Raw genomic sequence first — 71,423 nt, 5'->3', positions numbered from 1 at the left:
ACTGATTCCTCTTTCAGGAGCACATTAAATTAAGAAAAATGAAGACACAGAAAACAGCTTATATGATACATATGCCACACACCCTTCTTGTCATTGTCCAAATGTAGCAGAGAACCTCGACCCAGTGCTGACGGGAGTAGTTCAGTACTCAGCTCTCAGGATACTGGGGGGAGTCAAGAACAGTGGAGGGGTGGGGGATGGAAGTGAAGAAAAGTAACTTGTAAGTGACAACCAATGAATTAAAAATATAGCTTTGTATGTATCCCCAGAGCTAAGCAGTGCCTGGCACAGAGCAGCAGCTTGGTAAATATTTGCTGAATAAATGAAGGTCTTAGGGATTTGCTCAAACAAGGAGAAAGATTTCTGTGTATTTGGACTTTAAATAAGCCTCAAGCAAATAAATGCATCTTTCTAGAAGTGAACAGACCTAAAAGGTTTATGATGTTGAAATCATGAGGGAAGACCGAGCTGTAATTCCCTGATTAGGACATCAGATTTGAGGATGTGGGGGTGGGTAGTGAAGCTCTAGTTGATTGATACCAAGAAACCAGTGGGCAGTTCCCAAGCAGAGTGCCCTTTGTCAGCTTAGTAACATCTAAACTTGTCCTGATGTTGCTGTCAGCTGGCTTGAGGGGTGGGGGGCAGATTCCAGCCTATTTTAGGGGTGTTAGGAAAGAGATTCCTGGTCAGTATCTCACAGGTAGGTGCTGGAACCTGGATGAGAAAGAGAGCTGAGACATACCCATCTTAGAAGGCTATTGGACTTTGTGGCTATGAGTTAGCTGAAACCCTCAGAGACAACAAACAAAATCCATATAGGTGTTCTCACAGACTGGAAGCTCACAGTTATAAACAATCAGATAAAGGTTGTGGGGACAGGAAGGGAAGGCTGCTTCCTCATCATCTCTGGGCCACTGGCAAACCAAACACCTTCACATTGCTCCCTTTCTTAACTAAGCTGACCCCTCCCACTCTTTCTAATTTTATTTACAATCGATATTTTATTTATAAATATTTCTAATATCTGTCTAATTCACCCAGATAATCCAACAGAAAGCTCTTAGAATCATAGAACGTTAGACTTGCAGGAAACTGTAGAAATTATCTAGTTCAACCTCCTTATTTTGTAGGTGAGGAAAGTGAAGCCCAGGAGGGCAATGGTTAGCTCAAGAGAACGTTTCGTTAGAGTCAACCTGAGACTGTAAGCCCAGTGCTAACGCCCAGTCGAAAGCCGTCTCTGTTATTCTGGTGCTGCTCCTCCACCTTGAGTAACCTCAGAGTGGATGCAACAGCCAGACAGCCGGCTGACCTACCTTTCCACCTGCGGAAGCTCAGGAACTGACAGTGGAAAACTTATCAACAATAAAAAATAAAAACGGGGCCGGGCGTGGCGGCTCACGCCTGTAATCCCAGCACTTCGGGAGGCCGAGGCAGGTGAATCACGAGGTCAGGAGATCGAGACCATCCTGGCCAACATGGTGAAACCCTGTCTCTACTAAAAATACAAAAAATTAGCTGGGCGTGGTGGTGGGCGCCTGTAGTCCCAGCTACTCAGGAGGCTGAGGCAGGAGAATGGCGTGAACCCGGGAGGCGAAGCTTGCAGTGAGCCGAGATCGCGCCACTGCACTCCAGCCTGGGGGACAGAGCGAGACTCCATCTCAAAAAAAAAAAAAGGTTGATTTTTAAAAATCATGTATCTAGCAAAAGGCTTCTTGGGATTGGGAAAAACAGTACGTTCCACGGGAAGATAGAAATTGTGAACTGGCAATGACTGGAAGAATTGATACCATTCAACCAGCAACCCTCCCTCTCTTGGTACAAGTTCCCAAAATAGGCTATACTCCATCATCTCAAAAAAGGTGATGAGCCCTGTCATCTACTACCAAAAATTAAACAGGATCTAGAATTTAACATTGAATCCCAGTAACATGGCAACCTAGTAGTAACTCAATATTAAAATGCCCTCTGAGAATGAACAAACCTCACAACATCAAAGCCCACGTACCGCTTAAGTCTTACCAAAGACGCCATGGCGGTCGCCATCTTGGATACCACACGGCGGGAATACAGCTCCCCAAGTGACTGAGTGGTGGAAACCGCAAACGGCCGGGCGGTGGCTCACGCCTGTCATCCCAGCACTTTGGGAGGCCGAAGCGGGTGGATCACCTGAGGTCAGGAGTTTGAGACCAGCCTGGCCATCATGGCCAAACCCCGTCTCTACTAAAAATACAAAAAATTAGCCGGGCGTGGTGGCGGGCGCCTGTGGTCCCAGCTACTCGGGAGGCTGAGGCAGGAGAATGGCGGGAACCCGGGAGGCGGAGCTTGCAGTGAGCCAAGATCGCGCCACAGCACTCCAGCCTGGGGGACAGAGTGAGACTCTGTCTCAAAACAAGCAAACGAACAAACAAAAAACCCCACAAACTACAAAAGTAAACAACAGTAATTGCAACATTTTTTTTTTTTTTGAGGTGGAGTCTCGCTCTGTCGCCCAGACTGGAGTGCACTGGTGCCATCTCGGCTCACCGCAAGCTCCGCCTCCCGGGTTCCCGCCATTCTCCTGCCTCAGCCTCCTGAGTAGCTGGGACTACAGGCGCTCGCCACAGCGCCCGGCTAATTTTTTGTATTTTTAGTAGAGATGGGGTTTCACCGTGTTAGCCAGGATGGTCTCCATCTCCTGACCTCGTGATCCGCCCGCCTCGGCCTCCCAAAGTGCTGGGATGACAGGCGTGAGCCACCGCGCCCGGCCAGTAAGTGCAACGTTTTGCAAGGGCTGTGGAGAGATTCACAAGCTAAGAAATCAACATTGGAAAACTAAGCCCCCCAAAAGTTCATTTTTGTTCATGAACTCACAAAAATACACCCAAGAAGGACACTTGAAAATGAAATAAAAAAGGACTGAGTGGGTACAAATTGGGAGAAAAAAAGATTAAATAAGTCAGGAAGGGAAAAGACGATAAATTCAATGATGGGCCAATGGAATTTGATGGCAGGCACCAGAGGCTGAGCTGTTCCAGCAAGTATCAGCTCTTTTCTTCCTTTGAAGCCTGAGAAACAAATTGTGCCTATTTATAAGATTTTAAATGCCAAAAAGAGGAGAGTACTCGAGTTAATAGCCATCGAAAGAAAAAAAAAACTGAGTTGTTACAGTATTTCACTGTTGGTCTAAATAAACTTCAAAAGTATGAACAAGGATGTCCTACCTGCTGGGTGCTGGAGCAGGGCTGACGGGGAGGAGAGTGGCAGACCCAAAATACCCATAGAAAGGTGAATAGCAGCAGAACTGCGCCCGGCATGGGAGCCTCAGTAGAAGCACTAGCAATCAAAAGTATAAAGCACATTTTTAAAAAGACTTTGTACTTTCATACGCAGAATTATATTTCAGCCACTGAATTAATATATGCCACTTTCTTATTTGTGAACACATGCGTTATGCAAAGAGTTCTTTCATTTTTAAACGCAACTTTTTAAAAAAGTATTTGGGGCCGAGTGCAGTGGCTCACGCCTGTAATCCCAGCACTTTGGGAGGCCGAGGTGGGCGGATCACCTGAGGTCAGGAGTTCGAGACCAGCCTGACCAACATGGTGAAACCCTGTCTCTGCTAAAGACACAAAAATTAGCCGGGTGTGGTGGTTCACATCTGTAATCCCAGCATGTTGGGAGGCCGAGGTGGGTGGATCACCTGAGGTCAGGAGTTCGAGATCAGCCTGACCAACGTGGCGAAACCCCATCTCTACTAAAAATACAAAATTAGCCGGGCATGGTGGCGCATGCCTGTAATCCCAGCTCCTCAGGAGGCTGAGGCAGGAGAATCACTTGAACTCGGGAGACGGAGGTCGCAATGAGCCGAGGTCATACCGTTGCACTCCAGCCAGGGAAACAAGAGCGAAACTCCATCTCTCTCTTTATATATATACATACGTACATACATATACATATATACACAAAATATACAAAAAATTAGCCGGACATGGTAGCGGATGCCAGTAGTCCCAGCTACTTGGGAGGCTGAGGTGAGAGGATCGCTTGAGCCCAGGAGTTTCAGGCTGCAGGGAGCTGAGCTCATGCCACTGCACTCCAGCCTGGGTGACAGGGTGAGACCCTGTCTCAAAACACACAAACAAAAACTAAAAATAGGGCTAGCATCTGATCCATCAATCCCACTGCTAGATATATACCCAAAAGAAAGGAAATCTGTATATCGAAGAGATACCTGCCCTCCCATGTTTATTGCAGCACTATTCACAATAGCCAAGATTTGGAAGCAACCTAAGTATCCACCAACAGATGAATGGATAAAGAAACTGGTCCATATAGACAATGGAGTACTATTCAGCCAAGAAAAAGAATGAGATCCTGTCATTTGCTACAGTATGGATGGAACTGGAGGTCATTATGTTAAGTCAAATAAGCCAGGTACAAAAAGACAAACTTCACATGTTTTCATTTATTTGTGGGAGCTAAAAATAGTAAAACAGTCGAATCCCTGAAGATATAGAGTAGAATGATGGTTTCCAGAGGCTGGAAAGGGTGATTGGTCAGAGGGAACTGGGATAGTTAATGGGTACAAAAATATAGTTACAAACAATGGAGCAGGTGCAGTGGCTCACACCTGTAATCCCAGCACTTTGGGAGGCCAAGGTGGGCTGATCACATGAGGTCAGGAGTTCGAGACCAGCCTGACCAACATGGTGAAACCCCATCTCTACTAAAAATACAGAATTAGCCAGGCATGGTAGTGCATGCCTGTCATCCCAGCTACTCGGGAGACTGAGGCAGGAGAATCGTTTGAACCTGGGAGGCAGTGGTTGCAGTGAGCCAAGATCGCGCCATTGCCCTCCAGCCTGGGCAACAGGAGAGAAAATCTGTCTCAAAAAAAAAAAAAAAGAAAAAGAAAAAGAAACAATGGACTGGATGCAGGGGCTTATGCTACTAGCACTGTGGGAAGCCAATATGGGAGAATGATTGAGCCTAGAAGTTCAAGACCATCCTGGGCAACATAGTGAGACGCCATCTCTACAAAAAATAAAAAAAATGGCCGGACTCCGTGGCTCACGCCTGTAAAATCCCAGCACTTTGGGAGGCCGAGGTGGGCAGATTGCCTGAGGTCGGGAGTTTAAGACCAGCCTGGCCAACATGGTGAAACCCTGTCTTTACTAAAAATACAAAAATGAGCCTGGCATGGTGGCGGGTGCCTGTAATCCCAGCTACTCGTGAGACTGAGGCAGGAGAATCGCTTGAACCCAGAAGGCGGAGGTTGCAGTGAGCCGGGATCAAGCCACTGCACGCCAGCCTGGGCGACAGAGTGAGACTCCGTCTCGAAAATAAAAAATATTAGCTGGGCGTGATGGTGCACACCTATAATCCCAGTGCCCAGGAGGCTGAGGTGGGAGAATCATTTGAACCAAGGAAGTTGAGAAAGCAGTGAGCCGAGATCCGGCCACTGTACTTCAGCCTGGATGACAGAGCGAGACCCTGTCTCAGGGGAAAAAAAAATGAATGAATGAATAAAATCTAGTGTTTAATAGCAAAATAGAGTGACTACAGTCAACAGTAATTTACTGTATATTTTTAAATACCTAAAGGAGTATATTTGGATTGTTTGTAACACAAAGAAAAGATAAATGCTTGAGGTAATGGGTACCCCGTTTGCCCTGATGTGATTATTATACATTGTGTACCTGTATCAAAATATCTCATGTACCCCATAAATATATACACTTTTCTGTACCCACAAAAGTTAAAAATAATGAATTAAATCAGGACAGTGGCCATAAAGAAATAAAAGAAGAAAAAATAGTTTCCTGTTAGGACAACTGTAGGAAGCGGAGCTGGGGAGGCAACACTGACTTGCATTTAAAAGGAAAGCATGACTTTTTTTTTTTTTTTTTTTTTCGAGAAAGGAGTCTCGCTTTGTCACCCAGGCTGGAGCACAGTGGCGCGATCTCAGCTCACTGCAAGCTCCGTCTCCTGGGTTCACGCCATTCTCTTGCCTCAGCCTCCCGAGTAGCTGGGATTACAGGCATCCGCCACCACGCCTGGCTAATTTTTTGTATTTTTTAGTAGAGACGGGGTTTCACCGTGTTAGCCAGGATGGTCTCGATCTCCTGACCTCGTGATCCACCTGCCTCGGCCTCCCAAAGTGCTGGGATTACAGGCGTCAGCCATCGCACCCAGCCGAAAGCATGTGACATTTTTGAAAAGTTAGAGAATTGAAGGGCATTTCCTTTTCTAATCGACTGTTACGATCAAAGTGGAATTTTTGTTGTTGTTATCGCTCTTTCAGAGGAAGGATGTTCTACAAAGTGAAACACAGGTAGTAGAGGAAGATGATATTGTTCAAGAAATCTAGATCAAGAAAGTCAGGGTTCACTTGAAACTTTTAAGAGAAGTTTCTTGTATAATCTGAAAATTTCAGGAGAGGTGTCATTAGCAGATGACAGTTTAAAAACAGTCCTTTGCACAGATTTCTCAAAGACATTATCTAAGAAGGGGGTGTGGGGAAGGCAAATGGCCACATAAAATTTGAATGGAGATATATTGGCTTTTTGAAAATAGAAGAAAAAAGTTTGTCAGTGAAATGCCAGCCAAAGAGAGGCTATTTTGCTAAGTGGTAAGTTGTATGGTAATGTTAAAAATAAATGAATGTGTGTATATTAATGATGGTGATATAAATAAATAAGTATATGAATACCGGGTGACCTGTCAGGACTGCCTGTGTACTCTACCCTGGGGGCCAGGATGTTTCTGCTACATCTCATGAAGTATCTCATAGGCAGCTAAGATGCTCAGAGCAGCAAAGCAATCAAACAAAATCTGATATTTAAATGATTCTTTCTGACACTACAAAACCTTGGGGTAGATTCTCACAGAATGGAAGGATTTTGAGGGCATTAAAAAGGGGGTGGGTATATCTCTTTGGCTGTATCTCCTACATGTATCTCCTTAGTCTTCCTTTTAAGACTTTCAACTCTATTGTTTATTCTGCTGTTTTTCTTGTCTTCTCTTTTTCTTTTTCTTTTCTTTTTTTTTTTTTTTTGAGACAGAGTCTTGCTCTGTCACTCAGGCTGGAGTGCAGTGGTGCGATCTCTGATCACTACAACCTCTGCCTCCCGAGTTCCAGTGATTCTCCTGCCTCAGCCTCCCAAGTAGCTGGGACCACAGGTGTGCGCCACCACACTCGGCTGATTTTTGTATTTTTAGTAGAGATGGGGTTTTACCATGTTGGCCAGGCTGGTCTCAAACTCCTGACCTCAGGTGATCCTCCCACCTCAGCCTCCCAAAGTGCAGGGGTTACAGGCATGAGCCACCGAGCCCAGCCAAAAATGTCCTTTTTATATAGAGAGAGTATTTTCTGAATCCTGATTGATTTGAGAAACAACTCACATGTGAGGTGTGCCTCTTCCTCTGCATCTCCGGGGAAAAGAAATGAGCTGAGTTTCCTCCTAAAGGCTGGCATTCCGATCTAGCCAGGAGAGCTTCCCATTTTTTTCCCCTTCCCCCTGTTTGCTTTATTTCTAGCTTGCATTGTACAGCATTGGTAAGACAACAGGAAGCACTGGGCTTCCTCTCCAGGGCATTCAGCTGAAGGGATGTGCTTACCACACTGAAAACAGTAGCCGGAAAACAGAGCACACACCCACCCTCCAGAGCATGACCTCTCCCCTCCTCCTTGCTCTCTGTACCCTCCCCATGCCGGCCCCACTTCCCCTCAATGACTGGGAGGCCCCACTGGGGTAGCATGTGCAGGCCCCCCCAGTGTCCATGCCAGCTTTATCCCCACTGAGATTTGATGTGGTTGTATGTGTACCTTCCCATGTTCTCCTAGACAAAGGTTTTTGGAGGTCTGTGGGAAGACTGGTTTTGAACTGTGATCTGCTAATACCATCTCTGTTAAGATTATGAGATGATGCAAGAAACTTCTCTCAGTCTCAGCAGGATAAGATGCTGTTATGTAAAGTTACTAAGGGTTAATCAATCAAATCAATCAGGGTTAATCAATCATTGAGACACAGACTCACTTAGTGTCAGAATTGCTCTGCATGTTCTTATATGTAAAATGGTTTGCTGTGTTGCCATTTATAAGCTAAACACACTTGAAAGAAGCAAAGGGCGGGAATATCGGTTGCAAACTCATGTGTACAGGGATAAGTTTTAAATATGATGCAAGTTTTTGATATTTTTTATTTTTTCTTGACGTGGAGTCTAACTCTGTCACCCAGGCTGGAGTGCAGTGGCGGGATCTCAGCTCACAACAACCTCTGCCTCTTGGGTTCAAGCAACTCTCCTGCCTCAGCCTCCCGAGTAGGTGGGATTACAGGCGCGCCCCACCACGCCCAGCTAATTTTTGTATTTTTAGTAGAGATGGGGTTTCACCATGTTGGCCAGGATGCTCTCGATTCGATCTCTTGACCTTGTGATCCGCCCGCCTCGGCCTCCTAGAATGCTGGGATTACAGGTATGAGCCACCGTGCCTGGCCGCAATGTATTTCTTAAATGTATTTGATTGATGTCTCCTGCCTCTCTAAAATGTATAAAACCAAGCCATGACCTGACTACCTTCGGCACACGTTCTCAGGACTTGTCATGGGCCATGGTCACTCATATTTGGCTCAGAATAAATCTCTTCAAGTATTTTACAGAGTTCTATAAGTCTCTTCAAATATTTTACAGAGTTCTGGCCGGACGTGGTGGCTCACACCTGTAATCCCCAGCACTTTGGGAGGCCGAGGCAGGTGGATCACCTGAGGTCAGGAGTTCGAAACAAGCCTGGCCAACATGGTGAAACCCCGTCTCTACTAAAAATACAAAAATTAGCCAGGTGTGGTGGCTGGCACCTGTAATCTCAGCTACTCGGGAGACTGAGGCAGGAGAATTGCTTGAACACCAGAGGCAGAGGTTGCAGTGAGCCGAGATTGTGCAACTGCACTCCAGCCTGGGGGACAGAGCAAGACTCTGTCTCAAAAAAAAATATATATATATATTTACATATATATTTACATATATTTACATATATATTTACATATATATTTTTATATATTTACATATATTTTTTATATATTTTTATATATATTTATATATTTTTTTATATATTTATATATTTTTTTTATATATTTATATATATATATATATTTTTTTTTCCCCAGAGTTTGACTCTCCTTCGACAGAACCAACTTTGGATGGAAGGTCCAAAAACCTGCTGAGGACAGTCATTGCACTGATTGCACTGGCAGGAAGATGGGACCTTGAACAAAAAAAAGCCGTGTCTGGAATGAGTGAAAGTCACAGTGGCTCTTGGAACTAATTACAAAGGAACTTTTTTTTTTTTTTTTTTTTTGGAGACAGAGTCTCGCTTTGTCACCCAGGCTGGAGTGCAATGGCACAATCTCTCGACTCACTGCAACCTCCGCCTCCCGAGTTCAAGCGATTCTCATGCCTCAGCCTTCCTAGTAGTTGGGACTACAGGCACCCGCCACCACGTCCGGCTAATTTTTATATTTTTAGTAGAGATGGGGTTTCACCATGTTGCCTAGGCGGGTCTCGAACTCCTGACCTCAGGCAATCCGCCTGCCTCAGCCTTAAAGAAGACCATTTTTAAGGAGCCCTGAGAAGTATAATTTGAGAGTGACTCCTTGGGGAGTCAAGGTCTGTGCCTTGTGATCCTCCTCTTCCAGTCTTTCCTGGGGTTTAGCTGGCTCTCGTCCATCCACCATCTACCATTCTTGGTAAAGCTGAGAACAAGAACCAACTCCTGAGCTCTCAAGGTCCTGGAGTGAATGAATCGATGCTTCAACAACTAAGTCTCTGAGTGAATAGTCCATCTTGGTATTTAGTCTAGTCTTTCTGTCTTTCTGCTTTTCTTCCTTCCTTCCTTCCTCTCTTTCTCTTTCTTTCTTTCTTTCTTTTCTTTCTCTCTTTCTCTCTCTCTCTTTCTTTTTTTTTTTTTTGACGGAGGCTTGCTCTGTCGCCCAGGCTGGAGTGCAGTGGTGCGATCTTTGCTCACTGCAACCTCCGTCTCCCAGGTTCAAGCAATTATCCTGTCTCAGCTTCCCGAGTAGCTGGGACTACAGGGACACGCCACCAAGCCTAGCTAATTTTTGTATTTTTAGTAGAGATGGGGTTTCACCATATTGGTCAGGCTGGTCTCGAACTCCTGACCTCAGGTGATCCACCCACCTCGGCCTCCCAAAGTGCTGGGATTACAGGCGTGAGCCACTGTGCCCAGCCTTTGCCTAGGCCCAGAGAAATGACATCTATAAAAGTTGGGTTCTACGTTTGAAAAACTTGGATCAGGTGATTATCTCAGAAACAGTTTCCCCCTGGCAAGATGGTTTTCCTAATCAGTGCCCACACCCACCATGAACCATTAAAATCATGGTGAAAACCAGGGTCCCCCTACGTCAGCCTTTGATCCTGATTGTTCAGCAGGAACATGTTGCTTGGCTGAAGGAGGAAGGAATTGAGTAAGGTTCCTCTGTTGTTAATTACCTCCAAGCTATCACTGCATCATGCTGCTGCCTTTGAACAGTCTCAGTGGAAGTGAGTGATCTTCCATCACTATGTGCTTCCTCACCTATGCCCCATACGAACCTTCTCCATGTCTGCCATTTAATCAGCAAACGTGCTGTTCAGCAGCCACTAACCACTATCGGCTGACAGTTTATAGACTTGATAAAGATGACAAGTTGTTGACTCTGTTTTCTCTTCTTTGCATAATGTTAATATCTTCACCACAGTTCTTGGACAACTCATCTTTTTTTTTTTTTGAGACAGGGTCTCATTCTATTGCCCAGGCTGGAGTGCCATGGTGCGATCGTGGCTCCCTGCAGCTTCCACCTCCTGGGCTCAAATGATCAGCCTCTCGAGTAGCTGAGCCTGCAGGCACATGCTACCGTGCCTGACAAATTTTTGTATTTTTTTGTAGAGATGGGGTCTTGCTCTGTTGCCCAGGCTGGTCTCAGAATCCTGCCCTCAAGTGATCCTCCCACTATAGCCTCCCTAAGTGCTGAGATTACAGGCATGAGCCCCCACGCCCAGCCACCTTGAACAAATCTGAAGTGCTCTCAGCCTAGAGTTTTCTCCAAGATTAAGCGAAATTATCCATATAAAGCATTTAGCACAAAATAAGTGCTTGGTACTTGTTGATGAGGATGAAATAGAAGATGACTAGTTGGTGAGAAGTGTTTTTGTTGTTGTTGTTTGTTTGTTTGTTTGTTTTCTTGAGACGGAGTCTTGCTCTGTCGCCCACGCTGGAGTGCAATGGCGCAATCTCGGCTCACTGCAAGCTCCGCCTCCCGGGTTCATGCCATTCTCCTGCCTCAGCCTCCCGAGTAGCTGGGACTACAGGTGCCCGCCACCACACCCGGCTAATTTTTTTGTATTTTTAGTAGAGACAGGGTTTCACCACGTTAGCCAGGATGGTCTCGATCTCCTGACCTCGTGATCCGCCTGCCTCGGCCTCCCAAAGTGCTGGGATTACAGGCGTGAGCCACCGCGCCCGGCCTGTTGTTTGTTTTTCGTTTTTGTTTTTTTGAGATGGAGTTTCACTCTTGTTGCCCAGGCTGGAGTGCAGTGGCACGATCTTGGCTCAACGCAACCTCCGCCTCCCGGGTTCAAGAGATTCTCCTGCCTCAGCCCCCGCAGTAGCTGGGATTACAGGCATGCGCCACCACGCCCGGTTAATTTTTTGTATTTTTAGTAGAGACGGGGTTTCGCCATGTTGGGCAGGCTGGTCTCGAACTCCTGACCTTAGGTGATCCGCCCGCTTCAGCCTTCCAAAGTGCTGGGATTATAGGCATGAGCCACCGCACCCGGCCGAGAAGTATTTTTTTTAATAACACTTTTTTTTTCCCCTAGCTCCATCATCTGTTTGCTTTGGCCATCACAACACCCACACTCTTTTAAAGAAGGTCTCCAAGGTTAGAAACTTCTCCCACTCTAATTTGGGTAAAATATGAATATGTTTGTAACACACTGAGGCACGCCATCTTCCTCACGTCCACGCCTGGACTCCGTGGAAATCAGAGGACTCCATCTTCGGGAGATTTGCTTTCCTAGCGCTGGCCGCATCTTTAGCACTCTGTGGCCCCGTGATACAAGTGCTGGAATCTCTCGGGCTCAGTATTACTAAATGAGTAGCCAGCTGCATCATGCAGGGACCCAGCAGGAACCAGATGGCACGTTCAAACAGGGACAAGTCAGGAGGATTTACAAAGGGACGATTCACAAAGCGGTGGAGAGGGGAAGGCAAACCACAAAGGGTAATGCAATTACACCAGCTGGTGAGGCAGAGCTGTTACCCATGCTAGGCCCAGAGAAGAGAGCCAGGGGAATGAGTGGTTCCTAGATACCTAAGGCAGAGATTCGCGTGCAAAGAGCTGCCTTGAGACGAGTGTGAGTTTGGTTGATAGGTGCAGCCAGTTTGAGACAAATCTACAGGGAGGAGTCAGGAGAATAAATACTCGGATCTCACTTTCTTCCTCCCCTGTGATTTGCCAAACCTCCTTCTTAGCCAAATACCACTGGAAGCCAGAGGGCAAGGGAGCCCATTGAGGCCAGCCTCCTGGGGCAGGGTGGAAAAGAGTGGGAAGTGGATCTGGAGGGGAAAATGGAAGTTATCTGGCACGTTAAATAAATAAAAAGTGATATGACCAGTGATACAAACCAAGGATTAGAGTTTGTCCAATTGCTTGCAACTGGAGTCCTTTAAAAAAAGAAATCAGCAGGCACAGTGGTTCATGCCTGTAATCCCAGCACTTTGGGAGGCCGAGGCAGGCGGATTACAAGGTCAGGAGTTCGAGACCAGCCTGGCCAACATGGTGAAACCCCATCTCTACTAAAAATACAAAAATTAGCTGGGTGTGGTGGTGGGTGTCTGTAGTCCTAGCTACTCGGAGGCTGAGGCAGGAGAATTGCTTGAACCCGGGAGGCGGAGGTTGCAGTGAGCCGAGATTGCGCCATTGCACTCCAGCCTGGGTGACAGAGTAAGACTCCATCTCAAAAAAAAGAAAGAAAGAAAAAAATCAATTGATCCCTAACTTAAATGCCTCCAGAAAAACCTTCAGCTTTTGTTTTATGAGTGGATTTCCAAAATCTAAGCTACTGTTACTCATGTTCACAGACCAGTCTCTGACATGATTTATCTGTGATTCTGAATATTCTCCTGTCTGAATATTCTGGCATATGGCAACCAGAAATGGCCCCTACTTCCCACCCACTGAGGAAGAACCACGTGGTGCCCCACCTGGCTGAATGGGAGCTCTTAGGCAGACACCATTCTGGCCCCACCAAAGAACCCTGGTAACAGACTTTGTGGGTCCTTCCTTCACCAGTACGCTCTCCTATGGGTCCAGGTCGGAGTGGGAAAAGCAGGGAAAGGGGACAGAATTTGCTGGGGGAACCATAGCTGAGCACTGGAGGAAGAAAGCACCTTCCTGTAACTTTCTGCATACTGAGAGAAACCTAGAAAATCATCCTTTTTTTTTTGAGACGGAATTTTGTCTTGTCAACCTGGCTGGACTACAGTGGCGCCATCTCTGCTCACTGCAACCTCCGCCTCCCAGGTTCAAGCGATTCTCCTGCCTCAGCCTCCCGAGTAGCTGGGACTACAGGCACACGCCACCACGCCCAGCTAATTTTTGTATTTTTAGTAGAGATGGGGTTTCACCATATTGGCCAGGCGGGTCTCGAACTCCTGACCTCAGGTGATCCACCCGCCTCAGCTTCCCAAAGTGCTGGGATTATAGGCATGAGCCACCGCACCCGGTGGGAAATCACCTTTGGATCCTTGTGATGGAAAACACTAGGAAGGAAAGCCCACAGCCTTCTAAAGTCACAGTCACAGGCAGGGCTGGGGCTCAATTTGTCATCCTCCCCGGCTGGACCCCAAGGACAGAAAGAGTGAGTGGTCAGCTACATGGTGTGACTTGAGGGGCTTCAAAAGTCCTGCTGAACCCCAAACTATCTCCCTGACTGCCCTGAGTTTCTGTCTGAAGTTTCCATCATTTGAGTCATTTCTTTGTGCTAAGAATTTGCTTCCAGAAGTTGCCTGCTAAAATGTACATGCTGGCCGGGCGCGGTGGCTCACGCCTGTAATCCCAACACTTTGGGAGGCCACGTGGGCAGATCACCCTGAGGCCAGGAGTTCAAGACCAGCCTGGCCAACACGGTGAAACCGTGTCTCTACTAAAAATACAAAAATTAGCTGGGTGTGGTGGCAGGTGCCTGTAGTCCCAGCTATTCAGGAGGCTGAGGCAGGAGAATTGCTTGAACCTGGAAGGCGGAGGTTGCAGTGAGCAGAGATCACGCCACTGCACTCCAGCTTGGGCATCAAAGCGAGACTCAGGCCAATAAATAAATAAATAAATAAATAAATAAAATGTACATGCAGCCATAAAAGGATATGGGACTTACTTTTCATTCATTTTGTTTGCTGAACGTCTCACTTCCCTTCTTAGGTTTCAAGAACTCTGCCCCCTCATAAGAATTTGGAGGACACGGAGCCTATCTTCTGCCATAGACACCTCGCCAAGGGGTACAGCATTGCCATGCCAGTCCTTCTTGTACTCAGGGCAGGGGCACGTGACCCACGGTCAGGAACTGGTGACGCAGCAGAATTTGGGGAGCGTTTATTTCAGCAGAGGGTGGCAGGGGTGGCTGCAGCCATGCTCCCACAGTTACTGCTCATGGCATGGTTTGGGCTGAGGTCAGGAGTTCGAGACCAGCTGGTCCCAATTGCTACACAGCATGTTCTGTTCCTGCCCATTTTCCAAGCCTGTTCCTCAGCCTTCCCGAGAGTCCAGAGCTTACCAATATTCTCTTACTAAATGTGTAAGCTACTTAAATCAGACAGAACCGTCTTCAGTTGCATGAGACTAAGAACACTGCCTGATACCAGAAGTGACGCATTAACTCAAGAGAAGCCGTCAGTGCACCAGCCACAGATAGATGCATTTGTCTAATTAGCTAATTGTCACATTAGGAAACAGCAGGACCCCAGGGAAGGGTTTTGTTGATGAGGAGAGGAAATCAGGAGAGTCTGGTCTGATGTTGCGTTGGCTGATGGGACTTGCCCGGAAGGCTTCAAGGCAACCTGAGAGACATCCACGGCACTCGGCCGGGCGCAGTGCAGGAGGGAAAGGTGGGGCAACGGCAAAGCCTAACAGGACCTGCCGCTAATGCTATTGAATGTGGGGCCTGAGATGGCCTTGTTCAAACCTCTGTAGAGCATCCAAGGGAAGTTTCTGCTTTGTCAAAGTAAGACCACCGATTTTATCTCTTTGATTTGCCTAAACATTTCTGCTGACAGTTAGTCTGCATGGTAATAGCTATCAGTTTGTGGGATTTCTAGCCTCTCTCCCTCCCCATCCCTCCCCCATTGCATTTAATTCCTTTATGATTTAGTAAGCAGGGATTAAAAACTTTGAGGACAGTGTAAATTCTAAACTACCAAAGGACGGGGGCTGTGTCCTTGTTATCTTTTCTCTCAGAGAGGAGCACAGACAGTGTTCATCAGTCATTGAACAGAGGGAGAAGGGAAGCTAAGAATCCAGTGAATGCAGATACTGAACATCTGCTAAGAAGTTGTAAGCTATTTTTTGTGAAGAGTTAGGAGGGTTCACAAGTGAGCAGAATTCATTCCTTTCTGCATTCCTCTTTACTTCCCTTCAGAATGAGGACTGTCTCTGGCAGTTGGCTTACTGACTGGATAGACTCGGGGCCAGTTATTATTCTCTTAGTTTCTCCACGGAAGAGTCATGTCTGTCTGCCAGAGACTCTGGGTATGAAGCCAGGGCACCTGGAGAGGGCCCAGCTAGAGGTCCATTATTTTATTTATTTGTTTATTTTTTGAGACGGGGTCTTGCTCCATTGCCCAGGCTGGGGTGCTGTGGTGTGATCTCAGTTCACTGCAACCTCCGCCTCCTGGGTTCAAGCAATTCTCCTGTCTCAGTCTCCCAAGTAGCTGGGATTAATTACAGGCGCCCGCCACCACACCCAGCTAATTTTTGTATTTTTAGTAGAGACGGGGTTTCACCATGTTGGCCAAGCTGGTCTCGAACGGCTGACCTCAGGTGATCCACCCGCCTCAGCCTCCCAAAGTGCTGGGATCACAGGACCGTTCTGACGGCAGTGGCCAGTCACACAGCAGGTGAGAGACCTCATCTTATGATCTTATGTCAGATCCTCCAGCTGTGCTTTGAAATTCTTTGTTGTTATTGTTGTTGTGCTATGAAATCCTTGTCCCTGATGAATCCCCAGGGCACTGACTCACCATCTCTAGCACCTGCTCTTGGAGTGCTTTTTCCAGTAGGTTGCATTGAATTGCTACCCTTTCGGCTCCATGGATGTCACCAAGGGGAGGACACCACAAAATAATCCAAGGGAAACCACGAAGGAACAATAAAAAAAAACACACACACACAGGCTGCATTTAATTTAAAAAATATGAGACACGTTGCCTTTTATTTCTAAAAAAGTCACTTAATAAATATTTTACCAAGATAATAGGATGAATTATAATGATGGAAAAAGAACTTGGGCGGTGTGGGGGGGTGGACGATGAGGAATGGAAACATGTTAAATTTTAATTGAAACTTCAATTCGTCAGACTTGGCCTCTGCATCACATCTTGAAAGCCGGCAGAGAAAGCATCCTGTTGTGTGCAGACCGAATTTCGAGTCTTGGCACACAGCCAGGTCAGTAAACAGAGGACCAGTGGCAGCGGCTCTTGATGACCTGAAGCAGAGGCTTCTTAAAAGTGAGGACGATGACAGTGCAGGCCACCAGCAGGGTGAGGCAGCTGGGGAGGATGAGCACGAGGTAGAGCAGGCCCAGGTCCAGCTGCTCCCACTTGCAGTCCCGAGGCACACCTCCGGGCAGCTCCGTCACACGGATGATCTTGGAGGAGAGGTTGCAGGTGACCAGGGCCCAGTCGGCCACCGTCTGCCCATGCTGCAGGGCCCCCCAGCCGTCCACCCCACAGCAGTCATATGGATTCTGACTGAGGTAGATGGTCCGCAGACCTCTCGAGAGCTGCTCAGACACAGCCTTCTGGGGAAGGGCTGTGAGCGAGTTTCTACGGAGATCCAGGGTCTCCAGGGCCAGGCTGCCCCCAAACCTTGGGAAGGTGGTCAAGCAATTTCCCGACAGATCTAAGTCCCTGAGATTCCCAAACCCAGAGAAGTCCAACGCCATAAAGCTGGAGTGGAGGCCCATGTTCCTGAGAGACAGGACCTGTAACATGGGGGCAACATCCCGGAGTGGGGCGAGGCTCCCATTCAGAACCCCCCAGTTGCTTGAGAGGTCTAAGTAGGTGAGGGAGGTCCCTTGGAATGGGCAGTCTGGCAATGCCCCCAGCCCACAGCCCTCCAGAGAGAGGCTCCTTAAAGATGCCATATTCCTGAAATCCACACAGCTAGGGGGGCCCACCCGGTCCGAGGCAGCTGACAGGGGACAAAGTGAGATCTGATTGTGGCTCACGTCAAGTGTAGTGATGTTCCTGGCATTGGCGAAGAGGCCAGGGGGGACGCCCAGGAGCTGGTTGGAGCTCAGGTTGAACAAGCGCAGGCTGCCCAGGCAGCTGGCCAGCCCCGGAGCCAGGTGCAGCTCCGACAGCTGGTTGTGGCTCAGGTCCAGCTCGGTGAGCGCTCCGGGGGGCTCGTGCTCCCGAATGTGAAGCGTCATCAGGCAATTCTGGTTGAGGTTCAGGTGGGAGAGGGAAGGCATTTTCCTCAGGAAGCCATCTGGCAGGTACTGGAACTGGTTCTGGCTCATGTCCAGGAAGCGGAGATCTGCGAGGTCGCTGGAAGAAAATTCTTCCCAGAGGTTGACGGTGGTGATGTTGGTCACATTGCCGTCCACGAGGAGGAACTGGGCCACCATCTCCCTTGGCGACGAGGTGTTGTACAGGTCCCGGTAGAAGCCCATGTTGTTGTCGCGCAGCAGGAGGGTATGCAGCTTGCTGTACTGGGGCAGCAGCGGGAAAAACAGCAGCTGGTTGTGAGACAGGTCCAGCGTCTCCAGCTCAAAGGCAGCCTCTCCCCCGGTCGCAAGGAACCACTCCAGGACGTTGTAGCTGACGTTGAGGAGCCGCAGCTGCGTGAGCCCGAAGTCCACGATGCAGGGGAGGTTATTGAAGGCCAGGTTGAGGTGTCTCAGCTCAGTCAGGCCATCAAAAGCGCCTCCCTCAATCTCAAAGATGTAGTTCCTCTGCAAATCCAGCTCCCGGAGACGCTCCAGGCCCTCGAAGACAGAGTCGTCCAGCCGCATGATGGTGTTCCTCGCCAGGGACACGGACTGCAGCGAGGAGAGGTTCTGGAGCATGAGGGCTGCCATGTCCTCCGTCAGGGAGTTTCCTGACAAGTCCAGCCTCCGCAGACCCGGCAGGGCGTGGAGTGCGGCTGCCGTCTCTTTGTAGTTCTCCGAGAGGCAGTTGTCCCCCAGGACCAGGCTGCGCAGGAGGCCTTGCTCCTGGAAGGCGCCGTGGCTGATGCGTTCCAGGTGGCAGCTGTGCAGGCTGAGGCTCTCCAGGAGAGGGTAAGGCTGGAGGGAGTGATTCCACAGGGTCTTGAGAGGGTTGGCATCCAGGATGAGCATCCGGGCGTGGGGCGGGAGGCTGCTGGGCACCGAAGCAAGGCTCTGCCCTCGGCAGTCAGCGGCTCCACCCACCTGCAGCCAAAACCACACTGGTCAGCAGGGAGGAGGCCCAGAGGCAGGCATTTATGCACAGAAACTTAGTTCACTTATCAGACTGTCCCTGTAACTGCTGGGGATGGCTCTAGAGATGTTCATTTTAAAAATAGGATAGACAAGGCCAGGCACGGTGGCTCATGCCTGTAATCCTAGCACTTTGGGAGGCCGAGGCAGGTGGATCACTTGAGGTCAGGAGTTCAAAACCAGCCTGGCCAACATGGTGAGATCCTGTCTCTACAGGAAATACAAAAAACTAGCCAGGTGTGGTGGTGGACACCTGTAATCCCAGCTACTCCGGAGGCTGAGGCAGACAATTGCTTGAACCCAGGAGGCAGAGGTTGCAGTGAGCCGAGATGGCGCCACTGCACTCCAGCCTGGGCGACAGAGCAAGACTCCATCTCAAAAAAAAAAAAAAAAAAAAAAAAAGGACGTGAGAGCTTTCACCATCCTGAATTGTACAGGGAAGTAAAGTGGGTCTGGAGGGGAGAAGTGAAGAGCCAGTGGCCGTGCTGGGACTGGAGCCCAGGGCTCTGAAAGCCCAGTTCAGTGCTTTTCCTAAACAGGGTTCTACTCTGATCATGCAGAATAAGGAGGCAGGAGAGACGAGGCCACCCTGCTCACACTGCAGAAAGCACACGTGCAGGATACTTTAATTCAGCCCCGTGTTTTGCAAAATTGGCAAAAACAACCATCAGCCATAGGATGTCATTTAGGTGTCTAGGACAAAAATGGTTTTTTTGTTTTTTGTTTTTTTGAGATGAAGTCTTGCCCTGTCACCCAGGCTGGCGTACAATGGTGTGATCTCAGCTCACTGCAATCCCTGCCTCCTGGGTTCAAGCAATTCTCCTGTTTCAGCCTCCCAGGTAGCTGGGATTACAGGCACATGCCACCATGCCCAGCTAACTTTTTTTGTATTTTTAGTAGAGACGGGTTTTCACCATGTTGGCCAGGCTGGTCTCGAACTCCTGACTTCAGGTGATCTGCCCGCCTCGGCCTCCCAAAAGTGCTGGGATTACAGGCGTGAGCCACCGTGCCTGGCCAGAAAGAAGTTTTAAGTGATAAGATAGAGGAGCAATGGCATTCCTTTGTACAAGTTCGTCAGTAATACAAGGGCAGTGGTTGCCTACAATTGTGGGCTCAATCCCAGAGGGCAAGTGCAGCAGGGCAACAGAGGAGGAAAATCCCGAGAGAGAGGTTAGAAGAAGCACAGGTTTGGAGGACAGACTCAAGTCTGAATCTCGGCTCTACCACCACTAGCAGTGGAATTTCTTGGACCCTCGCGTTCTTTATCTGATAATTAAAATAAAGCCTTCCAATAATTAAACATTGATAGCGTATTGACATATGGAAAGCTAAACTCTTCTGTCACCTCAGCCTCTGTCTCAGAGAAATACCAGTCACCTTCTGTTCCATGTCTTTCTGGATCTTTCCTAAGATATTACCTACCTTTGTCTAAAAAACAAAAATAAGACCATACTGTGCAAACTGTTCAGTAACCTATTTTTGTCCCCCTGTCAATAACATATGACAGAGTTATTGCCTTGGCAGTACAAATAAATGTGATCATAATCTTTTTAGGAAGCATATGCATTCATTTCATGAATAGCACAGTGGTTGAGAGCAAGGGTTCCAGGGTCAATGCTTTTGATCAAATGGGTGACCTCTGGATGGTTACGGAATCAAAAGAGACCTCCATTACCCTGCCTGTAAAACCGAAATTATACTCGTCATTTTTGCATAGCTTTTTTTTCAGGATCAAGTGTGACTGTTTATGTGAAACACATTTACTGTGCTTAATAAATGTTAGCTATAATTATTAGGATGATCTAATTAATCATCTCCTATTGTTGAGCATTTGGGTTTCTCTAATTTCCAGATGAACATTAGAAAGGATTTGCCAAGTTCTTTCCACATCCCCCTTCCCTCTTTGGTATTTTGATTTGGATTGCCTTATAATTACAAATTACTCTGGAAGACAGCTTATATCTTTTTTTGTGTGTGTGATGGAGTCTCACTCTTGTCATCCAGGCTGGAGTGCAATGGCGCCATCTTGGCTTGCTGCAACCTCTGCCTGCCAGGTTCAAGCGATTCTCCTGCCTTAGCCTACCAAGTAGCTGGGATTACAGGCGCATACCACCACACCAGGCTAATTTTGTATTTTTAGTAGAGGCAGGGTTTTGCCATGTTGGCCACCCTGACCTCAGGTGATCCACCTGCCTTGGCCTCCCCAAGTGCTGGTATTACAGGCGTGAGCCACCGCACCCGGCCAGGTGTGTGTCTTTGTGTGAGTGGGTGTTGCGCTCCTCCCTGCGTGCGGACTCACTGGAGAATGTTGTGGTCAGGGGCTTTCTTCACGCTATGGGGTGCTGTTCTACCACAGCTGCTGCAGTCGTGGGTCCCACCTCTGCAATTCCTTGTGGCCCCGCTGAAGTGATGTAGAAGGACCCTATGGCCATCCCAGAAAAGCTTACCATGTCCACTTTCCTTTTCTTTCTTTCTTTTTTTTTTTTTTTTTTTTGAGATGGAGTCTTGCTCTGTCACCCAGGCTGGAGTGCAGTGGCTCCATCTCAGCTCACTGCAACCTCGGCCTCCTGGGTTCAAACGATTTGCCTGCCTCAGCCTCCTGAGTAGCTGAGATCACAGGCGCCTGTCACCATGCCTGGCTAACTTTTGTATTTTTAGTAGACACAGGCTTTCATCATGTTGGTCAGGCTGGTCTTAAACTCTTGACCTCAGGTGATCTGCCTGCTTCGGCCTCCCAAAGTGCTGAGATTACAGGTGTGAGCCACCACACCTGGCCAACGTCCACTTTCTAATAAGGTCAAACGGATAATGTGATGAGGGCCAGTGGAGGGCACCCAGACTCTCCAATTCTCAGTCCTCAACTCGGAAGAGCCGCAGGAAACCCACTCTTTGGGCTTCCTGGCAGTCAATTCTCTGTTCCTGCCCACTGGGCCAGAAAGTGTCAAGCAGAGGGTCTAGCCTGGACTCCGAAAGGCTGTTCATTTATCTCTCCTCCTCCTGTGCCTGGTAACCCCTGAATAACTACTGTGTAGTTAATCCTTTATTGCCTCTGTAAGAGAATGCTGGAGGTCAAACATAGCAGAGATTAATAATAATATGAGTGATAACGGATAAAACGCATAGCACTGACTACCTACCAGGCACTGTCCTGAGTGCTTTACATGTATTAACCCATTTAATCATCAGTCAACATAGCATGATGTTACTGGTAGATGTTATTATTACGTATATATTCTACAGACGGAGAAACTATGACCTAGAGTGGCCCCAATGTCACCAGCTAAGGGTGGGGCTGGGTTTAAACCAGGCCAGTCTAGCTCGTAACCTCTATGTCATATTGGAATAGACTCTAGCACAGTGGTTATAGGTTACCACTAAAAGAGGTTAAAAACCGTGACAGCTATGCTTTAAGAATACGTATTTGAATGTAAGTGTTAGCCCTGACATCCAATTTGTCTTCCCAGTGCCTAGTATATAATATGGCTCAAGAAATGTTTATTAAATATGTGGGGTTTTTTTGGTTTTTTTTGAGATGGAGTATCACTCTGTCACCCAGGCTGGAGTGCAGTGGCACGATGTCAGCTCACTGTAACCTCTGCCTCCCAGGTTCAAGCGATCTTCCTCAGCCTCCCGAGTAGCTGGGACTATAAGCACGCGCCACTATGCCTGGGTAATTTTTGTGTTTTTAGTAGAGACAGGTTTTTACTATGTTGGCCAGGCTGGTCTTGACCTCTGACCTCGTGATCTGCCCACCTCGGCCTCCCAAAGTGCTGGGATGACAGGCGTGAGCCATGCACCCAGCCTAAATATGTGTTTCTTGAGCAGACTTTTGATATCATTGTTATATAGATGAAGGGGAAAATTACTGGAAATTTCTCAGTTTGGACCCAAGTCTATTTTCACATCTAGGCTGAAAGCCCTAGAGAAGGCACCTGTAAAGGCTTGGGTATCCACCCTCTGGATCTTCTTAGCCTGAGCGTGGTCCAGGCTGCTGCTCTGCAGTGCAGCATGGCAGCAAGCCCTCCCTGCAGCTACATAAGCCTTAGAGGTCGACTCGTCCACAAACTCCGAGGCAGGCTTCTCCAGCTTTCATGCACCTCACCCAGAGATTCTCATACCATTGGTGCAGCTCAGTCATCCAGTTTTTGTTTTGTTTTGGTTTTTTTGTTTCTTTTTTTGAAAGAGTCTCACTCTGTCACCCAGGATGGAGTGCAGGGGTGTGATCTCAGCTCACTGCAACCTCCGCCTCCCGGGTTCAAGTGATTCTCCTCCTTCAGCTTCCCGAGTAGCTGGGATTACAGGCATGCACCACCACACCCAGCTAATTTTTGTGTTTTTAGTGCAGACGGGGTTTCACCATGTTGGCCAGGCTGGTCTCAAACTCCTGACCTCAGGTGATCTGCCGGCCTTGGCCTCCCTAAGCGCGGGGATGACAGGTGTGAGCCACCGCGCCTGGCTTTTTTTTTTTTTTTTTTTTTTAAGACAAGGTCTGGCTCCATCACCTAGGTTGGAGTGCAGGGGCATGATCTCAGCTCACTGCAACCTCCACTTCCCAGGCTCAAGCCATCCTTACCTCTCAGCCTCCCAAGTAGCTGGGACTATAGGTGTGTGCCACCACACCTGACTGATTCTTGTATTTTGTAGAGATGTGGTTTCACCATGTTGCCCAGGCTAGTCTCCAACTCCTGGGCTCAAGTGATCTGCCTGCCTCAGCCTCCCAAAGTGCTGGGATTACAGGCCTGAGCCACCGCACCCGGCCTGAATCATCCAGATTTTTAACAAGTTGCTCTTGTTCCAAGAGGCTGCCCTAGGCTGCTCTCGGATGCCTCCTATCCTCGGCAGGTGTGAGAAGGGTGGGGCAGGGACTGCCTGGCTCTTCCCAGGCAGCATCTTAAAATCCTGTGGTTAAAGAGCAGCTGCACATGGCCCCGTGCTAGGCAGGCACAGAGCGACTCAGCCTCCTTCATTCTCTGCGCTTCCTGATGGACAATCCGTCAGCTTTCCGAATGGACCAAGCCTTGTCGGGACAGGAGCAGCCGACAGATCAGGGTTCAAGGGAAAACTCACCAACTTGCAGCCCCCCTGGGAAGCTGCTGTGGCCGTTCCGCTTCTGTCCCTCCAGTCCACTGCCAGGAAGTGAAAACCCAGGCAGAGCCAAAGGGGCAGCAACTCCATCTCAAGGGCAGCCCTGTTGACAGAGAGCAGGGAAGAGGTAAGTCAGAGAAGGGCATCCCAGAGGGCTGTTTGTATTCTTGAGAGAAGGAGCCAGTTCCAGTTCTATGTGGTCTTGGAGCTCCATAGAGGTGCAGCCCACAGGTTACTCAAATACCTCCATTTAGCCAAGACTTCCAGCCTTTCACTGAAACTGTTGACAAGAACTCAATTTTCTTTTGCCTCTACCACTTGATGGACGGGTGGCTGAACGCTACACTTCAGTGAGTCCAGCACAGAAGGGAGAAGCAAAAAGCTTGAGTGACCAGGCCTCCAGTCACCTGGAGTTTCCCATATTTTGTAATTCTGCTGAAGTTTTCCTGCCTCCAGTTCCAGTCGGCCTGATGCATCCCATGAGCTCGGTAAGTACTTGCTGAGTGAATGAATGAACAATTGGAGAGTGGACTGGGACTGAAACACGGATGGGGGCCTCAGTCCCACAGAGTTACTCATCAGCTGCTGATGTGAGGCTGTTACAAAAGCGTTGATCTCTTTGGTTAACTCATTTGACTATGACCCTTTGAAAAAAGAGGTTTGATATTTTGCTTGGACAGGGGGAAAAACGGAGGGGAAAATGAAGAAACAATCTTTGGGTAGAATAAAGGTGGTTAACGAAACGTGGTTGCCAGCCCGCTTGCCTGGCCAGTGCACACAGAACAGCAGTAATGAGAAGGCTTGAAGGTATACACGCACCAGCAGAGATTCAGAACTAAGAGGAGCCATAAGGGAAATGCAATATACTCATCACATCTGCCAGGTGAACAAAGGCCCAGAGATACTACTCAAGGTTGTGGATGAATTTAGTGGCAGGGCTAAGAGCAGCCCTGCCTCACTCCCCGAGCTCCGATGAATGAGCAAGGCAGTTTCTCCCAGCAGCGAGGCTGCACTCACTGCTGCTCTGCTGGGGACCTGACACCCAGTGTATGCCCCCAGCTCTGCCTTCTGCAGACCCAGAGACAAGAGCTGGCCCCAGCATTCCATCTGCCCCCTTCCTTGACACCTACCGGAGGCCCAGTGTCTGTCCTCCCATCTTCTCCTGGGCCAGCGGCACCAGCTCACCCTACCTGCTCGCTCTAGCCACTCAGGGGCCTCCTCTTTCCTTTCTTCAAATGCATTTAGGGATCTTGAAGGCTCATTTTACCTTCTTGATCAGATTTGAATGCTCACCAGTGCAAACAGACTAATTGAAGAGCTAAATGAAACCGGGTAAGCCAGCTTTCACTTCAGGCCAGGCCATCTCCCCTTACTACAGAGAGAACTTCCAATGCAGAATTCACCAGAACTTGCCACACACTGGGAATCCCCTTCCAGACCCACTTCTGCCTCTGCACCCACACAGGAATCATTACGATGTGGCTGGCACAGGGGAGAGAGGGCAGAAGCAGAAGTGTACGGGTTCCTGACCTCAGGATCCCCCCAGCACCCTTCCCCACCCCCACGCCCCTGAAACCTTGGATCACCACCACTGCCCACCATGAGATAAGTTTGCACAGTTTCAGATTTAGTAAATTACAAGGCATCATTTCAATGCTAGATACATCCTTATACTAACAAATTGTTTATCTGACATTCAAACTTCACTGGGCATCCTGAATTTTATTGAGGGGAGATGGGGAGGTAAGAACCCTCCCTTCCTCCCTGGCCGCCTCTGACAGGCGTGGGGTGGTACCTGCTGCTGTGACTCCGACCTTTCTAGAAGAGCCAGCCCTGTATATTGAAGAACTGAATCTAGACATGTAAGGGGCAAGAGTGCAGGTCCTTCAGTGAAAAGGTAACCTTCAGACTGGAAGGCAAGCTAGGCTTCGTGTCACACTCAGGATGGGCATTTTAATTTATGGGTCATCAAGAATTTTGCAAGTTTAAAACATATCCTCTCCTTCCTCCTAAACTCAGCCAACCAGCCCAGATAAAAACTCTTGCTGTGGCCCTGGGTATAGCTCCTTCTGGCAGGAAGCAGCAGGATATCATGGGAAGATCATGGAATTTGGAACCAAGCAGACCAGAGTTTGAATTCTGCCTCTGTTATTTGTTATTTGTCCTTCAGGAATTCTGACAAAGTCTCCAAGACTCAGAGAATCCGTCTACAAAATGGGAGTAATAATAATTATTCCAGAGTTGCATGAGAATAAACCAGTCTCATGAATGTGAAAGGGCTTTGTGGCTGTAAAGGTAGTGAGTAACACAATTATTAATTATTACTTGTGAGTTCCAAACACCAGTGAGTTGACTGAGTGCTGGTTATTCCTGTGTAATCTCCAAGGTAGTTCAACAGCTACACAAAGTCTAAAACAAAGGCTTGAGTAGTGTGGCTGGAAGGATGAATTATACCAACTAGACGTGTAAAATGTATGCAGGAAGCTTCCATTAAAAACTCTACATTCATAAATTGCAGAGCAAGGCTAGCCCTGGGCACAGATGACTATGCTGGCTGACAGTGGTTTGTCCCCAGAGCTGCGCCTTCCCCTTCCCTGCTCTCCTCAGTGTGGCAGGGCTCTGACTTCTGAAGGTTCTGAATCTCAAACTCTGCCGTCACCTGGCCTCAAACTGCTGTCACCTGCCACAAACTCTGCTGGTTTAGTCAATGGAAGACACTCCTCCTGGGAGGTCAGACAGCAGAGGGCAGAAAGAATCCAGCGTATTTCTCTCCCTTCCTCTCTGCCTTGGACACAGACATCCTAGAGTTTCTTCCGCTGACCCCTAGGCTCTGGTGACACCACCTCCTCCTCTTTGTTTTTGTTCGTTTTGTTTTGTTTTTTGAGACAGAGTTTTGCTCTTGGTGCCCAGGTTGGAGTACAATGTTGCGATCTCGGCTCACTGCAACCTCTGCCTCCCGGATTCAACAATTCTCCTGCCTCCGCCTCCCTAGTAGCTGGGACTACAGGTGCCTGCCACCACGCCCGGCTAATTTTTGTATTTTTAGTAGAGATGAGGTTTCACCATGTTGGCCAGGCTGGTCTCGAACTCATGACCTCAGGTGATCCACCCGCCTTGACCTCCCAAAGTGATGGGATTACAGGTGTGAGCCATGGTGCCTGGCCCACCTCCTCCTCTTGTCCTCACCCTACCTAGGTGAGGATAAGAAGCTTCCTGAAGCTGCTCATCGCTGTATTGACTATTCATTTGCTGCTTGCTTTCTCAGCCTTTTCCACCATCTGTTGCCACTTTCTTGCATTAAATATCCTCTGTCTTAAATAATCTGGGCAGTTTCCGTTTCCTGGTTGGACCCTGACTAATACAATCATGTGAGAATGGCCAAGACCCAGTGCTAAATTAGAAGTATGTAATGACTGTAAAGAATTAAAAGGCTTTCAAAATAGTGACCACTGAGGTTGAGAAACACTCTTCCTAGAGTGTGTAGCTGCAGAGAGCTTCCTCAGAGCCATGGCACTGCAAAGAGTCCAAGATAAACAATCCTCTTGCCATATCTCTGCAAAATCCCGTGACTCATCCCCTGCGCGCACAGGACTGCTTCCTCTCCCCCGACACATCCTCAGGGCTGAGGACCACGCCACAGCGCCTGCAGCTGTAAGAGGGCATCTAAGCTAGCGTGTACCCAGCATGCAGGAAAGGTGGAAAGCCCAGCCGCTTCCCAAGGGACTGCCAGCTGGTGAGTGTTCCTGGGACCCTGAGCTGCCTGTTGCTCCTGACTTGACAAGGTTTGGCCCATTTGGAACACTGCCGCATTCTAACTAGTTCTCATGGAATGCTGTGAGTCTACTCCATAGCCAGCCTTGTCTATGAAGATGTGGTGTTGCTTTTTAGGCAGAGAAGACAACATGATTTTCTGCCTCCAGACCTGGTCATAGTAAGAAAGTGGTAAAAAGATTCATTCATAAAAACAACATGAACGGAGGTTGTATTCTGCAACAAGAGAATGCTGACAGTGAGGAAGAAGAACATATAGCCACTGCAAAGAGTCTCCTTTGTTTTAGAAATTATGTTTGTTTGCGAACAGGTGCGGTGGCTCACACCTGTAATCCCAGCACTTTGGGAGGCCAAGGAGTGAGGGGTCGCTGGGTCTCAGGAGTTCGAGACCAGCCTGAGCAAGGTGGCAAAACCCTGCCTCTCTAAAAAAAAAAAGTACAAAAATGGCCGGGCGTGGTGGCTCACACCTGTAATCCCAGCACTTTGGGAGGCCGAGGCAGGTGGATCACCTGAGGTCAGGAGTTTGAGACCAGCCTGGCCAACCTGGTGAAACCCTGTCTCTACTAAAAATACAAAAATTAGCTGGGCATGGTGGCGGATGCTTGTAATCCCAGCTACTCAGGAGGCTGAGGCAGAAGAATCTTGAACCCAGGAGGCAGAGGTTGCAGTGAGCCGAGATCACGCCATTGCACTCCAGCCTGGGCAGCAGAGTGAGACTGTTTCTAAAAAAGGAAATGCTACAGAGTAGCTCAGATCTGAATTTTGCTATTGTTTTGTTTTTAGAAAAGGATGCCGGATTTCTACTATTTAGGTGCACGCTGGATATCTGAATTGTTATCCCGGCCAGAGTGACAGCCTCTCCTTGTTGGGGCTGCTGGGACAACTCACCATCCCCACCCCCACCTCCCCTGACTGCTACTATGTGAGCAGCTGCTGCCAGAGCTGGGACCGGAACCTCTCTGCTAAAGGCGCTCTGAGCAAGTGCCATACGTATGTTACCACGTAGTTAAGAATTTTCTCCTCAAAGTAATCAGAGAAGCTGAAAAAGCTTTACGGAAAGAGGTCTCCTGGAGAAAGTGGGCAGCTCTCGGGGCACTCTATGGTAGAAACAAATATTTCTCCCTGGGTCTGGGGGAGGGCTCTCCAGAGGCAGACTGCGCACAGGTGCAGCGTGTAAATGTGTGACAGCGACACTCATGGACACACAAGGGCACACAGTGCCAGATGGAGGGCTCCATGAGAAAGGGGGTCTGCCTTTGACTGCGAGAAAAAGAGCAATTGCATCTGGGATCTGGGGGAATGGGAAGGGCAGCTGGTCACAGACCACCGAGAACAGATGATACAGAACAAAACCAACCCCCAGTCTGTGACCACTTCCAAAAGTCCCTTCTCCAGGAAGCACTGGGAAGTCTCAAGCAAGCAGCTCTGGTCCCTCTGGTTCTTAGCAAAACATTAGGATGACCTCAGCTTTCACCAAATGTCCAAACTCAACACCCCCATGGTGAGAGCTCCTGCCATTCTGAGCCTCTGAGTGTGGTGCCTTAAGAAACAGGGTACTGTCCTGGTGGAACGCCTGCCAGAAACACTTGCCCTGAATCCAGTCATGAGGAAAGCCTCTGACAGATCCGGGCTGTAAGACATCCTGCAAGGTAACTGGCCTGGACTTCTCAAGAGTCAGTCTTCAAAATCAAAGAAAGGCTGGGGTGGGGCTGGGGGTGGCTATTCTAGATTACAAGTGACTAAGAAGCATTTAACCAAGTGCAGTGAATCAACCTTGAGTGGATGTTGGAATTTTTTTTTTTTTGAGACAGAGTTTCACTCTTGTTGCTCAGGCTGGAGTGCAATGGCATAATCTCGGCTCACTGCAACCTCCGTCTCCCGGGTTCAAGTGATTCTCCTGCCTCAGCCTCCTGAGTAGCTGGGATTACAGGCATGCACCAGCATGCCTGGCTAATTTTGTATTTTTAGTAGAGATGGGGTTTCTCCATTTTGGTCTGGCTGGTCTCGAACTCCCGACCTCAGGTAATCCACCCAACTCAGCCTCCCAAAGTGCTAGGATTACAGTCGTGAGCCACTGAGCTGGGCCGGATGTTGAATTTTAAAGAATCTCTAACAGAAAAATATGAGACAATTGGGGAAATTTAGATAGGCACTAAGTGATGAGTTTTCAGATGCGCAGATGATATGAGGTTATTGATAATGTCTGCAGGTCGGATAACAAGCCTGTGGTTATGTAAGACATCACCTTTATTGTTAGGAAATGCATGCTGAAGCACTTACAGGGAACTTTCATGATGTCCGTAATTTATGTAACCTACCTTCAAATGGCTCAATAGAGACGGTAAAAAGCAAAATATTACTACTCGGTAAATTTAGTATTGTACTTTCTTGTAAACTTTTCTGTAAGTTTTAAAGTACTCACATTTAAAAATGAGGAAAATGAAATAAATGTTCCTGAAAAGAGATGTTAAATTATGGTAATCTTTGTCCCCATATTTCCAGGAATTATTAACATACCTTTTTCAAACACTCTTCTCAGAAAGGTGCTTAGGAAACATTTGTTATGTTAAAAATGGAAATACAGGTTGGGCACAGTGGCTCACACCTGCAATCCCAGCACTTTGGGAGTCCGAGGCGGGTAGATCACCTGAGATCAGGGGTTCGAGACCAGCCTGGCCAACATAGAGAAACCCCGTCTCTACTAAAAATACAAAAATTAGCCAGGTGGCCGGGCGCGGTGGCTCACGCTTGTAATCCCAGCGCTCTGGGAGGCCAAGGCCAACAGATCACCTGAGGTCAGGAGTTTGAGACCAGCCTGACCAACATGGTGAAACCCCGTCTCTACTAAAAATACAAAAATTAGCCAAACATAGTGGCAGGCGCCTGTAATTCAAGCCACTCGGGAGGCTGAGCCAAGAGAATCATTTGAACCTGGGAGGCAGAGGTTGCAGTGAGCCGAGATCAGACCATTGCACTCCAGTCCGGGCAACGAAGTGGGACTCTGTCCAAAAAATTTAAAAAAAGCAAAGAACTGATTGTGATCTTTGGTAAATTAATACATTCCTATATTTTGAAAAAGTAAATATTCAAATGGTGGATGCATTAACAAGAACTTGAAATTGAGGATTAGAACAACAGACATTTAGAATTGTGATGTGTGAATTCAGAGCTTGTGATTTGCTTCTCTAGCTTTCTCTTAATAATGAATTTGTTAAAATATAGACAATACAATGGTTTTGACTTTTTCCCCCCTAAGAACTGTCTCACACCCTGCAGGTAGAACAGAAAATTGGCACACTTTTTCTGAAGAACAATTTAGCACAATTTATCAAAGACCTTGAAAGTCTGGATTCTTTTTGATTCAATGATTCAATTTCTAGGAATTTATCCCAAGGAAATACAATGTACATAAAAATATTTTAAAAGGAATATTCATTGTAACATTAGTAATAATAATAAAAAAGTGGAAACCATCAAAAGTCCAATAATGGAAGCACTGGCTAAATAAGTTGTGATAAAACTACATGATAGGAATGACGTGGTGTGATAAAAAATGCTTTGCTAGCAATATATTGATTGATGCAGAAAGATGTTCATAATAAAATAATATCAAGGAAAGGAAAGTGTAAAGCAGAATGTGTAGTATAATCCCCAAGTTTGCTAAAAGAACATGCAGGCCAGAGAAGTGAAATGAGAGGCACACGGCGGCTTGGCGAAGGCAGTGCGATGGTTCCCAGCACTCGTTAAACGTAGATCTCCGGTTCCCACCCGAGCCTCGCACTCCTGGTCAGCTTGGGCTCTACCGGGGCTTGTGGCAAGAGACTCTCTGGGAATGGATGAGGCTCTGCCTCCACCTGGAGGGGGATTTAGAGGCGACAGCAACCCTTCTTCCCTTGGGCCCTTCCCACAGCGACTCCAGACAGCCAGTGTGAGGAGCCTGCTTTGAGCACCTCCCTGCTCAGCCCTCATTTCCTCAGGGCCACAAATAAGCCAGCTGGCTTCCCTACGTGGTCAGCATCAGCCTGGTAGAGCCAGCAGAGGTCAGTTCACCTCGTCCTGTTCCATGCCCACAGGCTGCATCTGGCCACAGGTCTTAATAAATGCAAACCTGCTCCCACTGGGAGGTGACACCTCGCCCTTGCATGCTGGTGGTGACTGGTGGTGGGTCCTCGGTGTCACCTTTCTATAGGAGAGACCCACACAATCTCTGCTGATAGGTGCTCAACCGCATAACGCATTAGCATCTGATTTCCCTTCAGTATCACAAGTTTGTTGCCTCTGCTCACTTCTGAGGGAGTGACTACCTGCCACCGCCCTTCTCGATAAGAAGGGGCAGGTGGGACCTGTGTAGAGGAAGGGACCCTGGGCTGGGGAAGGAGACCTGGGCCCAAGTCTGGCTCCTTCGCTCTGGTGGTGGCCATGGAGGACAGCACTTGCCTTGATGGCCTCACAGGGTTGTGTCGAGACTGAATGGGACACTGTGTGTGAAAAGGCTTTGTCAATATAAGGGAATGTTTGGACTTCAAGTTCAGTGCGGGGGGACCCCACCAAGGCCTGCAGGAGGACACTCCCCCACTGGAGGGGGAGAGACGCTTTCTATAGTGAGACAAAGTGGTGTATTAATCAAAGGGAAAGCAGAGTTCCTCTGTGCAAACAGCAAGCTGGTGTTGAGGGAAATATAGTGAAGGAGAAGGAGCTTTCGTCCCTTCTCCCGCCCCTGGGAGCTGCAGTGTGTGGACCCTGGGATGTCCAGGGGAGAAGAGAGCACCCAGGGTCCATGGTAGACTGTGGGCAGGGATTTTTTATGGGTGATGACAGCGGCTTAGTGGCCACAGTGGGAAAACAATGAAAATATATCCCCCCCACCCCGACTACTGGGTTTCCTTGAGAAAGTGTGCAATTGAAGAATGAAAGGATATGAATTCCTGACAAGAGGCTGATTCAAAGGTCAATTCAGTGGTGTTCGAGGTCTGCATAATTGCTCCCAGATTCTGTCCAGGCTCTTCACTGTGACAGCTCACGCTTACTGAGTGCTCACCTTGGAACACGGGCTATACCAGGTACTTTACATATAATTCCCACAAAAATCCTAGCAGGTAAATGTTGTCATCTCCATTTCACACTTGGTCAATGGAGGCTCACATAGGTTTAGGCCATATAGCTAGAGAATGTGAGAGCCACAATTCAAACCCAGGTCTGTGACTTCTGCATCAACTCAACCTCAATACCACAAGCCCCAGCCACCCTGGTTTGCCTGCGATCCTTGACTAAATCACGCATGCCCACACGCTCTGTCCTCTGTGGGAAAGGCTCTTTCGCTGGTCTTGTTCGCCTGCAAAGCTCTTATTCATCCTGCCAGGCTCAGTGCTGGTATCACCTCCTCATCACAAACTAATAGTTCAGTGGAGCAATAACCCAGTAATTCATATGACAGTGGATTACAGGTAGTTACAGTTCCTATGGAAGTTTTCTAATTTCTTATTATTTGTTTTTTATGATCATGACAAGGAATGTGAACAGTTACTAGGTACTGTTAGTCATTTAACTTTTCCTCAACAACATACATCTATCCATCTATCTACCCTTCTGTCCATCTTTCTTTCTCCTTTTTTTTTTTTAGAGGTCTTGCTATGTTGCCCAGGCTGGAGTGCAGTAGTTATTCACAGATGGAATTGTAGCACACTACAGCCTCAAACTCCCGGCCTCAAGTAGTCCTCCCACCTAGGGCTACCGAGTAGCTGGGGCTACAGGCACACAGCACCACCCACGCTACCTTTCTTTTTTCTTTTTCTTTTTTTTTTTTGACAGAGTCTCACTCTGTCGCCAGGCTGGAGTGCAGTGGTGCAATCTCCACTCACTGCAATCTCTGCCTCCGGGGTTCAAGAGATTCTCCTGCCTCAGCCTCCCAAGTAGCTGGGATCACAGGCACCAGATCACCACAGATCACCATCACACCCGGGTAATTTTTGTATTTTTAATAGAGATGGGGTTTCACCATGTTGGCCAGACTGGTCTCAAACTCCCGCCCTGGCCTCCTAAAGTGCTGGGATTACAGGCGTGAGCCACTGCGCCCCGCCTGATCGTGCATTTCAGAGTACATTGCAGTCATTGATATACTTTCCTTTAAATATTTCAGAATGCATATCAAGGGATTTAACTTTTTTTTTTTTTTTTTTTGAGACGGGGTCTCGCTCTGTTACCCAGGCTAGAGTGCAGTGGCGTGACCTTTGCTCACTGCAACCTCCGCCTCCAGGGTACAAACAATTCTGCCTCAGCCTCCCAAGTAGCTGTGCCATGCGGTGCCTGATATTCTGAACAGCACCCCTGAGTGTATCATGGGACCATGGTCTTCTGTGGAGACAAAGCAAGATGGGGGCTGTCAGAGGCCTTCAAAATGGCTCTAACATTCTCTAGCCAGAGAGCCTACAAGAAAACTGGGGATTTGGAAGGAGATGAGAAGCTGAATGGAAGCAGCAGCTTAAGGACCTGAGGAGGGGCCCAATAACTGAGAACAAGAGAAAGGCCATTGGGGGAGGCCCATGAGGAGGTCTCAGGGTGTCAGGCTGGCTGGTGACAGGGAGACCACTAACTTGCTGAAGTTGAAGGAGGTGGTCCAGGGCCAGGCAGGGAAAGCCCTGCTCCCCACTGAGCCTGCAGGGCCAAGGGAAAGGGCTCAGCCTTGGTGTCTGAGGACCACAGAGGGTGACCCTGCAGGGCCGAGGGAAAGGGCTCAGCCTTGGTATCTGAGGACCACAGAGGGGAGACACTGCAGGGCTGAGGGAAAGGGCTCAGCCTTGGTGTCTGAGGACCACAGAGGGGAGACACTGCAGGGCTGAGGGAAAGGGCTCAGCCTTGGTGTCTGAGGACCACAGAGGGGAGACACTGCAAGGGCAGAAGAGACCTCAGGGATCAGGGCTGGAGCAGGAGAGGAGTGAATGACAGTAGGGAGGATCAGCAGGAGTCCGTGCCCAGTTGACATCTGAAATGGAGTGACATGAGCTTAGGAGAACACGATGTGTACCCCAGGATGGGCCTCTGCCAGGCACTGTGGGTGTGGGGCTGCCTGAGACACTTAGGTCCTGCTTGAGAACAGACAGGTGAAAAGACGGAGCCTTACGTGCTCTCTCCTGGGAGAATCCCCTCCCGGTCCTTCTCTTTCTTGGAAGTGGCAGCAGAAAGTTGCTTGGTGCACATGGCGCAGCACCTGCCTTAGGCAACCTTTTGGGTTGGGGCTGGAGGAGGGGAGTCCCTGTGACCTCACCAGGCTTTGTGGCCGCATTGAGCCTATCCAGTACCAGCCTGCTCCTCGCGCCCACCTCGTGGGTGAGGACCATGACAAGGTTCCACTTCCTCCTTTCTTCACTCTGTTCACTCTGAAATCCCTCAGGCATTAAAGTGAGAAAAGACACATTGGCTTGGGCTCAGCACCTGACTCCATTCGCTCTGGAAGTTGGTTGGTTTCGCCTACTCACATTCATTTCTCCTTCTGGTAACAACTCCTCAATTCCCCTTTGAGAAAATCACCGCCTTTCTTTCCTTTTTTTCTTTAGAAAATGTTTAATTGTAGTAAAATACACAAAACATGAAAGCGATTATCTTTTTTTTTTTTTTGAGACAGAGTTTTGCTCTTGTTGCTCAGGCTGGAGTGCAATGGCACAATCATCTCGGCTCACTGCAACCTCAGCCTCCAAGGTTCAAGTGATTCTCCTGCCTCAGCCTCCTGAGTAGCTGGGATTACAGGCATCCACCACCACACCCAGCTAATTTTTGTATTTTTAGTAGTGACGGGGTTTCACCATTTTGGCCAGGCTGGTCTCAAACTCCTGACCTTCTGATCCACCTGCCTCGGCCTCCCAAAGTGCTGGGATTACAGGGATGAGCCACCACGCCCGGCCGAAAGTGATCATCTTAACCATTTTTAGGTGTACAATTCAGTAGTGTTAAGTACACTTATACTGTTGTGCAACCAACCCCTTTCCTTTCTTAAAAAGTCTGTATGTTTGGGTCTGATCCCAGCTCCTGGTTCCAGGGTGGGGCCTATGAATAAGGCTGGGCCCGTGAGAGCACTCAATTTTCCTAACACAGGCTCGTCATAAAAGCCAATCCCACGAGAATCAATCCAAGGGCAGTTGCTAGAACTCATGGAAAGGAGACTTGCTCTTTCTGTTTCAGACGCCAAACCGGTAGGAATATAGTTGGAGCTGCAGGCAGCCATCTTTGCCACCAGCTCCGGGACTTGCCTGGTAAAGAGGCCCACAGAGAGGAAGGCAAAGCTGAGGAAAGGAGACAGATGGATTCCTGGCAATGCTGTTTGAGCATTTGGACTCAGGCATGCCTGAAACTATTGCCCATACACTTTTCAGTTATTTGAAACAATAAATCCTTTTTTTTTTTTTTTTTTTTTTGCTGAAGCATATTTAAGTTGGTTTTTTGTCATTTGCTACCAAACCAATCTATCTAAGAATCTGATTCTTGAACTCGGGTTTATTGTTGCACATGAGGCTTATAAGATCCAAGCATTGATGTCCTTTTTCCTTCACGTCTCTGAGCTTTCAGAAATCATCACCTAACCTAGCCCTGAGCCCCATCACAGACTGACCACATGACATTTGTTTCATGATGAAGTTGAGAAAAATGGTTTGGGAGGAAAGTGAGTATAATAAAGAAGTTCCACCAAAGGCAAAAAAATGATAAATGTCACTGATGTGCAATGACACATCAACAAGCATCAGTGAGCACAGACATCTCTAAGTGTGTTATACACACAGTATGTCCTGAGAAAGACAGTGTTTTCAGTCGTGGTTGCAAGTCCACCCTCTCCTGACTTCTGAGGCTCTAAATGGATCTGCGCCTGATGTGAGGCACAGGCATTGTCCGTACGAGAGTCTGGTGCACAACTTTGCAGTGTGGACGCACACCACAGCCAGAATGCAGGTTGTCATCAGTACTAGCATCTCTCTTCCAAAAGAGTCAAGACTAGAGACAGACAGGTCAATGTATTCTTAATGCACACCCCAGAACAAAGATACTAGGCATCTGCTCTGTGTTTTGGCGTCTACCATGTATGTCTCATCATCAAAGAGCAGGAACTCTTGGATGATGAATTTAAAAACTATGAGAGATTAAGTTTATATGTGTTTTCATGAAGTTCCCATGAGGTTACTCATTAGATGAAAGCTGGGTGTGGTGACTCATGCCCACACTCCCAGCACTTTGGGAGGCCAAGGCAGGAGGATTGCTTGAGCCCAGGAGTTTGAGACCAGCCTGGGCAACATAGCAAGATCCTGTCTCTACAAAAAAATTTTAAAAATTAGCTGGCATGGTGGTGTGCACCTGTTGTCCTAGCTACTCAGGTGACTGAAGCAGGAGGATTATTTTAGCCCAAGAGTTTGAGGCTGCAGTGATCTGTGATCATGCCACAGAACTCCAGTCTGGGCAACAGAGCAAGAGCCTGTCTCTAAAAATAAATAAGTAAATATATATTTTTTAAAAAGTGCCTTCTTTGTGAAGCTGAGTTTGTTTTGTTTTGTTTTGTTTAACCTAAAGGCAGGAGTTAAGGTTTTTTTCCTGGGCCCATGATTCTATAATCTCCTTTAGGAACTCTCAGGCATACACATACAAACCTAAGGGGTGTGTGAGGAGAATAAATAGGTATTATAAATGTAAAGCCCAGCAAACCCTCAGCATCCACAGGAACAGTCTGTGTGTCACAGCCGGCAGGTGAGGAGCACACAGGAAAGGATGGAGGGCCATAGACTCTGAATGTTTCTAGCACCCAGACTCCTAACAGGCTGTGCCCACCATGAAGAAGCCTCCAGTGGGGTCCCCTCAGCCCCTCCGGAAGCACAACAGCCCTGACCGGCCCTGTCCGGAGGCTCCATTCTTAGGACCCCGATCCGGCTTCCTTCAGTCCCAGCCACCAACTGGCACGTGTTCACCTTCTCTCAGAGGCAGCACAAAGCCACACCAGTGCCTCCTTACTTCTTTCCGTCTAGCTCCTGGGTACGTGGGGAAGTACGCTGACCCCTTCAGAAGCCTGCCCACATGGAGAGGCCAGGAGGGTTACGGAAGAGCATCCGAGTCTTAGTCGCCCTCTGATAAGCCACGGAGCTAAGGCTAGGCTAGGATCCAAGTCACAGAGCCCCAGTGAATCTCCCAAGGACAAACGTTCTGTGGGAGAAGGGGCTTTGCACATCTTCACAGCTGTATCCCCAAGGCCTTGGACAGGCCTGTCACGTGGATGGCATCTGTGAATAGGTGTTCCTGTTAACCAGTCTTAGTGTCTTCATCTATGAAATAGTGGTTCTCAATCCACGTTGTGGGACAGGGAAGGAGAGCCCAGTGCTCAGCATGCTGAGTGTGCACAGAGCGGTCTCATCATATCCAGCCGCCCAGCCCAGGGAGGGAGCATCTCTGTTCCCATTTTGCAGATGAGAAAACTGAGGCTCAGAAACCTTAACTGTCTGCTCACATGCTCCCTGCAGAGCCAGGACTCAAACCCACGTCTGAGTCTGAAGCCCTCGTGGTTTCCACTACATCGCACCACCTTTTTCAGCTCTAAGTGCTCCTGGAGGGAGGTATTTCCACCTCCACCCAGAGCTGCAGCCCCCACTCCCAGCACAAGAGCGGCGGCGCCTGGATGCAGCAAGCCACAGCTTCCTCGTCAGCCCTGAGCCGCGGGCCGCGGACGCTGACCTCCTACCACCCAACCTCGCTCGAGCTCGCCCACCTGGAGAAGGGCCCCGGCTGTCCCCCGGGGACGCCCCCACGCAGGAAATACTCACGGCTCCCGCAGGCGCAGGCGGCTCCGCGGGGCGCATCCTCTCCGGGGGCTCCGGCCTCCTCGAGAGCAGCCGATCGCGGGGCTGGGCTACCTCCTTTCTGTGGGGCATCAGATTATTTTAGCACTAGCGGAAGGAACAGACGGAAACTGAAGTCACATGGAGAGCGGGCTGCTCAGCGACTCAGCACAGGCTCACTCAGATCGGGCCTGCTAGAGGGAACCGCAGCGCGGGGCGCGGGGGATGGGGCGGGCTGGGGGAGCTGGCGCTGGAACACCTGCCGGCCTAGTGGCCAAGCAGCGGGGATGTGTAAAGGATTTTCCAGCAATGCTAACGAGGCTCCCCCGGCTTTCTTGCGTGGGTGCCTTTGCAGGGTTGGGGGTGGCCAGCTAGGGGACCCTTGCCTGTGAGGTCTGCTGACCCAGAAACTTTTCTACAAGGTTCCAGCCAAGGACCAAGCTGAGGCCGACTTTGGGAAGGGCGGCACCATTGTAAAGAGGGACAGCCTGTCGTCTGGAAGGGTCAGCCGCTCAGCTAGTCTGTCTTTTTATCCACTCAGCTAGTCCTTGTGGATAATCTCCTTTACGGACCCTCACTGTGTTAGAAAGAAGGGGAACTGCTTTGTCGAGGACTGTCAGAGAGTGCCAAGAGCTTCTTGATCTTAGATTGCGTGGATGGGTTTTTTTTGTACCTGATGTGTACAAAGTTCCCTGCCAGCTCTTGCCAAGAATTCAAAGGAATAAGGAGAATTAATAATATAGCCATCATCGAAGCAGCGCCAGACACTGTGCTAAGAGCTTTACATGCATTATCCCAGCGCTCCTGTTCTCGAGGAACTATTGTCGTCTAGAGAAGGTGAAATATTTACAGTGCCCGCTGCATGTAGAGTGACATGGACCACCATACTCGGGGGCTCAGACAAGGGGCCTCCAGTTCTGATCTCTCATTCCCCTTCAAATCTGGAATGTTGAAGTGTCCCGCAGGATTGGGTCACCTCTCTTATAGCCTGTGATTTGTGATTGTGTGTAGCATTGTCTATCCTAAGAGAACAGGAGCCAAATACTTTTCACTCCAAACATCTGGCACATTGTCTCTGCTTTCTACAATATTCACTCATGGCCGGGCACAGAGGCTCAGGCTTGTAATCCTAGCATTTTGGGAGGCCAAGGCAGGTGGATCGCCTGAGCGCAAGACCAGCCTGGGCAACATACTGAGACTCCGTATGTACAAAAAATTTAAAACTTAGCCAGACCTGGTGGCACGCACCTGTAGTCCCAGCTATTTGGGAGGCTGAGATGGGAGGATCACCTGAGCACAGGGAGGTTGAGGCTGCAGTGAGCCAAGATCACGCCATTGCACTTCAGCCTGTGTGATAGAGTGTGACTCCGTCTTTAAAAAAATAAAAATAATTAAAAAAATAAAATATTATCTCATAATGGTAATAACAATGGCACCAATGAAAAAGCTAAATAAAGATCAAATTGTTGCAAACCCAGGTGCTTGATTCAGGCCTCTTTCTCTCCTGTATGCACATTCTCTACTTCATGTCTTTTGTGTCTACCAATCTGTTGATAACTCCCCGATTTTAATTTCTAGCTCCAACATTCTCTTCCACGAGAGAAGATCCAGACTTGCATTTTTAACTATCTACTGGTCAGTCAACTGCTACATGTCCCAGAGTCACCATAACATGATGTATCCCAAACTCAACTCTCTCTCTCTCTTTTTTTTTCTTTTTTTTTTCTTTTTTTTTTTTGAGACAGTCTTGCTCTGTCACCCAGGCTGGAGCAGTGGCGCGATCTCAGCTCACTGCAACCTCTGCTTCCCAGGTTCAAGTGATTCTCCTGCCTCAGCCTCCCAAGTAGCTGGAATTACAGGTGCCCACCACCACACCCAGCTAATTGTTGTATTTTTAGTAGAGATGGGATTTCACCGTGTTGGCCAGGGTGGTCTCAAACTCCTGACCTCAGGTGATCTGCCTGCCTCAGTCTCTCAGAGTCCTGGGATTACAGGCATGAGCCACCGTGCCTGGCCCCAAACTCAACTCTTATCCTTTGTCCCAGCAGTTTCTCTCCTGTATGGCTGTCACACTTTAACAGTATGTTTCAGCCCAGGCAGCCCAGCCCTCACAGACTTCATCCTTCATATCTAATTGACCCCCAATTCCTGCTGATTCTAACTCAGAAATGTTTCTGGAATCCAACCTGCTCTTCATCCTTAGGCTGTTGCCCTGGGTCTAGACCTCATTAGCTCATGTCTGGACCACTTTCATAGCCTCCTGAAACTGGCTCCCTGCCCCTGATCTCGTCCCTCTCCAATGTCAACTCCACCTAGCAGCCACGGGCATCTTTCTAAAATGTGTATTGGGTCACCTCACCCTCTGCTTAAAGCCCTTTTACAGAGTTCAGCAGGTTCAGGGGTTCCTCGTGAATACCTAAAGACTGGCAGGTGGGATCCAGGTACCCCATTCCCTCCACATCCCAAGAATCCCACTTTGATATGTTTTAAACATTGGGAGATTCTCTATAGAATTTCTTTTGAGAAAGGCAGCTGCTACCCCTCAAAAAAAAATCTAGTAAACCAATGGTCTTTTTTTTTCTTTTTAATTTTTTTTTTTTTTTTTGAGACAGGGTCTCACTCTGTTGCCCAGGCTGGAGTGCAGTGGCTCAATCAAGGCCCACTGCAGCCTCGACCTTTGGGCTCTGGTGATCCTCCTACCTCAGCCTCCTCAGTAGCTGGGACCACAGGCACACACCACCATGTCTTTTGTATTTTTGGTAGAGACAGGGGTCTCACCATGTTTTCCAGGCTGATCTCAAACTCCTGGGCTCAAGCAATCTGTCCACCTTGGCCTCCCAAAGTGCTGGAATTATAGGTGTGAGCCACTGCACCCGGCCCCAGTGGTCTTGATGGATGTGTAGAGACAAACCAGTTGGTTGGCAACACCAGCAGCCCTCCCCTAGTCTAGCAGCACGCTGGCTCTGGGTGGAAGCCTGGACGTCCAGCTGAAACCAATGCAGATTTCAGCTCAAAGCAGAACATGCCAGCAAGGCTGGAAGCCTGACTGCACAGCTCAGGATCCTCCAACTTTGTCGGGCGCTCTGGGCTCCCCACTCACTATGCTTTTGGAGGCAGAGGAGATCAGGGTGCTTCCTCTCAAATGCAACCCTGGTGCATCCAGCCCTGGTTGCCCTGGCCAAGCTCACCCCTCCACAGGATCATGAGAATTTCTGGGGGGCCATGTGCCTCTTCCTTTGAGCCTGCTCCACGTATTGGGGTGTTTGCTGTATTCCACTCAACAGGAATAAAGCAAGTCTAGTGTCAAGCAGCGCAGCGGCGTTTCTGATCCAAAGTGAAAGCAAGAACCCAGGCAGCTCCTGGCTGGAGGAGAAAGTCCAGATGCCTCATTCAGCCTGAGCTGCCTCCAGCCTCTCTTCACGACTACTGCCCAAGCTTCATGATCGCTGCACACATGGCCTGCAGGTGGGTTCACCAAGCCCGGGCTGCTCACGATCTTCCCAAACACAGAACAAACGCTCCCCACTCTCTACTCTCTCTGGCAGAGGGTTCCCTTGTTTGGAATGGCCTCTTCTACCTACCCCAACCCTCCCCGTCCCAAAGGCATGGCTTGGACCCCCTCCTCCATGAAGCCTTCCCCACTGCAATTGCCACCTTGTCCTGTGAACACACGGTGCCAGCGTCCCCAATATCCACCAGCCTCATGACATCTCTTGTGTTGTGATTTAATTTTTTGGACTTGTGCCTTGTTTCCACAACTATACTACAAACTTTTTTTTCTTTTGAGACGGAGTTTCGCTCTCGTTGCCCAGGCTGGAGTGCAATGGCGCCATCTCGGCTCACTGCAACCTCCGCCTCCTGGGTTCAAGCAATTCTCCTGCCTCAGCCTCCCAAGTAGCTGGGATTACAGGCGCCCACCACCACTTCCAGCTAATTTTTTGTATTTTTAGTAGAGACGGGGTTTCACCATGTTGGCCAGGCTGGTCTTGAATTCCTGACCTCAGGTGATCCAGCCGCTTCAGCCTCCCAAAGTGCTGGGATTACAGGCGTGAGCCACCATGCCTGGCCCACTACAAACTTTTGGAGGCAGGGGTCATGTGTTATTCCAAAAAATACACCGTCTTATGCACATAAAGGGGCTTGGTGACTATTTGCTCAAAGAAAGAAGGAGAAGGCCGGGCGCAGCGGCTCATGCCTGTCATCCCAGCACTTTGGGAGGCCAAGGTGGGTGGATCACCTGAGGTCAGGCATTCAAGACCAGCCTGGCCAACATAGTGAAACCCCGTCTCTACTAAAAATACAAAAAATTAGCTGGACGTGGTGGTGCATGCCTGTAGTCCCAACTACTCAGGAGGCTGAGGCAGGAGAATTGCTGGAACCCGGGAGGTGGAGGTTTCAGTGAGCCGAGATCATGCCACTGCACTCCAGCCTGGGCAACAAGAGCGAAACTCCATCTCCACAAAAAAGAAAGAAGGAGGAAAGAAACGAAGAGAGGGAAGGAAGGAATGATGGCAGTCAACCCACTTTGTCTATATAATTCTCTAGCTGTTGCCCTCTGAGGGTGTGGGGATCTCTTTTCTTTCTTAAACTAAGCTTCATAAGAGTTTGTCACTTGTGGGACTTCTCAGCCTCCCAAGGAGATCAAAGGGAGCCTTGGCTTCTGCCCTCCACCCCAACCCCTGACTGCTTTTCCAGATGGCAACTTATTCAAGACCAGGGGTGGGGGGCTACAGCTGGCCTGTGAGAGGAGACACAACTCAGTGTGCAAGGGAGCCGTGGGAGGAGCCAGGGCTGCTCCCCACTCCAGACAGGTCTGTGAGAGAGGAGCGCAGGGATTGCACCTAGCAGTGGAGCCATGGGGACCTGGAACTGGCAGCTCACCCTGGGCAAAATCCTCTCGCTCCTGCCTCTGGGGTTCTCCACTGTGCTGTGGGCTCTCAGCCGCTGGCCACAGACAGGCCCTTCACCTTGGTGGCGGGGCAGTGAGCTAGAGCCTCCCCCACTTCTCCCAGCCCCCACTTCTCCAGACCCTGCTTCTCCAGCCCCCACTTCTCCAGCCTCCAATTCTCCAGACCCCACTTCTCCCAGCCCCCACTTCTCCCAGCCCCCACTTCTCCCAGCCCCCACTTCTCCAGCCTCCACTTCTCCAGCCCTGACTTCTCCAGCCTCCACTTCTCCAGACCCCACTTCTCCAGCCCTCACTTCTCCAGCCTCCACTTATCCAGCCCCCACTTCTCCAGCCCCCACTTCTCCAGACCCCACTTCTCCAGACCCCACTTCTCCAGCCCCGACTTCTCCAGCCTCCACTTCTCCAGACCCCACTTCTCCAGCCCCGACTTCTCCAGCCTCCACTTCTCCAGACCCCACTTCTCCAGCCTCCACTTCTCCAGACCCTACTTCTCCAGCCTCCACTTCTCCAGACCCCACTTCTCCAGCCTCCACTTCTCCAGACCCCACTTCTCCAGCCCCCACTTCTCCAGCCCCCACTTCTCCAGACCCCACTTCTCCAGACCCCACTTCTCCAGCCTCCACTTCTCCAGCCCCCACTTCTCCAGCTTCCACTTCTCCAGCCCCCACTTCTCCAGCCCCCACTTCTCCAGCCCCCACTTCTCCAGCCCCGACTTCTCCAAACCCCACTTCTCCAGCCCCCACTTCTCCAGCCCCCACTTCCCCAGCCCCCACTTCTCCAGCCTCCACTTCTCCAGCCCCCACTTCCCCAGCCTCCACTTCTCCAGACCCCACTTCTCCAGCCTCCACTTCCCCAGCCCCAACTTCTCCAAACCCCACTTCTCCAGCCCCCACTTCTCCAGCCTCCACTTCTCCAGCCCCCACTTCTCCAGACCCCACTTCTCCAGCCCCCACTTCTCCAGACCCCACTTCTCCAGCCCCCACGTCTCCAGCCTCCACTTCTCCAGTCCCCACTTCTCCAGCCCCCACTTCTCTAGACCCCACTTCTCCAGACCCCATTTCTCCCAGCCCCCATTTCTCCCAGCCCCCACTTCTCCCAGCTCCTACTTCTCCAGCCCCCACTTCTCCGGACCCCACTTCTCCAGCCCCCACTTCTCCAGCCTCCACTTCTCCAGCCCCCACTTCTCTGGACCCCACTTCTCCGGCCCCCACTTCTCCCAGCCCCCACTTCTCCAGCCCCCACTTCTCCAGCCTCCACTTCTCCCAGACCCCACTTCTCCAGACCCCACTTCTCCAGACCCCACTTCTCCAGCCCCCACGTCTCCAGCCTCCACTTCTCCAGTCCCCACTTCTCCAGCCCCCACTTCTCTAGACCCCACTTCTCCAGACCCCATTTCTCCCAGCCCCCATTTCTCCCAGCCCCCACTTCTCCCAGCTCCTACTTCTCCAGCCCCCACTTCTCCGGACCCCACTTCTCCAGCCCCCACTTCTCCAGCCTCCACTTCTCCAGCCCCCACTTCTCTGGACCCCACTTCTCCGGCCCCCACTTCTCCCAGCCCCCACTTCTCCAGCCCCCACTTCTCCAGCCTCCACTTCTCCCAGACCCCACTTCTCCAGACCCCACTTCTCCAGACCCCACTTCTCCCAGCCCCCACTTCTCCAGCCCCCAATTCTCCCAGCCTCCACTTCTCCAGCCCCACTTCTCCAGCCTCCACTTCTCCAGACCCCACTTTTCCCAGCCTCCACTTCTCCCAGCCCCCACTTCTCCCAGCCCCCACTTCTCCCAGCACCCACTTCTCCAGCCCCCAGTTCTCCAGCCCCGACTTCTCCAGCCTCCACTTCTCCCAGCCCCTACTTCTCCAGCCCCCACTTCTCCAGCCTCAGCACATGGCAGGGAGGGGATTTCCTTTGGGGCCTTAACTGGGAATTATTCTCTTGCCCCACGTCAGCTGGCTACTGGGGGAGAGTGTTCAGTAGTTTCATTTCCCTCATTTGGAACGGAGTTTTTAAGAACCAAGAATTAAAACCGGAAAGAAGAGAGCCCACCGCCCACATTGGTACCACTCAACACCTCATGATGCCTGTCCTGGAAAAGCGGAGGGGTCAATGCAGAGGCTGAAGGCAGTGCGGGGAGGGGCTGGGGGCTCTTCGCGGTGTGTTTTCTCCTCCTGGAGGAGGCAGCGCTCTCCAATCCTGAGATCAGCTCCTCTGGCTCCATGCTGCCCATGTCCTCCCTCCGCCACTGACTCCGGTGACTGACCTCGGTGGGGACGCTGCATCTTCCTGTCCTGAAACACCGACAGTATCAACATATGATCAAAGAGTCCAGGTGGTGCAAAGATAACATGGAAGTACCCTATCAGTGCCAGGGCATGGAGTGGGACAGTGAGGGGAAGGGGCACTCACGACTAACCATGGTCTGGTTCCAGGGCAGAAAGGACCATGGGGAAAATGGGCACGCGGTGCTGGGAGAGTCCTGGGAGTGGGAGAGCACGAAGGGCACAGCTGCTGGGACAGTGCAGCCCAAACTTTCTGGAAGTGTGAACTGGACCCTCCCGGGGTGCGACCTGGCATGGGGTGGGACACTAGGGATCCGACGAGGAAAATGAGGCCATGCCAAGGAGGAGGCTGCAGGGGGATGACTTTGTTGCTGACTCTGTCAAGCGTTTCCCATGGGGCGTCCCAGCTCATCTTTGCAGTTCTGCCTTCCCCCTGGACAGTGAGTCCTGCGAGGCAGGGCCTCTGGCTTGTTCACATTTGTATGTATCCCCAAGAATACTTAGTCTAGCACCTTGTAGGGGCTCAGCACAGGTTTCTTAAATGAATGAAGGCTAAAGTGTCATTTGCTCTAGAGCCGTTGGAGAGGTTGAGGACTTAGTCATTTGTGGTCATTGATAAGCCCTCTTTCTTTTCTTTCTTTGCTTTTTTCTTTTCTTCTTCCTCTTTTTTTTTTTTTTTTTTTTTGACGGAGTTTCACTCTTGTTGCCCAGGCTGGAGAGCAGTGGCATGATCTCGGCTCACCGCAACCTCCGCCTCCTGGGTTCAAGCGATTCTCCTGCCTCAGCCTCCCAAGTATGTGGGATTGCAGGCATGTACCACCACGCCTGGCTAATTTTTGTATTTTTAGTAGAGACAAGGTTTCACCATGTTGTCCAGGCTGGTCTCGAACTCCTGACCTTAGGTGATCCGCCGGCCTCAGCCTCCCAAAGTGCTGGGATTACAGATGTGAGCCACCGCGCCCGGCCGAGAAGTCCTTTTTCATAATTGGTGACTATAAATCCCGGAGTCCTTACCACAGGCTCAAGGCCCTGCATGACCCGGGCCCCGCTTGATTCGGCCCCTTCTCTGCTCCCTCTGACTTTACGCCCTATCACTCTGCTCCTCACTTACTCTGCAAAAAGCCTAACACCCTCCGGCAGCTCCTCATTGGAGCCGACTCTGGCTCCAAACAAGATACCGAAACAAAGGCAAGAAAGTGGTGAATTCCTAGAACCGGGAGGGCGCGGGCTCGGGGGTCAGCTGCAGGTTCCTGAGACGTGGGAGAGGAGGAAGAGTGAACCCAGACCGCAGGCGCGTTGGCAGTGAGTGGGGTAAGGTGCAAACTTCCAGAAAGCGGAGGGCCGAAGATCCCAGACTCATCTCCCGCCCACCTGCCCCCATATGAAAAGGCATAAAGTCCTAAGAGCTAAGAGCGAAGGACAAGACCAGCAGAGGGCTCCCTGCGGGGCCTCCCGAGACGCAGAGAGACCGGAAGGAAAGGCGGGAGGCTCAGCAGCGCTTGCAGTGGGAGGAACGCGCCCTTGTTGATTTCATGGAGGCCCGGGGCCACGGGCCCTGTTCTCCTTCCTGTATGAGTGTGGTTTGCTATCAAGTGGTGGCAGCTCAGCCACAATCGGGGGCGGTGGGAGGGACAGGCCCCCCGAAGAGGCAGAGGCCCTGCCTCGGCCGCCCTGAGCCTGGAGGGTGATTGGCTAGAGCGGCTCTCGGCCGGGAGCGGAATGAATGGCGGGGACTGGGGCTTCTGGGTGGTGCGAGGTGTTTTGGGAGGTGTGGGTTTTAATCGGCAGTTGGGCAGTTTAGCCACACGGGCTGGGGGCAGGGTGGGGCTGGCAGAGGAGGGAAGCTGGTGAGGCGGAAACAGGGAGGAGTAGGTTTTCTTTCTTCTCACACCAGCAAACCAGAGGAAGCTTAACCGATCAGAACCAATTACTAGCATGAGCCTAGCACTGAGCTCAAAGGCTGAATTTTAGACCTTTCACTGCTCCCATGTAGACCCTGCCTCGTCACGGCTTCTCACCGTCTTTACCAAGATCAGTCACACCAGTGAAGCCCTCCCTGCTCATTCATCTCGCCAGTTCCCTAATACAGGACCCAGTGCCCAGACGCCACTACTCAATTCCCCCAGCCTTGAAATCTCCTCCTCTCTGCCAGGTCCTCACCATTGTGTTCTTGGAGATTTCACTAAAGATTCACCTCCTCAAAACTGGCCCCAATTAGTCCCATCCTATTCAACCTACTATCTCCACTTATGGCAAATGGCACCTAATGCCCTCAGAAATCAGACTCCTGGCAACTACAATTACCCAAAATACGGCAGTAAACTGTCTCAAAGCCCAGGCAACTCATTCTTGGGAGAAGCCGACTCATGCTTGGCCTCTACCTAGAGAAATAATTCATATTTAGAGCTGTGAGAATAGATAGCAAAGAGAGAGTAAGAAAAAAGATGCATAAATATGTACTAACATGTTTCTATAATTGCTTTTGTGTTATTCCTGACAGCATCATGTTGCCTTTTAATATGGAGTGTGTGCCATAGCTCTCCAGGAGAACCCCTCTGTGTCACAGCGAACCTCAGTCACTGACACTCAAAAGAAGGAATTCTTTCAACTCAATAATAAACGAATAACCCTATTTTAAAATCAGCAAAGGATGTTACCACATTTCTACAGAAGGTATACAAATGGCCAGTAATCATGTGAAAAGATGCTTGATATCATTTGTCATCAGAGAAATGCAAATCAAAACTGCAATGAGAGGCCAGGAGCTGTGGCTCACACCTGTAATCCCAGTGCTTTGGGAGGCTGAGGCGGGTGGATTGCTTGAGCCCAGGAGTTCAAACCCAGCCTGGCCAACATGGTGAAACCCCGTCTCTACAAAAAATACAAAAATGAGCCGGGCACAGTGGCCTGTGCCTGTAATCCCAGCTACTCATGAGGCTGAGGCAGGAGACTCACTTGAACCCGGGAGGCAGAGGTTGCAGTGAGCTGAGATTGTGCCATTGCACTCCAGCCTGGGTGACGGGAGTGAAACCCTGTCTTAAAAAACCCCAAAAACAAAAACTACAATGACATGTCACTTTATATGCACTAGGATGCCTAGCATCAAAAGGTCAAATAATAAGAAGTATGTGGAGAAACTGGGACCCTCATACACTGCTGGTGGGAATGTAAGATGGTGCAGAAACTTTGGAAAGGAGTCTGGCAGCTCCTCAAAAGGTAAAAGCATGGAGTTATCAGGTGGCTCACAAATTCCAGTCCTAGGGACCTAAAAGAATTGAAGACATGCTATACAAACACCTGAAGACAGACATGCTATACAATCACCTGAAGACATGCTATACTAACAACACCTGAAGACATGCTATACTAACAACACCTGAAGACATGCTATACTAACACCTGAAGACGTGCTATACAAACACCTGAAGACATGCTATACAAACACCTGAGACATGCTATACAAACACCTGAAGACATGCTATACAAACACCTGAGACATGCTATACAAACACCTGAGACATGCTATACAAACACCTGAGACATGCTATACAAACACCTGAAGACATGCTATACAAACACCTGAGACATGCTATACAAACACCTGAGACATGCTATACTAACACCTGAACATGAATGTTCAGAACAGCATCATTCATGATTACCAAGAAGTGGAAACAACCCAAATGTCCATCAACTGACTGACGAGTGGATACAGTATATCCATGCAGTGGAATTTCTTTTTCTCTTTCTTTCTTTCTCTCTCTTTCTTTCTTTCTCTTTCTTTCTTTTTCTTTCCTTCTTTCTTTCTTTCTTCTTTTTTTTTTTTTTTTTTGATGGGGTCTCTTTCTGTCACCCAGGCTGGAGTTCAATGGCGCTATCTCAGCTCACTACAACCTCTTCCTGGGCTCAAGCGATCCTCCCACCTCAGCCTCCCCAATAGCTGGGACCACAGGTGCCTGCCACCACACCCGACTAATTTTTTGTATTTTTGGTAGAGATGGGGTTTCTGCCCAGGCTGGTCTTGAACTCCTGAGCTCAAGCGATCCACCTGCCTCAGCCTCCCAAAGTGCTGGGAATACTGGCGTGAGCCACTGGGCCCGGCCATGCAGTGGAGCATTCTTCAGACATAGAAGAGAATAAAGCAATGATACATGCTACGACAGGGACAAACTTTGAAAACATTATGCTAAGTGAAAAAAGTCAGTCACAAATGATCACATGTTACATGATTTCATTGATATGAATTGTCCAGAGAAGGCAAATCTGTAGGGAGAGAAAGATTAGTGGTTACCTAGGTCTGGGGGTTTGGGGGAAAATGGGAGTGACTGGTAATGGGTATGGGGTTTCCTTTTGAGGTTACGAAAATGTTCTAAAATTGTGGTGATGGTTTCATGACTATGTGAATATGCTAAAAGAAATTGCCTCGTACACATTAAATGTGTAAATTATATGGTAGATGAGTTATATCTCAATAAAGCTGTTATATAAAAATAAACCACTGGGCACTGTGGCTCATGCCTGTAATCCCAGCACTTTGGGAGGCCGAGGCAGGCAGATCACCTGAGGTCAGGAGTTCGAGACCAGCCTGACCAACATGGTGAAACCCTGTTTCTACTAAAAATACAAAATTAGTTGGGTGTGGTGGTGCGTGCTTGTAATCCCAGCTACTCAGGTGGCTGAGACAGGAGAATCACTTGAACCTGGGAGGCGGAGGTTGCAAATGAGCCGAGATCACGCCAGAAAAAAAGAATAGATTAACATAGACTCAGTATACAAGAAAGGGAAGTGTGGCGGCTCACATCTGTAATCCCCGTGAAGTGTGATTTGTTTAACATTTTTTGAAAATCAGAATAAAAAAGATTAGTGCTTAAACTGATACTCTCCAGTTATTTGGAAAATACATTTATGTAAAACATGTGTTTTCCTATTATAGTCTAAATTAGATAGAACACTGGAGCACCTAGCAACATCTTAAAGCTAGTTAAACAGAATGACATCGTATTTTGACCATACTGTTTTGAAATTGTGCAGTTTCTCTTTGTAGCGCTAGAGTGATTAATGAATATGTATTTGGCTTCTCAAATTAAAAATATTTCACTGCTATTGAACTATTCCTTTAATATCTGTATAATTGTTTTTAAGTGTTATATTTTGAGGATTTTTAAGCTTTAGGTTTCTTATTTAAAATACAATTATCGGCCAGGCACGGTGGCTCACACCTGTAATCCCAGCACTTTGGGAGGCCGAGGCGGGTGAATCACAAGGTCAAGAGATCAAGACCATTCTGGCCAACATGGTGAAATCCCGTCTCCACTAAAAATACAAAAAAAGTTTAGCCGGGCATGGCAGTGGACACCTGTAGTCCCAGCTACTCAGGAGGCTGAAGCAGGAGAATGGCGTGAACCCAGGAGGCGGAGGTTGCAGTGAGCCGAGATCACACCACTGCACTCCAGCCTGGCAACAGAGCGAGACTCTGTCTCAAAAAAAAATAAATAAATAAAATAAAATAAAATAAAATAAAAAATATAAAATAAATAATCTGGGCCGGGCACGGTGGCCCATGCCTGTAATCCCAGTACTTTGGGAGGCTGAAGTGGGTGGATCACTTGAGCTCAAGAGATTGAGACCAGCCTAGGCAACATGGTGAAACCTCATCTCTACAAAAATACAAAATGCAAAAGAATTAGCCAGGCGTGGTGGCACACGCCTGTCATCCCAGCTACTCAGGAGGCTGAGGCGAAAGAATCATTTGCGCCCAGAAGGTCGAGGCTGCTGTGAGCCAAGATTGCGCCACTGCACTCAAGACTGGGTGACAAAGCGAGACCCTGTCTCAAAAACAAAACAAAATTTAAAAATCACCACAATTATCCTTAATCCTATGTTGGAGATGATTACTAGGGAGATCATTAATATATAAAATGTATTCTACTATATTTATAAATTATATAGCATATTAGCATAATGTATTAAATATAATTATATTAAGAATAACATAAATATTTTAAAATTATATAATTTAAATATATAAAGTAATTAGATATTGTTAAATATCAGAAAACTGCAGGAAGTTGCTATTCCTTGTTAAGGAGAAAGGTGTACTCATCCCTTTGAGAGCAGAAATGACTGTCTTCTTCTGTTTGAGGATAAAAGGGCGATGTCCCTAGAGCTGGAATCTATAATAGTCAATATTTGCAGGGGTTGCGTTTGACGGGTGCTCAGCATCTGAACCTCTTTACAGCTAAGAGGAGCCTTTTCTTGCATGGTGTTATTTGGAAACAGAGGCCTATCCCTTGGAAATTAGAATTTGTTTGCATGATCTGGGCTCAACCATCTGAATGTGTGCTAAGAAGCCTGGGCATGGAGCAAGTATGTGAGGAAGCTGCCCCACTCCAGGGGTGGCAGCCACAGCCTCTGATGTCCCAGACAGTCACAGTGATGCAGCCTTCCAACCAGGCCGTCCCCTGGCATGACCATGGCTGTGGGTGCAGCTGCCCACCTCCCCTGCTGCTGCCATTTGCTCACCTGCGTCTCCAGCCTTCACACTGACATTTACGCACTATCCTTCCTATCAATTCCTTTCCTGCTCATGTGAATCAGAATCAGTTTCTGTTGTTTGCAGTTAAAAACTCTGACTCATGGGCCGGGCGCGGTGGCTCACACCTGTAATGCCAGCACTTTGGGAGGCCGAGGCGGGCGGATCACGAGGTCAATAGATCGAGACCATCCTGGCCAACATGGTGAAACCCTGTCCCTACTAAAAATACAAAAATTAGTTGGGCATGGTGGCCCGCGCCTGTAGTCCCAGCTACTTGCGAGGCCGAGGCAAGAGAATTGCTTGAACCCGGGAGGCAGAGGTTGCAGAGAGCTGAGATCGTGCCACTGCACTCCAGTCTGACGACAGAGCAAGACTCCGTCAAAAAATAAAAATAAAAAATAAACAAAAACAAAACAAACAAACAAAAAAACCCTGACTCATTCTCCAAGTGGGAAAAAAAAATGCAAACTAAACCCCTCCAAGTTGAGAAAGGTGAAGAGAAAAGGAGGAGAGACAGGGGAAGAAAAGAGGTACTGGGATTTGGAAAGGTAAAATAAGTTTTTTACTGGAATTAGCAGAAAGCAATGACAGCAAGTCTTGCCAGAGTAACCCGCTGCATTACCCACAGCTATGTGCAAAGCTGCCGGGCTCCCAGGGAAACCAGAGCTGCAATTCAATTGGCAAAAGTCAAAAATGACAGTCTATTACCCTAGTGGGAACTGAGTCACTTGAGTGACAGAGTAATGGAATTATTTACAGAGGCAGTAGTGTCTGATATTCTGAGATGATGTTTCCTGGTGGGCTATACTTTAGGGTAAGTTAGGTCTGGAAATGCCTAAAAGCATAGGAGTTAAATGTTAGCCAAAACTGCATAACAAGATAGAAAAAACTTTATTTGCAACATGCTCAAAATATTAGCAGAAACGTTAATAGACAATAAATGTTTATAGGTGAAGTAATCTCAAACCAAACTTAAAAATAAGAAATTGATAGAATTGACTTACAGTCGGTTATGTGAGAAGAATATTTGCAGTTTGGGTCAAATTACTATTTAAGCTATTCTGAAATTACAATTCTACATAATTATAATAACAAACATGATAATTTAAATTACTGACCAGAAGCTAATAGAGTCTAAGTATATGGTGGCCTATAGGTGAAATTTGATAATACTAAATTTGAAATCTTTCTTTCCTTTTTTTTTTTCTTTTTTGAGACAGAGTCTCACTCTGTCCCCCAGGCTGGAGTGCAGTGGCGTGATCTTGCCTCACTGCAACCTCTGTCTCCCGGGTTCAAGCGATTCTCCTGCCTCAGCCTCCCAAGTAGCTGGGATTACAGGTGCCCACCACCACACCCAGCTAATTTTTATATTTTTAGCAGAGACAAGGTTTCACCATGTTGGTCAGGCTGGTCTCAAACTCCTGACCTGATGATCCGCTGCCTCAGCCTCCCAAAGTGCTGGGATTACAGGCGTGAGCCACCACACCCGGCCTAAATTTGAAATCATTTCAATGAAATGATACTTCTTTCAATCTAGGGTCCTCTTGATCAGATGAATTGGCTGAAAATTATTAATAGAAAATTTGTAAAAGAAACAGATTCACATAGACTTTGTTCTATGAGCAAAAACGCCCTGTTCAGTAGTGGTGTGGCCTCTGTGTGCCTCCATTTCCACGTCTGTAAAATGGTGATAATAATAGAACCTACTTCATAGAATTGTTGTGAAAAATGAAACAAATCAATCCTGTAAACCCTTAGACACAGCACCTGGCGCATATTAAGAACTCCGTGTTTATTGTTCTAATGGTGATTGCAGGGTTTTATTATGTGAGGCAAAGTGAGATGTATTCTCAATGACTATGGAAGGGAAAGCAGTTTAGTTAAAGTGAGATTACTTAAGTAACTCAGAAAATGTGGCATTCCCAAAACTTATTTAAATTTAGGGGGGAAAAGAGCAGAACTCTCTTTCCAACGTCTCAAGCCATGGTTTAGAGAGGGATCCACAAAGAAGAACTACTCCACTTGGGAACCCACCACCAGTCTCAGACGCGGGGCCACCATTATCCTCCTGCCAGCCACGTCTACAATGAGTGTAAGATGGTCCACAGGTGGGGCCACCATTATCCTCCTGCCAGCCACGTCTACAATCAGTGTAAGATGATCCACAGGTGGGGCCACCATTATCCTCCTGCCAGCCACGTCTACAATCAAGGAAGAAACGAAGGTGTTTGAGAAAACCTGTCTGCACGAATCATCCGGGGAGAACACGAAGACATCCTGGAAGTAACCAAGAAAAGCCCTATGAGGAGCGGAGGGGGTGCGGGGTCGTAGGTCACAGGGATAGAAGGCTGAGGGTGGAAGACAAGGAGAGATACCAGAGAGGTATCTCTGTCCACTGCATTGGGAGTTACCCAGCTCCCACAACCAGACTCAGGAAAGAGACCACAGAACCCTCCCTATCACAAAGGTGACCCCAAGGTAGGGAGATGCTGATGGGAGACCTTGACATCCTCGGACCTGCTGAAAGTCTATCCAGCTGAAATCAGAGTCTTCGACAGGCACGTAGAGCAAGAAACAGAACTTGGGCTCTGGAGTCAGACCCTGGCTCGAATGCCCACACCCCGCCACCTGCCAGATGGATGAACTTGAGCAAGATACTTAGCATCTCTGTGCCTCCGCTTCCTATTGTAAAGGTGCCTTTGGCACAGAAAGAACTCAGTAGATTTCAGCTATTATTATTGCATGCTGACAATTTCATCTTCCAGAGAGTGGAGGAAGTAGTAAGGGGAACTGCCACTCTGAACTAAATTTGGCCAAAAGGAGGAATTGGTTGGCAGAGTGAAAATGACAGGAAGCTTGGGAGAAAGCAACTGTGTCTTCTTCCAGTATATAATAGCAAGAGAAATGGCAGGGCCCAGTTAGACATGGTCCCTAGATTTTACCAATTAAAAGAACATACCATGGCTTGAGACTTTGGAAAGATGCTCGAGAATTGAGTATTTGCTAAGAACATTCACTGTGCCTGTGAAATCTCAATTCAGCGAAAAAGGAGGACGGGGCTTAAAGAAACCCTAAGGTTGCAGATGATTGTTATGTGATTGTAGGAGAAGGTGAGCCTGAGCTGAACAGAGGGTGCTTTCGCCCGCAGAGGAACGTAAGATGGAACAAATGGCAGCGTGCTTCTGAGAAAGTGAAAGCCCCACGTGAATTGAGGCCCGTACAAGGGCTTCATAAAGTCATATTCAAAGCAAAAAAGGGGATACGCTGTTTGCGGTCAATGTCGTCATGTCGGTGGGTGACAAGAGAAAGCAGAACTCCTCAATGTGTATTTTGCTTCTGTTTTTCTCTGTCAAAGGGAGCATTCTTAGACCTGACATGCCCAGAGGAAAAGTTAACCCAAAGTGGCAGAAAAAATTGTGAGAGACCCCAGTTATGAGATACCCTAGTATCTATATACGAATTCCAGGAATCTGACCAGAACAAATGATTTTCCAGAGAGTGGGGAGTTTCACAAATAATTTCCCTCCACGCATTGTCTAAGGGCTAAACCTCTGGAGACAAGCATTTAGTACAATTTTCAAGAGTAAAGACACTCAGTTCCACACGCCTCAAGCCATTTTGTTTACTGAGGCCAAGAATCAAAGTCACTTATTAATGAGATGGCAGTGGTCACTAGGAGTCCCTGTAGGGAACTAAAGAACGTTTTGTTCTAAAGAACATATTTTCTGGAACAAACTCACAAAGTCAGTTGAATTCTTTGGTCATCTTTCCATGACACTCATTTGAAACATTTCCTTTTTTGTCTATTTTTATTTAACTGAAATATTTTTCACTAGGATCAGTTCTTTTTCATTTAATTTTTTTTTTTTTTTGAGACGAAGTTTCTCTTTGTCAGGCTAGAGTGTGGTGGCATGATCTCAGCTCACTGCAATCTCTGCCTCCTGGGTTGAAGCAATTCTTCTGCCTCAGCCTCCTGAGTAGCTGGGATTACAGATGCATGCTACCACAACACCCCGCTAATTTTTTTTTTTTTTTGAGACAGAATTTCAATCTTGTTGCCCAGGCTGGAGTGCAATGGTGCCATCTCGGCTCACTGCAACCTCCGCCTCCCGGGTTCAAGTGATTCTCCTGCCTCAGCCTCCCAAGTATCTGGGATTACAGGCATGCACCACCACGCCCAGCTAATTTTTTTTTTTTTTTTTTTTTTTGAGATGGAGTTTTGCTCTTGTTGCCCAGCCTGGAGTGCAGTGGCACCATCTCAGCCCACTGCAACCTCCGCCTCCCGAGTCAAGCGATTCTCCTGCCTCCTGCCTTAGCCTCCTGAGTATCTGGGATTGCAGTCATGCAACACCATGCCCGGCTAATTTTGTATTTTTAGTAGAGATGGGGCTTCTCCATGTTGGCCAGGCTGGTCTCAAACTCCCAACCTCAGGTGATCTGCCCGCCTTGGCCTCCCAAAGTGCTAGGATGACAGGCGTGAGCCACAGCACCCGGCCTAATTTAAATTTTTAAATTCAGTTTTGTCTCAGTGCTTGGTCCAAAAGTGCATCCAGTCGTGCAGGATGGGATCAGAGAGTGGAACTGCAGAGAGAGTCTATGTTGGCAGCAATCAGGAAGGGAGGTGCCGCCCGTGCTGGGCCTGGAAGATGGCCCTGGCAGCTCAGCTTCCTCCTTCCCAAACAGGCCCTGGGCTGGGAGAGCTTCTTACTCGTTTCTGCCTCAACTCTAGTCTCTGTGCTTCTGCATCCACACCAAAGTGGAGAGAGATCCCTGTCTCTCCAAAGGCTGGGAAGTGTCCTGGTAACCAGGATCCTTACAAGAATTGTGAAGCAAGGCAGCGCCCTTCTCTGTTACACCCTGGGAAACCCAGACAGCTGGTTTGGTCTACAAGGGAATCTTTGTTTTTTTTGAGATGGAGTCTTGCTCTGTCACCCAGGCTGGAGTGTAGTGGCGTGATCTCGGCTCACTGCAACCTCCGCCTCCTGGGTTCAAGCAGTTCTCCTGCCTCAGCCTCCCGAGTAGCTGTGATTACAGGAGCCCGCCACCACACCTGGCTAATTTTTGTATTTTTAGTAGAGACGGGGTTTCACCATGTTGGCCAGGCTGGTCTCGAACTCCTGACCTCGTGATTCGCCCTCCTCGGCCTCCCAAAGTGCTGGGATTACAGGCGTGAGCCACCACACCTGGCCTACAAGGGAATCTTAAACTTCACTTGCCACACAACCCTCTGGTACTCTGGCAACTCCTGTGGACGCCTCAGAATCATGTTTTTAAATGTAGAAAATGAAATACATACTCAAGGAGAAGAAATAGACTACATTGAAATACAATTCTATCCATAGACCCCTTGAATCCATGGATTCCAGGTTAAAACGTCCTGAGAGGGCAGCAGATAGTAGTTCAGAATTCAAATGAAAGAGGTAAATATATTATATAAGGTGAATGTTTTCAGAAGGGCCAACTAAGTTGGAAAATGAAAAGCTAACCTAAGTTTTATTTATGTTCAAAATTTCATTTATTATTAAACATAAAAATTTCCAGATCAGCTCTAGTCCATTTACCCCCTCACATCTTGATATTAACCTCAAAATTCAAGTTTCCCTGGGTGACTTAAAACTCCTTCATTTGTGTATTTAATCCATTTTGGAATTGATTTTTACTTTCAAATTGTACTGCCTCTTAGAGTAATGAATTTTGTGAGTGTACAACCTTCTGCATGAGGTAATACTCCATTTTATTTATTTAAAGCATATCTCCAAGTTTAAGATGTGCTCCCTATACTAATATTCTAGTCTATAATCAAACCTATAAGTTATTCATATGAAGACTGTAAGCCCAGGCATCACATTTAATCGGTCCCGATATGACTGTTCTAGCTCACACTCCCAGCTCTTGATCCCTTCACTTCCCCTCCTTTAGACTTTGCCTGCCTTGCTGTTTTCTTGAGGCTGAACACTCACAATCAAAGGTAATTTTCCAAATGTGGACATAGAATGTGTGTTGCACGGCCAGGCGCAGTGGCTCACGCCTGTAATCCTGGCACTTTGGGAGGCCAAGGCAGGTGGATCACCTGAGGTCAAGAGTTTGAGACCAACCTGGCCAACATGGCAAAACCCCATCTCTACTAAAAACACAAAAATTAGCCTGGCGTGGTGGTGCACGCCTGTAATCCCAGCTACTAGGGAGGCTGAGGCAGGAGAATCGCTTGAACCCGGGAGGCGGAGGTTGCAGTGAGCAGCTGAGATTGAGCCACTGCACTCCAGCCTGGGCGACAGAGCAAAACTCCGTCGCAAAAAAAAGAAAAAGAACGTGCGTTATGATATATTATGTCATATCATAGGAAAGAGTTGGCACCTGCAAGTCAGGCAGTTTGAGGAGGGTTTAATAAAGGTACTAGTACCCAGGGTGGTCACGGCAATGCGGGAGCCCAGGACTTGCCCCAAAGGGCTGTTACTATCCCTGGGTCTGGGGGAGGCAATGATGATCAGATCCCAAAAGGCGAGAGTCCACAAGCACCTGGAGAGGCTCCTGGAGAAGCCCTGTGACCCCTGATCTAGGGAAGCAGCTCCCCGAGGAAGCCCCGCAGGAGGAAACCAGGGGAACAAACACACGACCACTCTCCCCTCCCTGATGCGGATCCCTGTTAGGGACCCCAGCTAGAAGACAAAGGACACAGGTCTGCTGAGCGGAGAGCAGGGGTGAGAGAGGGTGGACAGTGGATCTGGAAGCTCAGACGGAATACATCCGGCCTGTTGTGATTCTATGCAACAGTGGGATGAATGTTACCTGTTGGTTTTGTTTGTTTGTTTTGTGTTGTGTTGAGACAGATCCTTGCTGTGTTGCCCAGGCTGGAGTGCAGTGGTGTGATCTTGGCTCACTGCAACCTCCGCCTCCCGAATTCAAGCGATTCTCCTGCCTCAGCCTCCCGAGTAGCTGGGATTACAGGCGTCTGCCACCACGCCCGGCTAATTTTTTTTTTTCTCTTTTTTTAAGTAGAGATGGGGTTTCACATGTTGGCTCAGGCTGGTCTCGAACTCCTGACCTCGAGTGATCTGCCCACCTCGACCTCCTAAAGTGCTGGGATTACAGGCGTGAGCCACCGCATCTGGCCACTTGTTTTTTTTGTTTGTTTGTTTGTTTTTACACGTTTTCACCATTCATCACAACATGTTACCTGTTTTACTTCTATTATACTTTTCTAATATGTTATGGTGCAGTAGCATCTTTGCACCATATGTTCTTAAAGAGCCCTTAATGACTTATTCTTTGCCTTGCAACTTGTCATACTAGAAATAGAATTTAAATTATTATTTCCCGAATGTGTGACCAGCCATTTACTTACACCAAAACCTAGTCACTTTTCTTACTGTTAACATAGTTTCACACAATTTCCCCACAGACCTATTCCCATCAGTTTGACTTTTTATTACCTAAAAGAACTTAATATTAGTCTCACTATTTATAGCCTATTATTTTTATACTCTCTTCCAGATAATGTATGCAAGCAACTTGAAGTACAATCTGGACTAATGAGGACTCTTTTAATCACTAGTGATAGAAACCCAACTCAAACCGGTGTAGCAGAGGAATTGATCGGCTCATGTTACTAAAAAGTCTGACATAAGGCAAGACTGGATCCACGCGCTCAAACAATGCTTTCAGGAATCTGTGTCTCCAGCTCTCAGCCCTGCTCTCCCCCAACTCTACCCGGGTGGCATGAAGGGTGTGTTCTGGCAGTTTCAGGCCCATGGCCTGCTAGTTTAGCAATACCAGGGGAAAGAGGGCCTCTTTCAAAACAGTGCAGCAAAAGTCCCAGGATGGAACCCCCTTGGTGTGACCTGGGGTCAAGTGCCTCTTCTGCAATCAGTCACTGTGGTTGGCGGGTGGGATGTGCCGATTTTTCTGGACTGACTCATATGCCGATTCCTGAAGCTCCACCCAAACGACATGGGCTCCTGTTGATGGAGTAGGCCCTAAAGAAAAGCAGGTGCTTTCATCAGAAGAGGGGTAGAGGTTGTACAGAGAAAAATTATGCTCATCTTCTTTCCAAGGTTAGTACTGATTCCTTAGAAGAGCTACTGTTTATACTTCATCCACAGAAGACCATTGGTCTCCATCCCTCATTCCTGGTTTCTAAGCAACTCCCCATTTACCAGAAAACAGCACTCGCAGTCCTAGAATATGTGTAGTTGCTTTTAGAAAGTAAAAAGGTTTTTGAAAATGTAAATAGATTACCTATAACAAACACACACGTTTCCCCATAACAGAGTTTCAATAGAATAAAATTCCCTCTTAATAGCCTGGTTGTCTTTTCCTGTAATTGCTTGTGTTTCCTGAGGAGTTCATTAAAACGACCAGTCGACTTGTCGAGTTGCATCACAGTGCAGAGAGCACTGGATGGAGAGAGAAGCTCACGCTTTAGATCCAGCTCTGTTGCTCACAAAGGGCCTTGTTTGTCCATGAGTAAAATGGGGTTGGACAAGATTTCCAAAGTTGATTCCAGCAATAAGAACTTAGAGTTCTATTCTGAAATACGTATCATCAAAGAGATAGGAGGGCAGGCATACCATTCATTTAGGACAGAGAGGTTAAGGTCCTCAGCCTGCAGCCATGGGCCACAGATGGGAGGAAGAGTTGCAACCGCAAATTTCATAGGCTTAAAGAAGTTTACGTGCATTAAAGGATGCAATCAACAGAGGGTGGTGGCGGGCGCCTGTAGTCCCAGCTACTCAGGAGGCTGAGGCAGGAGGATCACTTGAACCCGGGAGGCGGAGGTTGCAGTGAGCCGAGATCACGCCACTGCACTCCAGCCTGGTGATAGAGGGAGACTCCATCTCAAAAAAAAACGAAAACAAAAAGCCATACACACAAACCTGAAAACAACAAGTGTTAGAAAAGACGCAGAGAACCTGGAAGTCCTGTGCACTGTTGGTGGGAATGTAAAATGGTACTGCCAGTATAGAAAACAGTGTGATAGCTCCCTAAAAACTTAAAATAAGAATTACCACAGAACCCAGCAATTCTACTTATGGGAATATACCCAAAAGCATTGAAAGCAGCCAGGGGCTGTGGAGAGGGAGAAATAATGTTTAGTGGATGGAGAGTTCATTCTGAAAGATGAAAAACTCCTGGAGATTGGTTGAACAACAGTGGGGATACGCTTAACACTGTTGAATTGTACTGTTACAAATGGTTAAGACGGTAATTTTTTGTTATATGTATTTTACCACGATTTTTTTTTTTTTTTTGGAGACAGAGTTTCACTCTTGTCGCCCAGGCTGCAGTGCAATGGCGTGATCTCGGCTCACTGCAACCCCCGCCTCCCGGGTTCAAGCGATTCTCCTGCTTCAGCCTCCTGAGTAGCTGGGATTACAGGTGCCCACCACCACACCCAGCTAATTTTTGTTTTTAGTAGAGATGGGGTTTTACGATGTTGGCCAGGCTGGTCTCGAACTCCTGACCTCAAGCAATCTGCCTGCCTCGGCCTCCCAAATTGCTGGGATTATAGGCGCGAGCCACTATGCCCGTCCTACCACAATTTTTAAAAGAAATTTAAAACTGGAAGGGAACTTAGAGATCTTTTAGTCCAAACCCTTTGTTTTACAGAGAGGAAAACTGAGGCCCTAAGTGTTACATTATTTACACAAGAACAGAACACAGTAGCAGAGACAGAAACTCCATCTCTCTCAGCGCTGCTGAGAGATATCTTAATTTTACATGTCAGCTTAGCTGGGCCACAATGCCCAGATATGTGGTGGGGTTTTTTAATAGAAAAAAAATGAACCCATTGACTTTTCAGAGCAGTATGTGGTTAAACATTATTCCGGATGTCTTCGTGAGGATATTTTTGGATAAGATTAACATTTAAATCAGTGGACTTTAAGCAAAGCAGATTACCCTCTATAATGCGAGTGGGCCTCATCCAGTCTGCTGAAGGCCTGAAACAAAAAGACTGTTCCCTGGAGGAAGAGGAGGTTCTCCAGCCTGCTAGCTCACGCTGCAGATTTTGGACTAGCCCACCTCCATAATCTATGTGAACCAATTCCTTAAAAACATCTCTTTCTCTATATACATGTCCTTGAGAATCCTAACATATCTGCCTTTTCTTTTTCTGACCAATTGTGACTTTTAAATAAACATCACTTGGCCGAGTGCGGTGACTCACGCCTGTAATTCCGGCACTTTGGGAGGCCGAGGTGGGCGGATCACCTGAGGTTGGGAGCTCGAGACCAGCCTGACCAACATGGAGAAACCCCATCTCTACTAAAAATCCAAAAAAAAAAAAAAAATTAGCCAGGCGTGGTGGTGGTGCATGCCTGTCATCCCAGCTACTTGGGAGGCTGAGGCAGGAGAATCGCTTGAACCAAGGAGGCGGAGGTTGCGGTGAGCCGAGATTGCGCCACTGCACTCCAGCCTGGGCAACAAGAGCAAAACTCTGTCTCAAAAAAAATAAATAAAATAAAATAAACATCACCTGACATTTGTGTGATGCAACAGCAACCATGCAGACTTCTCTTTCGTCACACGAGAAGAAAAGAAACACAATCAAGGGGTCACAATCGGGGGTCACACTGTTAGCACTAATGCAGGGGTTAACCTTTGCATCACTGATGGGAGAACAACCAGAATATGTCTTCCACCGTGGTGCGCATGAAGCACCCAGCAGCACTTAGGATATATCCTTGCTAAAAGTGTTTAACTTGAATTAAATCAAATGTTAACATCTCATTTATCATTTATAGGAAATAAAGGACACAGAAGAACCAGCTAGAACACTGTAACTGCAGCCATAAAAATGAATGAAATGTGGCCGGGCGCGGTGGCTCACGCCTGTAATCCCAGCACTTTGGGAGGCTGAGGCAGGTGGATCACTTGAGGCCAGCAGTTTGAGACCAGCCTGGCCAACATGGCGAAACCCCGTCTCACCTGAAAACACAAAAATTAGCCGGGCATGGAGGTGCGCACCTGTAATCCCAGCTGCTCAGGAGGCTGAGGCAGGAGAATCGCTTGAACCCAGGAGACGGAGGTTGCAGTGAGTTGAGATTGCACCACTTCACTTCAGTCTAGGTGACAGAGTGACTCTGTCTCAAAAAAAAAAAAAAATGAAATTATGTCCTTTGCAGCAACATGGGTGGAGCTGGATGCCATTATCCTAGGTGAACTAACTCAGAAACAGAAACTCCAACACTGCATGTTCTTACTTCTAAGTGGGAACTAAACAATGGGCACACATGGACATGAAGATGGAAACAATAGACACTGGGACTCCAAAGGGGGGAGGGTGGGAGGGGTAAGGGGCAAAACATTACCTATTAGGTACAATGTGCACTGTTGGGTGATGGGTACACCAGAAGCCCAGTCCCCACCATAATGCGATATAACCCATGTGGCCAGGCGCGGTGGCCCAAACCTGGAATCCCAGCACTTTGGGAGGCCAAGGTGGGAGGATCACTTGAGGTCAGTAGTTCAAGACCAGCCTGACCAACATGATGAAACCCTGACTTTACTAAAAAAATACAAAAATTAGCCAGGCCTGGTGGCAGGTGCCTGTAGTCCCAGCTACTTAGGAGTAGTAGTCCCAGCTACTTAGGAGGCTGAGGCAGGAGAATCACTTGAACCCAGGAGGTGGAGGTTGCAATGAGCTGAGATCGTGCTACTGCACTCCACCCTGGGCAACAGAGCGAGACTCTGTCTCAAAACAAACAAACAAACAAAAAACCATGTAACAAACATTCACGTGTACCCCATCAGTCTAAAAAAAAAAATGTAGGTCGGCATTTCAGTCAGAATTGGTATGTTGTATGATGTGGATAGTGATTGAGGATTTTCTTTTTTCCAATATAACTAGAATAAATTTCAGGTTATTCTGAAAAAATAAATAAATAAATAAATAAATAAATAAATAAATAAATAAATATGAAAAAGCTAGACTGGGCGCGGTGGCTCACGCCGTAATCCCAGCACTTTGGGAGGCCAAGGTGGGCAGATCACTAGAGGTCAGGAGTCTGAAACCAGCCTGACCAACATGGTGAAACCCCGTCTCTACTAAAAATACAAAAATTAGCCAGGCATGGTGGTGGGCACCTGTAATCCCAGCTACTCGGGAGGCTGAGGCAGGAGAATCGCTTGAATCCAGGAGGCGGAGGTTGCAGTGAGCCGAGATTGTGCCATTGCACTCCAGCCTGGGCAACAGAGCAAGACTCCATCTCAAAAAAAAAAACATAAAAGATAAAAGAAAAAGCTAAATTCCCATTGCTCCCAAGCTGAACAAATTCATGAATTTGAAATACTACCTTGTGCATGTTTATTACCTCTGTTACTGGGACTCTATAGACTGAATACTTCTTGAAAAAAATTATTCTTGGTTGGGCACTATGGCTCACACCTGTAATCCCAGCACTTTGGGAGGCCAAGGCAGGTGGATCATAAGGTCTGGAGTTTGAGACCAGCCTGCCCAATATGGTGAAACCCCGTCCCTACTAAAAATACGAAAATTAGCTGGACGTGGTGGCATGCGCCTGTAGTCCCAGCTACTTTGGAAGCTGAGGTAGGAGAATCACTTGAGCCTGGGAGGTGGAGGTTGCAGTGAGCCAAGATTGCACCACAGCACTCCAGCCTGGGTGACAGAGCCAGACTCCATCTCAAAAAAAAAAAAAGAAAAAAAAATTTTTTTTTTTTTTGAGATGGAGTCTGGTAAAATTTATCCTTTTTTATTTTTTTTAATCTTATTTTTTTGAGACAGAGTCTTGCTCTGTCGCCCAGGTTGGAGTGCAGTGGCATGATCTCGGCTCACTGCCACCTCTGCCTTCTGGGCTCAAGCAATTCTCCTGCCTCAGCCTCCCAAGTAGCTGGGATTATAGGCGCGGGCTACCACATCCAGCTAATTTTTGTATTTTTAGTAGAGATGGGGTTTGACCATGTTGGCCAGGCTGGTCTCGAACTCCTGACCTTGGGTGATCCGCCTGCCTCAGCCTCCCAAAGTGCTGGGATTACAGACATGAGACACCGCACCTGGCCAAAAAAATTATTCTTGAATTTAACTCTCTCAAGTAGAAGGTTCATGGTGTCTGAGTGGTACAACTGTCATGTGATGTGTAATGTGAACTATACGGATGATATAATAATGGCATAATGAGTTATGTTGATGATATATGATATGTATTTTGTTTGGTTTGGTTTTTCTTTTTTCTTTCTTTTTTTTTTTTTTTAGATGGTTTGGTTCTGTGGCGCAGGCTAGAGTGCAGTGGCGTGATCTCAGCTTGCTGAAACCACTGCCTCCTGGACTCAAAGGATCCTCCCACCTCAGCCTCTCGAGTAGCTGGAACCACAGGCATGCGCCACCTCACTCAGCTAATTTTTGTATTTTTTGAGGAGACGAGGTTGCCCAGGCTGGTCTCAAACTCCTGGCCTCAAGCGATCTGCCCCCTCAGCCTCCCAAAGTGCTGGGATTGCAGGAGTGAACCACTGTGCCCAGCCTGATTACTTATTTTATTTTATTTTATTTTATTTTATTTTATTTTATTTTATTTTGAGATGGAGTCTCACTCTGTTGCCCAGGCTGGAGAACAGCAGCATAGTCTCAGCTCTCCGCAACCTCCGCCTCCTGGGTTCAAGCCATTCTCCTGCCTCAGTCTCTCAAGTAGCTGGGATTACAAGTGTGCAACACCATGCTCGGCTAATTTTTGTATTTTTAGTCGAGACAGGGTTTTACCACGTTGCCCAGGCTGGGCTTGAATTCTTGACCTCTGGTGATCCGCCCACCTCGGCCTCCCAAAGTGCTGGGATTACAGGCATGAGCCACCGCACCAGGCCCTGATATGAATTTTTAAAAAGAGAGCACTTTAACAAGGAAGCTTCCTTCTATTTATCAGCGTCATCTATAAAAGAGCCCTAAGTTCCATAACAACCAGATGAAATGTGTGGTCCTGGATTGGATCCTGGTTTGAACAAAACAGCAGTAAAGGACATTTTGGAATCAACTGGGGAAATTTTGTGGATTAAGTATTAAATAATGTTAGGAAGTTATAGTTAATTTTGTTGGGTGTTATATTTTGATTTTGGCTATGCAGAAAAATATTCTTTTTTTTTTTTTCGAGACAAAGTCTTGCTCTGTCACCCCCACTGGAGTGCAATGGTGTGATCTTGGCTCACTGCAACCTCTGCCTCCCGGGTTCAAGTGATTCACCTGTCTCAGCCTCTGGAATAGCTGGGATTGGAGTTACCCACCAACACGCCTGGCTAATTTTTGTATTTTTAGTAGAGATGCGGTTTCACCATCTTGGCCAGGCTGGTTTTGAACTCCTGACCTCAGGTGATCCACCCACCTTGGCCTCCCAAAGTGCTGGGATTCCAGGCGTGAGCCACCGCGCCCGGCCAATATTCTTATGTCTTAAAGATACATACTGAAGTATTTAAGAGTGGAATGTCATGATACCTTTATATATGTATTTAAATATTTCATAAAAAATTAATGAAGTGAGCTAAAAGAGAAGACACTCTTCCCATAAGGCACTAGTCATGCAGGAGAAGAAAAGCACATTGAGGTTGTTCTAAACATCAAGTTAAAGCCACCACACATAACTCCTTGGCAAGGAAAGGGCCCACGAGTGCCATTGTTCTCACCTTTTCCTTCCTGCTTAGACCCCTTCCTGACTCCCTCTGGTTGAGTTTCTGAGAAACTCATTCCTCTACCAAGAGAACTCCCCGGGGGGGCTTAGCCTGGAGACTCAGATATGGAAAAGGCTGTCCCAAGGAAAAGTGATGCCAGTGGAAGAACACTGGAGGAGGGAGGTTTCAGATGGATAAAAGGCAAAACAGAGCTGGTTTCTTAGGGGAAGCAGTAAAATTTCCATCCCTGGAAGGGTCAAGCACAGGCTGGAAGGCTTGTTGGGAGTGACTGAGTGGGGAGGGAGGCTGGCCTTGGAGACTTCTACAGCGCCTTTCAGCCTCAGACGCCAGGACCCAGAAGAAGGGTAGGTGAGGCTAGAGATGGTAAGAACGAGACAGAGAGGCAGAAAGCGAGGCCGGGGCCAGGCACTGACCGAGCTGGGACTCGAGCTGTTCCTCTCATCTCTGCCTTCCCTCCCTGGACCCTGCTTTGTGGCGCTGCTTCCTGAGTCTCCTACAATCTGGAGAAGCCAATTTCCTGTGGTGCCTGATTTCGTTTGATAAGAAAAGGGAGGGCAGTTCAAACGAAGCCATCGCGGGGACTGTCCTTGAACAGAAACAGAAGCTCAGTCTTGGCACGTCCTCCTGCCATTCTGGCCATTCTAAAAGGAGGGAGATTTAGGAGAGAAGCCACAAGCCAAATGATCATAAGGTTTGTTTTGAACTTTGCAAATACTGTATTTAAAGCCAACAAAAAACAGTGACCAGCATATTTCCTAGCTCCAGGGAGAGCAGAACAATGCAGTTCAGGTCAACAGACGGGACCCTGGGGCCCGTTTGTGCTGGGTTTGGACGGGATATAAAGATGAATAGACTACCCTCAAAGCATTTCCAACCCTCAATTGCAGCTAAAAGGGCTAAAAAGAAGAACTCACTGTAAAACATACTTAGTCCTGAATTACCAGGAAAGAATATAGAATCTCCTTGGAAACATTTAACAGACAGACTATATGCTATATTCTTTCTGATCCCTTTAGTGTGGTTTCAATGTAGCCTTACCTGAGGGGCAAAAAAAAAAACAAAAACAAACAAAAAAAAACACCTAAAACCAGTGACCCATTGGCAGTCTCATTCAGACCTGGGATTCTAGAGATACATCTCCCTATTAGTCTCTCCTGGCCCCTGGGAAAGAAAGAAGCCACCTTCCCTGACAAGGGGCTAGGAGCCAAATCCCTGGAAATAAATCCACCTGGCTCTGTGCTGTCTTTCCTCTCAATGGCCCTGGACCCCTCAAGAGTTCAATTTGAAAGATGTACAACTATTGCGTATCCGTAATAATTAAAAATAACAAATTTTTGGCCTGGCCTGGTGGCTCATGCCTGTAATCCCAGCACTTTGGGAGGCCGAGGCAAGGAGGATGGCTTGAGGCCAGGAATTCAAGACCAGCCTGGGCAGCGTAGAGAGACCATATCTCTAAAAATAAATTAAAATAAATTTTAAAAGATGTTTTTTAAGCCAACTTGTCCCAACACCTAATTCTCTGGCTGAAATTCAAGCAACATGCCCATGAGACAAGGGCCAAAGTGCTCTTGAAAAAGAGCTAGTAATGATAAATAATGTTTTAAAAACACTCCACCATACATGCAAACTTTTCACATTATCTTACTTGAGTATCTCAGTTCTGTGAGGTATTTATTTTTATTATATTTTAGAGACAAGGTCTCACTCTGTCACCATACTAGAGTGCAGTGACGCGATCACAGCTCACTGCAGCCTCCACCTTCTGGCCTCAAGGGATCCTCCTGCCTCAGCCTCCCAAGTAGCTGGGATTACAGGCATGCACCACTATGCCCAGCTAATTCTTATTTTTTGTGGAGATGGGGTCTTACTGTGTTGCCCAGGCTGGTCTCAAACTCCTAGCCTCAAGCAATCCTCCAGCCTTGGCCTCCCAAAGTGCTGGGATTATAGGCGTGAGCCACTGCACCCGTCCTCTGTGAGGTATTTATGAAAGGCATTATTAATACCCATTTATAGATAAGAAAACTGAGGGCCGGGTGCGGTGGCTCACGCCTGTAATCCCAGCACTTGGGGAGGCCGAGGCGGGTGGATCACGAGGTCAGGAGATCGAGACCATCCTGGCTAACACAGTGAAACCCCGTCTCTACTAGAAATACAAAAAACTTAGCCAGGCATGATGGCGGGCGCCTGTAGTCCCAGCTACTCAGGAGGCTGAGGCAGGAGAATGGCATGAACCCGGGAGGTGGAGCTTGCAGTGAGCCGAGATAGCGCCACTGCACTCCAGCCTGGGCAACAGAGCGAGACTCTGTCTCAAAAAAAAAAAAAAAAAAGAAAAGAAAACTGAGGCCCAGAGAAGGCAAGTGACTTGCCCAAAATTAACTATGTGACCTCTAACCTAGTTCGACCATGCCCAAGATGATAAACTCCCATGTACATGTTTGTCACCTTGGGCCTGGTGGGACTAGGTTAGAGGTCACACAGTTACCATGCTGCCTCTCTAGCGGTATACCGGGATGCCGAGATAGTATAAGGGCGTTGTAACAGTGGATTTCAGGGAGAAGCAGTGAGAAGGTCCTAGGATCACATTTTTGGGGATTTCTGCAAAACTACCCCTCATTACAGTGTTTTGATCCCCAGCCCCCTAGGTCCTACCCCCAGGCATTCCTTCTCCACATGCCATGCAGGTGTGGACAAAGCTATAGACCAGATTGCAGGTGGGTGTCTATGTTCTCATCCAGTCTAGCAAGTCAGTGGGGAACACAGAGATGTGTAAGAAATTGTGAGAGGCCTTTGCCTTCCGGGTGATGATAGTCTTGGAGATCAGTGTGATGCCTCTGGAGTAGGTGAGGAACTGGGGGAGCCAACCAGCTTTTCCCTTCCCTTATGCTGTGTTTCTTATTTCCAGAAATATTCTTATTACTAGAAGGTGATTATTTGGCCAGACCTATACACCTGACCATTGGGAAAAAAATGGGAAAATGTTGGACATGAAGGAAGGGAAAGAGAAGAGTGAGAGAAACTAGAACATTTATGGCCAAAGCAGAGGATAAGAAATTAGGAAAAAGCAAAGAAAAAAAGCCAGGTCCTCAATAGTGTTGAGTGCATCTTCCTCCTTCCAAAATAAAAGGCTGCCAGCTTTGGAGAAAACATATTTGTGGCTCAACTCACCACAGGTGTGGGTTTGACTCTGAAGTGGGACTGAGGAACTAGTTTACTTTTTCCATTCTATGTGTTTCCTCATGCAAGTTCCTCCCCACAGGGCACCCCATAGCACCTCACCCTACCCTGGGCACCTGACGTGTGCTGCTGCTGCCCCCTGCTGGGAGAACACTGTTGGATCCTGGGGAGAGGGACTCCTTTCAGAGTGGCCACGTCAAGGGCAGGAGAGGAGGGAACTTTGAGGGTTAAGTGATAAAACACAGCATTTAAATATAGCTAGACACTAAAATCTTTGCACAAAACGTCTGGCTTATAATCAGCATACAGGCCTGTGAAAAGGGGTCAAGGAAGTATAAGGTGGTTGGGTACCCACCTGAGATGGAAGCCTTTTAATGAGGCCTAGACTACCCATCTCCTCCCTTTGGTATATCTGAAGCATTTTAGGCTTCTTAAAGCACAATGTTTATTACGTGGTAAAAAAAATTGTTCAAAGACTACATGGCTAAGACAATAAGCTTCATACTCTTCAACAACCATTTTCTTCCCTTTTATTCCAAAGTCCTCAAACTGACACCAACCTACCTCTTTAGCCTTTTCTCCCACTGTTCTTCCTTGCACAGGCTGTGACCTATGTTGTCTTCTACCAACTCCCCCTGCACACACACTTATAGCTCTATAAATAACACACATTATAAACAAAGTTATGAAACAAGAACTGACAAAAATGAAACAAGAACAGGTAAATATTTTTAAAGCCAATAACCTCATCATTGTATTTATTATTCTTTGAATTCTGTACTGTGTGCCTATGTTTCATATTCAAAAATAATAAATTCATTAGTTTATTTTTAAATCAGAAAAAAATGGGTTAGAAATCTTAGGAACATGACGTATGTTTAATGACTTTAAAAATCTAATAGAATAAACTCCAGACTGAGCACAAAGAGAAAATTTGTGAATTAAGACATGATAGAGGAGTAAACACGATAAAGACATTTTTTCAAGTAAAAAATATGTGACATCAGCTAGACAGTGGAGACAATACATTGGGTCTCTAATATAACCCCTTTTAAAAGCCTCAGAAGAAAATAACAGTAAAGGAGAAATGATTGAACAGATTATAGTTCACGTGAATATCCACATGTAAGAGAATGAAGTTGAATTCCTACCTCACACCATAAACAAAAAAAAATTCTAAATTCTCATAGACCTAAATGTGAGAGATCAAACTGTAAAACCCTTTGAAGAAAACAAAGGAGTAAATCTTTGTGACTTTGAATTAGACAATGGTTTCTTAGATATGAAACCAAAAGCCCAACTGACAAAAAAAGTAAATAAATTGGACTTCAACTCAACAATAAAAAGACAAATTATGCCTTTTTTACTTTATTTTATTTTTTATTTTTGAGACAGAGTCTCAATCTGTCACCCAGGCTGGAGTGCAGTGGTGCAATCTCAGCTCACTGCAAACTCTGCCTCCCAGGTTCAAGCAATTCTTGTGCCTCAGCCTCCCAAGTAACTGGGATTACAAGGGTGTACCACCATGCCCAG

General features: G+C 47.9%; 1 protein-coding gene and 1 long non-coding RNA gene across 2 annotated transcripts; one reads left to right on the top strand and one right to left on the bottom strand.

The window, feature by feature from the left end:
• Positions 1-16,425: 16,425 nt before the first annotated feature.
• NRROS (negative regulator of reactive oxygen species) lies at positions 16,426-38,659 on the bottom strand. Its single transcript, XM_054480488.2, has 3 exons — positions 38,352-38,659; positions 23,779-23,899; positions 16,426-18,663 (listed from the first exon to the last, which is right to left on the bottom strand). The coding sequence occupies exons 2-3, from the start codon at positions 23,884-23,886 to the stop codon at positions 16,693-16,695; spliced, it is 2,079 nt and encodes a 692-aa protein (XP_054336463.1). The 5' UTR covers positions 23,887-23,899; positions 38,352-38,659; the 3' UTR covers positions 16,426-16,692.
• LOC134739108 (uncharacterized) lies at positions 27,362-30,030 on the top strand. The gene is made up of 2 exons (XR_010125618.1): positions 27,362-27,529; positions 28,351-30,030. It is a non-coding gene; the product is annotated as an uncharacterized LOC134739108 (long non-coding RNA).
• Positions 38,660-71,423: the final 32,764 nt, after the last annotated feature.

This window comes from Pongo pygmaeus, chromosome 2 (assembly GCF_028885625.2).
Source record: "Pongo pygmaeus isolate AG05252 chromosome 2, NHGRI_mPonPyg2-v2.0_pri, whole genome shotgun sequence".
Taxonomy (NCBI): Eukaryota; Metazoa; Chordata; class Mammalia; order Primates; family Hominidae; genus Pongo; species Pongo pygmaeus.
The sequence above is the reverse complement of the archived record's forward strand: the minus strand, read 5'-3'. Positions and strand labels throughout refer to the sequence as shown.

Excerpts from the sequence above, each read along its gene's own strand:
- NRROS (XM_054480488.2), bottom strand. The coding sequence starts at position 23,886 with ATGGAGTTGCTGCCCCTTTGGCTCTGCCTGGGTTTTCACTTCCTGGCA. Across the intron at positions 18,664-23,778 it reads CCCAGGGGGGCTGCAAGTTG|GTGGGTGGAGCCGCTGACTG; the intron begins GTGAGTTTTCCC and ends TTTTGGCTGCAG.